At 40.5% G+C, this 71,324-nt stretch overlaps 4 protein-coding genes across 6 annotated transcripts; 1 reads left to right on the plus strand and 3 right to left on the minus strand.

Annotated features, from left to right (window-relative positions):
* The first annotated feature begins 632 nt into the window (after nucleotides 1-632).
* bmp10 (bone morphogenetic protein 10) lies at nucleotides 633-4,843 on the plus strand. Its single transcript, XM_004072871.3, has 2 exons — nucleotides 633-1,752; nucleotides 2,016-4,843. Exons 1-2 carry the CDS (start codon nucleotides 1,344-1,346, stop codon nucleotides 3,071-3,073), a joined length of 1,467 nt encoding a protein of 488 aa, XP_004072919.1. The 5' UTR covers nucleotides 633-1,343; the 3' UTR covers nucleotides 3,074-4,843.
* Nucleotides 4,844-7,884: 3,041 nt separating this feature from the next.
* LOC101157865 (cholesterol 25-hydroxylase-like protein) lies at nucleotides 7,885-11,251 on the minus strand. The gene is made up of 2 exons (XM_004072755.4): nucleotides 10,562-11,251; nucleotides 7,885-9,457 (listed from the first exon to the last, which is right to left on the minus strand). The coding sequence occupies exons 1-2, from the start codon at nucleotides 10,999-11,001 to the stop codon at nucleotides 9,064-9,066; spliced, it is 834 nt and encodes a 277-aa protein (XP_004072803.1). The 5' UTR covers nucleotides 11,002-11,251; the 3' UTR covers nucleotides 7,885-9,063.
* A 1,830-nt stretch (nucleotides 11,252-13,081) lies between these two features.
* On the minus strand, nucleotides 13,082-39,853 carry LOC101158114 (erlin-2). Of its 3 annotated transcripts, none has more exons than XM_004072756.4 (13): nucleotides 39,679-39,743; nucleotides 38,832-38,885; nucleotides 38,592-38,699; nucleotides 34,508-34,589; nucleotides 32,929-32,975; nucleotides 32,754-32,815; nucleotides 32,533-32,658; nucleotides 26,807-26,880; nucleotides 24,068-24,126; nucleotides 20,078-20,169; nucleotides 19,910-19,999; nucleotides 14,111-14,190; nucleotides 13,082-14,031 (listed from the first exon to the last, which is right to left on the minus strand). In XM_004072756.4, exons 3-13 carry the CDS (start codon nucleotides 38,696-38,698, stop codon nucleotides 13,852-13,854), a joined length of 999 nt encoding a protein of 332 aa, XP_004072804.1. In that variant the 5' UTR covers nucleotide 38,699; nucleotides 38,832-38,885; nucleotides 39,679-39,743; the 3' UTR covers nucleotides 13,082-13,851. The 3 variants fall into 3 exon arrangements, with proteins under 3 accessions (XP_004072804.1, XP_020561857.1, XP_020561856.1); XM_020706198.2 differs by lacking the exon at nucleotides 39,679-39,743 and adding an exon at nucleotides 39,569-39,636; XM_020706197.2 differs by lacking the exon at nucleotides 38,832-38,885 and having other exon boundaries at nucleotides 39,679-39,853.
* Nucleotides 39,854-56,094: 16,241 nt separating this feature from the next.
* znf703 (zinc finger protein 703) lies at nucleotides 56,095-59,600 on the minus strand. Its single transcript, XM_004072757.3, has 2 exons — nucleotides 58,956-59,600; nucleotides 56,095-58,410 (listed from the first exon to the last, which is right to left on the minus strand). Exons 1-2 carry the CDS (start codon nucleotides 59,214-59,216, stop codon nucleotides 56,908-56,910), a joined length of 1,764 nt encoding a protein of 587 aa, XP_004072805.1. The 5' UTR covers nucleotides 59,217-59,600; the 3' UTR covers nucleotides 56,095-56,907.
* Between the last annotated feature and the right edge of the window lie 11,724 nt (nucleotides 59,601-71,324).

A 71,324-nucleotide genomic window follows, 5' to 3' on the forward strand; every position in this document is an offset into this window, starting at 1 on the left:
ATCTCAATTTTAATCAACCAAGCAGAAATTAAGGTAGTAAATCAGTGAATTCAAAGATGATTTTTATTCTTTCCATACTGCTTGTGCGTTTTACCTGAGTTCAAAATGCAGAAATCCAATCTCCTTTATTTTACATTTCCTAGTTTTCAAAAAAGCCATAGGTCTGGTGTGTTTTTTATTATGGCTTGATAAATAAAACATCAGAAGTGAAAAAAGGTAAACTACTTTTTTTTACATGTCAAACATTGTTAGGTGGTGAAAATCTTCTTGTTTCGCAGGCTTTCTGTAGGCTTCACCTTTGACTTCTTGCTGTTTCTGAAATTGAGAGGAATGTCTCCTGGAAGCTTTGTCTGCTCTACGATGAAAGCTTGTGAAGGTGCCTCATGTCTTGCATTACACATCCTCGCCTCTCCTCATTTCTGCGAAGAGGTCTGCTGTGGCAGAAAATTCTGTTTCCAACACAGTGATTATAACTAGCTGGAGAAGGTTTCAAACCAAAACTTTGCAGACTTTGCACTCTCCTTAACATCTCATACGCACCTCTAAATGTTGTACAGACTCAAGGCCTTACACCTCAATGGCTCTGATTCTAGTTGCCAGAAAAATGTGTCCTGCGACATTCTAGAAAATCAACAAACCAGAAGTGTGTTTTTTTTTGTTTTTTTTTTCAAAAAGGGATGCTCAATTATGCCTAGAAAGCGCTGGCATAACTTCCCCATTTCCAAAGCAAATAAACAAATGAAAAGTAACCCACCCAAACAAAATAACCCGTCCACAAGGAAGAGGCTGCAGGACAGTGTTTACAAAATCCTCATTAAGGAAGTTGTGAGATAACGCACATGCTCATGCGCATCACAGAGAGTTAAAAAGAAGGCACGCACGCACGCACACACATACACACCCCAAGGAGACCATAAGCACTGAGCAATGCAGAGCCCACCATATCATAGATAAGGGACAGAAAGACAAGGCTGGGAAGAAAGAGCAGACCACAGAGAGACTGACTGAGGAGAGGACACAAGAGAGATGAGTCGAACAGACAAAGACAAGCCTCGGCCACCCTGCCACCGGAATCGCTGCCCTGCTGCAAATAACTTCAAAAAGTGTGCATGAAAATAAATGCTGTGAGATCTGGAGGAGGGCACCAGGACACTACACGCCTGGAGAGGAGCTTACATCGCTTGGGTCAACAGGAATGCAGCCGCTTCCACATAAACTGACCTACAGCTCACAAAACTTTTGGATTTTAGCAAACAAAAAGTCAGTACTTCTTCTTGTTGCATGAGCTCACCCATCCACCACCCCAGAGGGCATAAACTAGACTGCTGCGGATTGTTTCTCCCATGGCGAGCATTTGGGGCTCTGAACTGGGAACCATTTGCACCTCCAAGATTGTGTTCTTGCTGATTTGCCTCCTGCTGCTCCAGGTGCCTCTCCGTGGACATAGCAGCCCTATTTCGCCGACTCATCAGAGGATTCGTCCTGCTCCGGGTCTGGGGGACGGGCATGGAGGAGTGGTGGACCCGTCCATTTTGGAGCAGGAAAACAACGTTGACATGCAAAACCTGCTGCAGAACCTGAAGACACAGTTTTTGCGCACTTTCAACCTGTCGGGTTTGGGCCCCCCGGCTTTGCCTCCAGGGAGTACACGAGAAGAACCACCTGAATATATGATGGAACTTTATAACCGTTTTGCTAATGACCATAGTGCCATGCCCACCGCCAACATCATCCGCAGCTTTAAGAACGAAGGTATAGCTCACCTCAAACCTATACTGCCCCAGATAAGCACAGACAGATGATAAAACTTCTTTGTCTTGTTTCATATTCATTATTTAACATTTTGAGTCCTGAAATATAGAAGTAATTGCTCCACAAAATTCTATCAGATGTTAATTTTTGACTTTTGACATAGTTTGTGGATGCTGAATGGTAGAATTCACACTCTTTTGTTTGCAATATATTGAATTTAAAAAAAAAAAGGTTTGTCTAACACTCTGTTTGTCTCTGATCAGATTCAAACCCAAGCATCGTGGGTGTCGAGGGAGTGAGGCGCCACCCACTCCTTTTCAATGTATCAGTCCCCCATCATGAGCACGTTATAGCGGCTGAACTTCGTCTCTACACTCTTGTCCAGACTGACCGTCACCTCTATGCCGGTGTTGACCGAAAGGTCACCATCTATGAGGTGGAGTCGCAGGATTGGACGGAGAACATGACTGATGTGAAGGCCACACGAGGAGATGCGTTCGGACTGGTGCAGGAAAGGACAGAGCGGGTGGAGCTGGTGGAGCTAGCTTCCCGACAGGTTTATGGGACAGATAATGGCTGGGAGGCCTTCGACCTAACTACTGCTGTTCAGCGTTGGCGCAAGTCTGAAAGTGGCACTACACACCGGTTGGAGGTGCACATTTCCAGCATAGCCAACAGTGAGAATGATAAAAGTGTGATGAATAGCAAAGATGGGAGTGTGCCTGAAGGAGACATGGAGATTGAAAACAGTCCCGAGGAAAAACACAAGCCTTTATTGATTGTTTTCTCCGATGACCAAAGCAGGGATCATCGAGAAGATAAACGTGAACTGAATGAGATGATAAACCATGAGACTTCCAATGTGGTCGAGCAGAGCGATGACCAATGGGGAGCTCTTGAAGGAGACGAGGATGAGGAAGCTATAGATGAGGAAGACCTGATACAGATGCGCTCAAACCTGATTTATGACACTGCATCTCGCATTCGCAGGAACGCCAAAGGGAACCACTGCAAGAAACAGTCCCTGTATGTGGAGTTCAAGGACATTGGCTGGGACAGTTGGATTCTGGCACCTCCCGGTTATGATGCCTTTGAGTGCACAGGTGTTTGTTCATACCCACTGACAAAGCATCTCACCCCTACAAAGCATGCCATTGTTCAGACACTGGTCAGCATTAACAGTCCGCAGAGGGCAGCGCGAGCATGCTGTGTGCCCACCAAACTGGACCCCATCTCCCTGCTGTATCTAGACGAAACAGGGGTGGTCACCTACAAGTACAAGTATGAAGGCATGGTGGTGGCTGAGTGTGGCTGCAGATAGTCCACGGACTCAAAGAGTTGAACGCTGTCAGTCTTACCCCCAATAGGAAAGACACAAAACTATATATAAGCTCCAATGAACTAAGCAGACAAAAGAAGGGAAAACAGTTGGAATCCATGATGCTGCGTTCACACTGGGATCGAGTGTTCAAGCGAGCGCTTCCAATAAAAAAGTCTATGTAAACACATGCATGTGTGGGTTTTAGGCTCCAGTGTTCAAAACTCTTGGGTTCACATGTAGCCACGCAAGATTTTGAGTGTGTCTTTGGGCTCTACATACAAAATGTGGGGTAATTGAAAGTATGCTGAAAGTTAACCCAGTTGAACTTTGACCTTTTCAATACATGGAGGTGTCAGCCATTTGGAAATCAATCACAAAAGAGAAATTAATAACTGCAGTTTGTGCCTGGCCGAAAATCTATGACTCCAAGTCTTTCATATATCAGAATAGAGCTGTAAAAAAAAGACAGGAGCAAGATTTGCGAGATTTTCCCCGCTTCGACATTTCGCACCAAGCCTCCTCCAGCTGTAAAAATAGATGCGCTTGTATCGGGTAGCAACAGTCCAGTGTGAATTCTGTATGCTAAAAGCACATTCTTCAGCAAGCCACACACACCTAGTGTGTATTTAGCTTCAGAGTTAACCCAACCAAACATCACTACAAAGCAGAGTCCCTGATTGGTCAAAGTTCAACTTGTTTAGCTTTCAGCGCGCATTCAATGACAGCACCTTATATATGTAAAGCCTGAGAACTGACTCAAAAACTAGTGTAGCGACGTGTGAATGTGAGAGTTTTAAATGTGGAAGCCCAAAACGCACAGATACTTGCGTTTACAAAGACTTTTCATTGGAAGTGTTCGCTTGAACGCCCAGTGTGAGCGTAGCATTATTCACGATTGACAAAACTGTATGCACTTCAAGTTGTGTAATTTAGAATGAAAAACTGATGGAAGCATTTAACTCTAAAAGGCAAAGAGCTTTCTGTGAAAATGTTGAGGATTAGTTGTAATTTGGGGAAAAGTTGAGCTAAACAGCATATTTGATAAAAAAAAATGATCTCAAGATGATGTCGTGCCAACAGGACAAGAAAGACAAGATTTTCTGAAAAACAGATTTGTCCATTTGTGCAGCCTGATGGGAACTGTGGATCCTCCCCGTCTCTTTTCCCCTTCCTCTTCTCTTATCTCTGGCCTGCCCGCTCAATGCAAACACTAATCAGCACTGCATGTGCCTCAGTGCAGTGAAATGACCTCCCTAAGGCAACCTGAAAAAGCCATGAACTCTCCAGGCCCGGCTCCTGCAACCCCCTGATACGTGAGCGCTGTGCATGGGCCCTGGAGCACGGGTTATCTGACTCAACCCTGTTTCCCACTTCACATGCCTCTTCTCCACTCCCCTGAGTTACAGAGATAGAGAGGTGTTGGGGGTTGAGAAACATGTATGCCACCATTCATGCTTGGAGGACTTGAAGTCATTCAGGACACGTTTTGATGTGGCTGGATGGGGGTGTGGGGAGAGGAGACAGGAGTTGTCCACATTCTTGGGCAAGTGTTTCAGTTGGCTGACCTTGCACTTTCTGCCCCCACCGTTTCTTCAACAAAGTCATCCATCAATGCTATGGAATAACATTGGCTTTTTGGAACATTTTTGTCTATAGGGCTGAAAAAGGGCCGCAGAGTTGCCTTACAAATACATTGAGGAAATATTCTCCTTGGTTATAAGCCTTTTGATACCTCTGCTGCTTGTGTCAAATAAAAGACTATTTATTGTTCTAATTTATTACTTTTTACAACAGAGTAAAAGACTAAATATACATATGTAGATGTGTAAGTTAGCATAGAGTTAGTTTTGTAACAATGACAATGCTTTTGCAGCATAAAGATTATTTTGTTGGGAAAAAAATTAGCAATGGTTTTTGAAATCAATTAAAAGCAAAAATGATGAGGAAATAAATCTGATTGTCCTTTTTTAAGTGTGAAGGTTTGGTCATGTGAGTTGAGTTGGGAATTATCTCAACTATTTACATCTGAAGGCACACTTTCAGCTCCAATGCTTCACTGATTTTTGCATATTCAAAAATTGCATGCATTGTATTGCATTTTTTAGAAAGCCATCGGTAAAATTTTCATTTGTCGTCAGTTTTGATTTCCGCTTGTTGGAAAAGCCATCAGAGTTGTGACATAACGCACTGCTTCCATTCTGATCCTTCATTCCATTGCTATCAGCTCAAGGGTCAGACTTTACGCACAAACAGAAAACCATGGGAAAAAGCAGAGGAATGCCCCCTAGTGAGCAAAGAATGACCTGATGATAAATTAGGTGCAGGGATTTTTTTTTTTTTTTTTTACAAAATGCCTGTTTGTCAAGAGGAAGCATAAAAAAATCAAGGAGTAAGCATACTGATTAACATTATTCTGCCATCAATTCTTCTTTTTATTGTTTGGAATTTCATAAGTTATTATTTATTTTACAGCTGAAAAAAGTAGGGTGAGAGATTCTAGAACCAGAGGTGAAGACCAAAAACCCCAAAACCCAAAAGCCACAAACAAAACATTGATAGTTATTAGTTGATAGTTCACGTTCACGTTATTTGGCTGTAAAACAAATGTTTGGTATGACTTTCCATGCACTTACTTCTCTTGTTTACAAATGCTCCGTAATTTACGGGAAACGTGTTTACGGCGACTTCATAAATCTGCCTTTTTTATGTAAATCTGAGTGAATTGATTTTAGCCTCCAATACATTAATTTTCAGAGCTCAGCACTTTTTTTCTAAAATGCTTCCATTTTTTAATTAAAAAAAGGGGGTTCAAATTTTGATTTATTAGCACTTTGCATTTTAAGAATGAAGTTAAAATACAAAAAGTATAAACTTGGAAGGATTTTCTCATGGTAAAGCTGCTGTACTGGATTACATCAGATGTTGTTAAGAGTTGCAAAAGGTAACGAAAAAAAAGTAAAAACTGTGTTTTTTTTACTATTTTCTGCCAACAGAACACAAAACTGTTGGCAATGATTTTTTTTAAATAAAGTAAATTTAACCTCATTAAGGTTTTCAGTGTCAATCTGAGGCTCAGCCAGGCGACTGCGCAGTTACACCATACTTCTATTGCATTTCAGTGTGTTTATAAACAGATTCTTTTTTTTTCTTCTCATAATTCTTCAAAAAAAAAGAAGAAGAATATTTGGAAAGAGTCCTGCAGTGACAAGTGCACTGAGATGTTTCAGTTCTCCAACAGATCTGTGACCTCCCCTATAAGAAATAACAGAGTTGGTCTAAAAATAGTAACTGACTAGAGTGCAAAGACCATGGTGCTTTAAACAGCACCCCAACTCAGCTATGTAAAGCTCACTAATTGGTTATTTACAGAAAGTCACAGGAAAAATGTATCTGGCCTTTGTCAAATATGTAAAAGAAAAAATGACCTTTTTTGTGCGTGCTTGGATGGTAATGACAACTGGAAGGCTTCAGCTTTTGTTTTTTTACATGCCAAAAGGATCTTAATGAAAGCATTTACTGCTACAATTATGAGCGTTCATTAAATTTCTAAAGTACACAACAAGAGGACTTCATGTGGAGATCATTCAAAGCTTTTCAAAGTTTTAATAGAGAGATGTGCGCTGGGTGGTGGAGAGATGGAAATGATAAACAATGTGACCAAAAGCGGAAACAATCAGGCCTTATTACAGACCCCACGTCAGAGGTTGGGCGAGTGCACGCCAAAGCACACGTTCACAGACAGAGGCTTGGCGGTGTCACGTCAGGTACTGGAGTTTTACAAATCCCTTAGCAACCCATGAAGCACAGTTTCCTGTTTTACATTCATGCTCAGGGTCACAACACTCCCCCTAAGAGGAGTGTTGAGCAATTCTCATGTGGTCCTGTGAAACGTTTCTCCAAAATAGCCCATAATAGAAAGCATCTGTATGTCTAAATGGTGCATATTACGTAACGAAAGAACTAAAAAAAAGAAAGGCTTTAAAAAAAGCCAGCAAAACGTTTCAGCCTTCCTTATTGTAATTGTGCTCAACCGTGAATAAGCCATTAGTTGTTCCAGGCAGGCACCTACCTGTCAGATATCTGCTGCTTCTAGGGTTATGCGGGGAAATTAATCTCTCTGAGAAACTGTTCACAGGAAGCCGAGTGCCCTATTTGTCCTCTGACTTTCTCTTTTTCAGCACAGATGTTTTTCATAAGGATTCCGTCCAGGAAGGACTGATCTCCTCTGTCCGTGTTTCCTGTTCCTTTTGTGAGCTGGTCCTTCATCGTAACAGGAAGAACTCTGGGTTTTCCCGTCATATAATAATAATAGTAGGGAAAAAGTAACCCAGTTATTATCTGGTCCTGAATGTGAGTATGCCCTCTTATGAACTAAAACACCAGTTGTCTCATCTTTTGTGTCTGCAAAAGATAAATTCCTCCTTCTGGAGGTATTTTTGTGGGCTGTGAATTTTCTCCTCAACACTAAATCTCTCCTTTATGAATCTGGCCCCTGTAGGCCAGTTTGTGACATACGATCTGCGGGAAACCAGGAGTCTGAGATGAAACTTGAGCAACTCCATGCTCTTATTTAACGCTTTTGCAAGCAATGAGAGCAGCTTGTAGTTCAGATGCTGCTACAAAGTTTCTGGCACCATCTTCACTCACTCATGCTGCAGGTGACAATCAGTAGTAAACAAGACTTCAGCATCAAAAAACCAAACCAGAAGAGCCTCATTTTTGCAAACATGTGGTGCTGATCGCTCAGTACAATGACCCGTGGAGCCAGTTCGCAATGTAACAGAGGTGGCCGGAGGCCCAGGCCTGACAAATTACTGACGACAGCAGAGAGGCACAGACAATAAAACTCTAGGTCTGTGTCCTGCTTTTGTTTATTTTCCCATGGAAGTCAAAAACACACACACATACACAAGAAAAGTGCAGCAAATGCAACAGAAAGTACACTGAACTGTATACAGGGCAACATTTGTTGGTCAGAGAGAATGTTTGGATATGTAAAACCTGTATGTGTTGCTTCATGAGGTAATGTTGAATGTTGAAGAAATAATCTGACAGTCTTCTTTGTCCAATTTAAATCAGCATTTCTGAGAAGTTTTTCTACGGTTATCATTTTACAAATGCAAGAAAGCAAAGCTAAAAAAGTAAGTACATCTGTTCATATGCAAATGATAAAAATATCTCTTTGTGTGCAAACAGCGGATTCCACATGTAATTAGGCAATGTTGGTTGTTTTTTATTATGTTTTGATCGCAACTCTCCGCATTTTGGATTCATTAGGATTCATTAGCATTTTGGATTCATTAGCCATAGCTAAGAACAAGTCAGAGTCTCCGGAGTGCTGACTCTGATGTTTAAAACCTTTTTTTTTGTTCTATCTCTGTTCAGATTTTGTCATTTTAAATGTTGCTCTCCGACCTACCAGACCACCATCTTTGCTTCTCTGGTACCTAGATGGTTCACAGAGCTAATGTTATAAACACTGAACAAGGATGGTTTGGTGTTTCACAGTTAACCCAGACAAGTGTAGTGTTTACTGAACTGGCTGTTTTCATTTTGGCTTCCATCCTTTGCTTATGTCTCTTCTGAACCCTCTCCTGAATCCAGGATGGCAGGAGCTGGTTGTTTAAGTTCAGGACTTGGACTGTGCTGGATCTGCTGTCACATTTGTTGACTTGTGATGTGAGATCAAACTTTTGGCAACCACACACACACAAAGTTTATAAAGAGTTTATCAGCTGCTCAAATGTGGGTAGTTTTCCACGTATCGCTGCACTGTAATTCGGTGCTGTTAGGAAAACAAGCAGCCGAGACTTGGAATCACTCCTCCTAAAAGACTACTGGGTTCTACCTTTGAGTTTCCTATTCCAATAATTCAGTTAGATGGAGAGAACCTCTTAAAAGTGTCTTGATGCAGTCAGACAGAGTACAGGAAAAACATGCGACCTGCAGCAAATGCACTTCATCTTATCCAGAAAGTAGGAATCTTTCCTTTACTGTGCGCGACATTCCCGACTTTCTCTGGGATCCAGCACGGGTGGACGGTAAGTGCCAAAGAGATGATCCCAATGAGTGAAGTAGGGAGCGTAGTTAAAGCATTTGATTTTATGATGGGTTTGGTGATGGGGGGCACCGCCGAGAAAGGGAAACAGTCTGTGTGAAGCCAAGGGCAAGTTGTACCCACAGTGGTCCTCCACTGCCAGCCAGCTGTTGAGCAGGTGGAAGATGACTTCGCTGAGAGGATGGCAGCCCAGCAGCCAGGCACAGCTCAGCGACAGCAGCAGCAGCGACAGCAGCTCTGCTGAGCTGGCGTCCTGCGCTGCGAGCGCAAAGGGGTTGCGATGCTGATGATGCGCCTTGTGGATGCTGCGGTACAACCAGGGAATCCTGAGGAGATACGCACAGGTATGACAGCTGAAACTGTGACAGCTCACCACAACACAGATTTATTTTAACTTTAGGTACAATTGTAATGTTGGTAAATGGGGTATACTTCAATCTTCTTAGAAGGTCCAAAGTGCTTCCCGGGGCTGAATTCAAAGTCGCATTTACCCATGCTAACACAGATTCAAGGACTGACAGCTCCACTGCCTTACACTGACAGCACCCTAGAACACTAGGAGCAATGTGGAGTTCAGTGTCCTGCCCAAAGACACTTTGACACATGGGCCGGCAAGGGAGGAACCAAGCCGCTTTACCTCTGCGCCACAGCTAATGTTATTTGAAAAAACTAAAACAATTTTGAAGAAAATGAGCAGATAAAACAATTACACTGACTTCTATATAGTTAAGAATATGGTTTAAAATTTGTGCAACAGTTTTGACATAATTTACCCTCAAAAATGAAATCTGTGACTACGCTTATTTTATTTTAAAGAACAGCAACAAAAAGAATAATCAGTTAACCCTTGTGCTATCTTAGATGACCCCCCCTTTAAACTGACGTGTTATCCCTACCATGACAAAGGTGGACAAAGGTGGAAAGATTTCATGTAATCCATGGACACCAGTGAAGATTACAAATCATTGAAGAAAAAAGGTTCAGCGCACTGTCTAGTGGGTCTAGATGACCCAACTCCCAATGTCAAAGTGCCTAGGATAGCACAAGAGTTAATCAAATACTTTTTTGTGTTTTCTTTTAGAGGAGATGAAAATGATTAAGTGAATAAAGTTAAGAAAAAAATAATATGTAGAAATTATTTCAGAAAAAAATAAAAACAAAAAGCAGAAATTCATCAGAAAAAAAGGAACCATTTTTTTTTTATAACAAAAGTAATGGATTTTAACTCTTTTATGTTTTTAAACCTTTTTATTCATTTATTTTTATCTTCAAGAATCTTTAGATCCTGTCATGATAATAACTGATTTTATGGCAGTTTCTGTTTTCCCTCAGGGAAGAAGAACTGGTTTAACTTTAAGTAAAAAAAAAAAAAAGGACATATAACAAATCATCAAAATGTAAAAGTACTGACTGGATGAAGCTGCTCTCACCTGTGAATGTAGTAGTGCCATACAAAGAAAAAGGCATCAAAGAGCAGCACGCATGCCAACACTTCCACAAAGAGCTGCCAGCATGACGGAGCCAGCTCCGGTAACCTGGGGCTCCGCAGCCGCTGGAAGAGCGCAGAGGCCGGCAGGACGACAGTCACGTATCTGCACAAAATCCTGCAAAAGCAGTCCAACCACTGCCGGGGGGTCGGTGGGGGGTCCGAGCCTGCAGTTATCCTCCAAGAGCGCACGCGCTGGCACACGCTCCCCAGCGCGTCAAGAGCGAGGAAGGGTGCGCAGAGCAGCACGTGCATCAGGAGGGCGCAGGATGCAGGCAGGTAAGGGGAGAGCAGGATCTCCTCCTGACCCGCTCTCACGTACTCCCACAGCCCCTGAAGGAGCGGCGCAGGAGCCGCCCCTGTCCCCGCAAAAGTTGCGTCCATCGCTGCGCTCGCTCACCTACATCTCCACGCAAATCACGCGGTACTGGTGCGCGCAGGCTGAGCGGTGTGCCGTTTACACCGCTGGGAGCCACTCCGCGCGCAGTTGAAGGGCCTGCGGTGGGAGGGGCTCTGGATTCCATCCTCCTCCGTAAGCGCAGGATTTTAGGTGACAGCAGCCATCATCCGGACTCAAGTCTGTGTGCTCCATCCCACAGACCAGCCAGCAAGATGGATTTTATGAAACGGTCGAAGTTTTGATACCAAAGGTCAAAGATTTTTTTGCAGAAAATATAAAGCTAAACATGTTGAAACTGACCAACCCAAAGGTGTTATTTAAAGCTGGCAGCTAGGGTGGAAAAACTTAAAAAAAAAAAAAAAAAAAAAAAAACTTTGTGTTGAGAAACTTTAATTCAGATTTGAACACACCTAAAACTCCAGTTAAAAATAAGCCAACTGTTTTTAAAGTCCCAATCCGATAAAAATCCTGTTTTGGATGTTTTGAGCTTATTTTTGTCATAATGAAGGACATGTATAATTAATTAAATATATAATTAAAAACACTACTTTGTAGTTTATTGTGTAATTTGGGTCTAACATGTGTGGGGAATTATTTCCCTTTAACAAGACCAGTGCCAAGACCAGTGCCAAACTCCTGCCCGCACTTTTTATTAACACAGTCAATGCATTGGTGGGTTTTAGGTGCTATGTGTTTGAAACACACTTATAGAGTCTTAAAAAGAAGAAATCCTCAAACTTTCAGTGGGATTGAAAATAGGAGCCTCTCAAGTCACAGAAGTTTCACAGAACATAACATTAACGCTTCATCTAAAGAGCCTTTTCCTCCACAATTTATTTATTGTTTAATTCAGTGCAATAACATTTCACCCATAAAGTCAGTCTTTCTGTATCCAAATTTAAAAAGAAGCAGATGCCAGAACTGTGACACTGTGAACTGTAGGTCTTTGAAATGTGCATCACTTTTGTACGAACCAGACATTCAGAGAAAGCTTCTGTTGAAACAGCATTTCAGATGTCAGGATCTTTCAACAGTCCCACGATGCCAAAAACTCCCGATTGACTCATCCTCAGCTTTTTATGGGGTACTCCCCAAACTAACCAGAAAAAAGGAGAAAGCAATTTGACTATGATAGGATTGACACAAGCTCGTTTGAAAATGGCGTTTGGCCGAGTCACACGGGAGAATTCCTTCAACGAAAGAAGAAAATGTCATTAAATCCACAAGGAGCTTGAAAATAATGTTGACCTGTTTCTGAATAAAATTACACAGAAATATCTTAGAATAAACTCTTTTTAGGAGCTGTGAAAAAAAACCTTCTTGTAGTTTCTGAACTTGGTTTAGTCTTGACCCCGGCACACAAACCCAATCCAGATGAATGACGTCATGATCAACTTTAACGGTAACGTTTGAATGACGCTTCCTTTGATTCAGTCAAAATAATCCTGGGTTTCATCATAGCTTCTGTGACCACACGGATTAAAATTCAAATGATGAGCGAACAGGTGTTTCATAGTAACCGTAACATTATTAAAAGCACGTTTAGAAGATCATCTCGTATTTTACCGAGCTGACATGTCAATGTATAAAGCCGCTCGGCGCTGTTTAACATTGTTTTGTATTGAATTGTTACATTCAATAAAGTTTGAAAAAAAAAGGCCGCTCGGCGGAATCTATATCCTTCCGGTTTTCAAACCCTACTGCGCATGTGCGAATGATTTATTCCGACAGAAAGTGTGACCTTAGTGAACGTTTTTATATTCTGAAAACATTTTTCTGGGCCCATCTACACGGTTGGATTCTAATCCGACCATTGATCCCATCAAGATATTTTGTACATGTAACCGCGGCTTATGGTGTCGACGCGCAACGTGGCGGGGGCGTGGCATCACGATGGTGGTCTCTCCATCGGGATGTCAGTCACCCATCACGATGGACGATGATATCGTCCATCGGCACAACCCTACTTCTGACATATTCTCTTTTGTGTCTTTGAAATGTTTTTTTTTCCCATTACTTTAAAGTTTGACAAACTCACAACAAACATTAAGAAATGATATTTTGTTTTGGAATTATTAGGTGAACGTTGTAACTCAGCCTTATCTGCTCAGATCTTCACTCCGTCTGCTGTAGATTTCTGCGTGAAGACAAGATGAGCTGGGGCACTAAAAACTGTAAATGAATGGGAGTGTTTTCACCAATGCACAGAACGGACACCACTTCACATCCAAGAAACAGCAGAAAACTAACATGAAACAAAGCTACATAGCTCTGGTAAATCTAACCAACATTTTCTGCTTTTGAAAGCCACCCCAGTGGAATGCACTTCATTTGATGTCATTATGGTCACCGAGTCAATTAGAACGATTTTTGTGGAAAAATGTTAATGGTGTTGGAACAAAAGGTTTCTTAGGACCCAAAATGGTTGATCAAGTTTACCAGTTACTGCAAAGATTGACATGTTTTGACATTCTCATGCAACAAAAAGCTTAACCCAGAGCAAAAACTGCCCTGAAATGTGTCATCTTTGGTTCTATGGTTGATTCAGCTGGATGTTTAGGAGCCAAGTCCTCCAAAATTATACATCTGAAGTCTGTGTGAACATTTATTGCACAAATACAAGTGCTGCAATTTTTTTCTTAAGTTCAGTTCATAACAATCCTGAAAGGCAGACTAAAAACCGAGGTTTGGTCCTGTGAAGGTTGTGCGTCCTTTTCAGACAAACAGGTTCTGGATAGCAGAACTTAAGTGGACAGACAGCTACTGTCCAAACCAGCTAGCTTGAATGTCTGATTTCAAAAAAAGTTCTCCTCTGGCCCCCCCTTCTTTCCTGATTAATCCAGGTCCAGAATCTGCTCACTGATGATGTCCAAGGCAGCCGTGGCCTTGATGGAGCTCCCTGCAGAACCAGAGTCCACAAACATCTGAGGTATTTCATTCCCAAAGTAGATCTTGCTGTTGGCTGCGATGGCCTTGTACTTCATCAGCTGCAGGTACTCCGGGGTTAACTTCAGCTGTGAGAGGAGCAGCACAGGACAGAGGTTAGCATTGGCTGGACTCCCTGCACATATATGTGGGAGCTGCTCTCTTTACCTTATTGGCCTCTGCGGCTCTCTCTGCTGTGTAGAACTCTGCGTCTGCCTTGGCCCTCTGTCGCGCCAGGAAAGCTTGGTCTATGAAACGGAGAGACGAGTTGGGGCCAAAAAGATTGGGAAGGCATGCAGAAGCAAATGTCGTTTTCTGTTTACATCACTGCAGACAAACATCCATTTGCTTCTCTTTTCCAGAATTTACCTTTTCACTTCATCAATTGAAACACATCTTTATCGTTTAACATTCAGACTTCCATTGAGAACAGTCTGTACTTCAGAAAAAAGCTGCATGTTTCCTCTGGACCTCAGAGCTTTGACATTAATCATTTGGTGGATTCTCCTGACTTCTATTAATCCCTTTTTACAAAATAAGGCTGAAATTATTATAGAGTTAAATGATGAAGAAATGACACGTTTTCAGGTTTGTTTACAGTATAGACCCTGTTTGCAATTTTTACAAGCTTCAGTAAAAAAGAACAGCCTGTTTTTCTAATGCATGGCTATAAAATAGTTTTGCAGTTAAATGTTTTGTAATCCTTTTAACTTAAGTAGTAATCACATCAAGAATTCTCAGATGTTTGCATTGAGATGTGAGAAAGTCTTATTAATCCCTTTTTTTTTAATTTGAGGACATGCAGCTGTGCCCCTCATGTTTGAGGGAAATGGATCATCTTCCACCAAATCCATCCAAGTTTTTTTAAGTGATTTTTTGTCACAGCTTGGTAGATGAGTGGTCACTCAATACAGACTGGAAGAGCTTTCTCATCAGTACTTGGCTTGACAGTTTGCATGTTTTAACACAGGATTTAGACGAGCTGGCTGTCACATAAAGCAGTGGTCCCCAACCTTCAAACATGTCAAGGCACGCAGTCACCTATGGAAAATACATCAAAGCAGCTGGGTCAACTGCCAAACTGAATCCCAGAGCTTACAAGGTTAGCAAGAAAAAAACATATTTGGAAGGTTTCTTTTGGTAGAAAAGAGTTAGTAAGGAAACAGAAGCCTTCGACTTCAAAATAAAAGAAATCAACATTTATCAGACAAAAATCAAGAGTCTATCCTCAAAGTCTGGATTTATTCGGGCAGATGTTCCCACACACCATAATAATATTGCAGAATATACAGCAACTGGCTGTCTAAAATCACGGGGATGGAGCTAATAAAGTTGCTGAAACAGTGGATGCATGTATATTATTATATATAAAAAAATATCTGTTTTTAGTGACAGTTTTTTTGTATTTATCCTCTAAAAAATTATTTCACATTTTAATGGTTCCTACACAAAATCTATTGTAAGAAATAAAGTTTAAACCAGCTGTAGATATATGTTACAGAGGATGAAGATCAACTTTACCCTCAAAAAAAAACAAAAAAAAAAAAAAAAAAAAACTTTACCCTCAAAAGTTAAGGGAAGCTGGCAGCTAGTCTAACGTTACACCGGTCTGTGGCCTAATTAAAGTTTGGAGACCATGCAGGAAATGTAACAATACCCCCCCCCCCCCCCCCCCCCCCGGAAAAAAACAAACAAACAAAAAAACTACCGGCAGTGTTAAAGGTAAATGCAAATGATATATTTTGGATTTGATTAGGTATAATGAAACCTACCTGTAATATTGATACTGTTGTGCAGCTTAGGAATTACTAAAAGGGATCAGTGTTTGAAGTGGAACAGGACACAAATACAGCAATCTTACAACAGCTTCTCATCTGTGTTGCATGAAAAGCATTTTGCACCTTTTTTTGTTTGATGCTTTAATAATATAAGATAACGGATGCCTTTGGAAAAAAAAAATTTGTATAAGCCAAAAGTCATAGGTTTTTGTTGGGGCTTAAATGCATTGCATATTAGAGAGAGGGGTAAAACTCCTCAATACATCCAAAGCATTTGCTGCACATTCGGTGTGAATATGGAGGATTATGCGCGCAGATCTGACTTGTTGGTTTTTCTTTGCAGGTCCTTAGATTCACATTTACAAAAGTTATGAAATGGTTTCCAATTTTCATTAAAATAAATAGTTTCTAAAACTAATTTAAATTAAAAAAAGCGTTCTGTTAAAACAGCCATGGCTAGTCATTGCAAAATATTTAAACCAAACTACAGGAAGCAGAGTATGTTTTTGTGTGTTTTATTTGTACAGGCATAAAGGCTGTTACGAAATCAAAAGGTAGGTGTGGATGTGCTCAAGAATTTTTTTATTGAGACCACACAAGGTGTCCTCAACCCACGTTACATCACAGCCCCTTTGTTTGGTTGAAGGCAGGTTTTAGATTGCTAGTGCTGACCCAGAAAGATTAAAATCTGAGACGTTTCAAACGTGAGACCAAATGCAAAAACAGATTCAAACACCAACATACAAACCAAATCTGTTGAGAAATTACTGGAAAGTCATCAAAAAGCAAAAAGATTAGATTGAATCAAGCAGAAAGCTTCCTGAGATTGTAGTTATTTTAGTTCAATATACAGTTAGGCAAAAAAGTATTTGTCAGTCCATTTCAGCGAGTTGTCCTACTTAAAAAGATTAGAGCAGTCTGTAGTGCACATCATAGACAAACTTCTACTATGAGAAACATAAAGTAAAAAAATAATAATGTTGTCTTATTTTAAATACTTTATTTGTAAAATGATGCAGAAAATAGTTATTTAGTCTCTAAAAACAAGCAAGAATTCTGTCCCTCATACACCTGTTCCTTCTTCAAGAAGTTATTCTATCCTCCAATTGTTACTTGTATTAATGTCATCTGCTTCATGATAGAGACCAAAGAGCTGTCAAAGGACACCAGGGACAAGATTGTTTACCTGAACTAGAATGGGATGAACCAATCTACAATAAGCAAGCAGCATGATGAGAAAAGATCTACTGATGGAGCAATTATTAATAAATGGAATAAATGTAAGGTCAATGACTATCTTTCATTTGGAGCTCCATGTAAGATTTCACCTGATAGAGTACACCTTGACCTTGACAGGGGTGAGAAAACAGCTCATAATTACACAGAGGAACTGGTCAATGACCCAAAGAAATCTGGGATCACAGTCACAAAGTTTAGTATTTTCAACACACAGCATGGTCATGGATTCAGATCTGGCAGTTCTCCAAGGGTTAAACCAGACATGTCCAAGCTCATCTATAGTTTACCATAAGCCATTTGGATGATAAATAGATGATCCAGAGGAAGGTTGGGAGAATGCCATATGGTCAGATGAGACAAAAATGGAACTCTTTGATATAAACATCACTTTTGTGATTGGAATGGGAAGAATGCTGAGCTGCATCTAAAGAACACTATGTCTGCTGTGAAGCATGGAGGTGGAATCATCATGCTTTGGTAGTGGTTTTCTGCAAAGGGGGCAGGACGACTGATCCATGTTAAGGACAAGTTTAATGGAGCCTTGTATGGTGAGATTTGGGGCAAAACTAACTGGTCTGAGCAACAAAGAAAAAGCTGTCAAAAAGCATTTCAATGTTCTGGAGTGGTCTAGCTAGTCTCTGGACCCCAATCCAACAGATAATCCATGGAGTAAATTTAAAGTCTGTGTTGCTCAGCAACAGCCCCAAAATATCAGAGCTCTTGAGAAGATCTGCATGGAAGAAGCCAATCACATGGCAGCAACTCACTACACTTAGAAATGCAAATGGTCAAGATGATCTTCTGTATTTCAAAGCAAGCATCAGAGTGGGGAAGAAAGGTGATTGAAGTGACTTTGAACGTATCATGGTTGTTGGAGCCAGACAGGCTGGTCTGAGTATTTCAGAAACTGCTGATCTACTGGGATTGTCACCCACAACCATCTCTAGGGCTTACAGAGAATGGTCTGAAAAAGATAAACTATCAAGTGAGCACAAATTTCATGGGCAGAAATGCATTGTTGATGCCAGAGGTCAGAGGAGAATGGTCAGACTGGTTGGAGCTGACAAAAAGCAACAGTCACTGAAATAACCACTTGCTACAACTGAGGTCTGCAGAAGAGCATCTCTAAATGCACAACACATCCAACCTTGAGGCAGATGGGCTACAGCAGCAGAAGACCACACCGGGTGCCACTCCTGTCAGTTAAGAACAGGAAAGTGAGGCTACAATTCACACAGGCTCACCAAAACTGGACAATAGAAGGTTGGAAAACCTGTATGGTCTGATGAGTCTCCACTTCTGCTGCAACGTTCGGATGGTTGGATCAGAATTTGGCCTCAACAACATGAAAGCATGGATTCATCCTGCCTTCTATCAACGGTTCAGGCTGGTGGTATAATGAAGTGAGGTATATTTTCTTGGCACACTTAGTACCAATTGAGCATGGTTACAATGCCGGAGCCTACCTGGCTATTGTTGCTGATTGTGTCCATCCCTTTATGACCACATTCATTCCAGCAGAGTGATAAAGCTGGAATCATCTTAGGCTACGTTCACACCGCAGGCTGAAACAAAGATAATTCCAGCTAAATGGCCGAGCGTGGTGTTCAACCTTTCCCGCGATTACTTTTTTTCCCTCTTTTCGACCGTGGTCATAAACGCAGGGGACCAAAGGCGGATCCTACTTCGGGGTTCACTTCCCCGTTCGGACCCTAGATTCTCCAAAGTGGGTTAATAAAGAGTCCATAGCATTTATTCTGGGGGAAACCTTCTTTTATTACCGTTCTCCTTCCTCCATAACACACAACACGAATGCGCCCCCCCCCCCCACACACACACGCACGCGCGGCCCCAGCACCTACACATCCCCATTCCACAACAGTGGGTACGACGATCCCGGCTCTATTGCCTTCTCAAAATGAGAAGAGATTCATTGTGCTGGCTCCTTTGTGAAAATAATTATATTAATGCAAAAAGAGCTCCACCGTTGACAACACTGTTGTTGGCATCCATTGTTAACGTTAGCTACTTCAGCAAACAACGAGTGAAGTTGTTCACCGTTGAGTGCTCTTCTGCGCATGTGGGTCACTACTGGGTCATTTCACGGTCCCACAGGAGATCACAAAAATTCGCATTTAATTGGAAATGTGAACGGCCTTGCAAAAAGAAATCGGATTTTTTCAATAAATCGGAATTGAGCATTAAGCCCTGCAGTGTGAACGTAGCCTTAGACTGGTTTCTCGAACATGACAATAAGTTCATTGAATTCAAATATCCTCCACAGTCACCAGATCTCAACCCATTAGATCACCTTTGGGATGTGGTGGGCCGGGAGATTTGCATCATGGATGTTCAGCCGACAAAGCTGCAGCAACTGCGTGATGCTTTCATGTCAATATGGACCAAACTCTCTGAGGAATGTTTCCAGTACCTTGTTGAATCTATGCCACAGAAGACGAAGGCAGTTTTGAAGGCAATAGGGATTTAGTTAGGCGTCTAATAAGGTAACCGGTGAATGTAATGTATGATCAACATTACAGACCAAGCTTATCTTTTTCAATAGAAGTTGCAGCATTAATGACTGCCAAATAAAACACTTTTTCACTTTATCGTATTCTATCCTCTTGTTAAGACCTGTTTGAAAGGTGCCATCTAATATGTTCAGAGAGTATTACTAACCCCTACTTGAATCTGAGTTAAAGCTAAAGGTTTTAGGTTTAAAAAGAAAAAAAAGGTCAAGGTTTTAGAAAAGAAAAATCTTGCATTACTGTAACTTCTTCATGTTATCTTTAAGTTTGAGCCATTTTCCACTTAAAAATGTATCCTTTATTTTGTATGACAATGTTATTACTAAAAAAACCTACTTTGTCGCTTGAAGAAAAATAAAAACTCAGCTTTTATAGACATAGACTGTTGTAAAGTAATCCATGTTTACTTAGAATGAACAAACCGTCAATCTCGGAGATCTTCTTTTCCGTTTCCTTCTCCATGATTTGCTGTGCAAACTTGATTTCTGCGACCTGTGCCATTTTCTCAGCCTCTACAAAAAAGCACTATTTATTATCAAAGTTAAATTAAGCGGAGTTCGGAAACTTGTGTTTATTTTTCGTTGTTTTACCAATAATGGCTTTGATCCTCTCTGTCTCCGCCTCCTTCTCCACAACCTTTTGAGTCTGCTGGGAGATCAGCAGCTTGGTCTTCTCACTCTCCCTGAAGAAACACAAAAACATTCAGAGTAGAGCTTCTCAATTCTACTTTACAATTTCCTGTCAGACAGTCCCTGCAGAGCAGCAGCACTTTCTGCCCCAGAGATGAGTGCTTAATCAACAGATGTCAGAGTGGATGTCATCAAAGATGAATGTTGCTTGACCATTTTTATTTGCTAATATTTTTACAGGAGGCTGCTGTCAAGTCTCTCCATCACTGTGGCTTTTAAGAGCTTCCTTCAGAAAAAACCCTCAAAGTCAGATTAAGGTTGAAGCACAATCACTCAGAAATAAACTCTGCAAGTGGTTTGTCTGATGATACCCAACTGTGGATCCTGGTGACAGAAAGGAAATAGGAGAAAGGAGAGACCATAACTGAGCGTTCTCAGAAAACCCAAATATCTTATAATTGCTCTCGAACAGAAAAAACAACGCCTTGGTTTTTTCAATGCTCCACTTCACAACCACAACTTACCTGGAGTTGGTCAACCATACTTTTATCTCCTCTAGTTTGGACTATTGGAACTCTCTTTTTATCTGCCTTAACAAATTTGCAGTCTCCCGTCTCCAGCTTGTTCAGAATGCTGCAGTAAAGCTTTTAACAGGAACCATCAGAAGGGCAGACATTACACCACTTTTATTCTCATTACATTTGCTACCGCTTAAATTTAGAATTGATTTTAAAATCTTGTGTTAACTGTTAATGCTCTGAAAGGACAGGCTCTGATCTGTTGACTCCTTACTTACACCTGCAATCGATCGCTACGGTCCTCGAACCCAAACCTCCGATAAGTCCCTAAAACAAGTCAAAACTCATGGAGACCCATCATTTTAAGCTGTAGCCCCTTCTCTGGAATGCCCAGCCTTTGACCTTTGTTTGGCTGAATCTGTTGTTTTTTTTAAAAAACTTCTAAAGACATTTTTATTTGGATAGACTTTAAAGTAACCTTTGCTTCCGACTGCCTTTTACATGTTTTTCACCAGTATTGTATTTGTAAAACACACAAGTTATTTTTTTATTTAAATTCAAGTGTCAAAAGGTTTATCTTTATCTCCTAGAAGCTTTGTTAAGAAGATTTTTGAAGAAAAAAATGTTTATGGTTCAATTTCTACCATGGTGTCCTGGTTTAGTCATCTCCCATTACGTCCACTTTGGCTCTGACAAAACCTAAAAACGTGATCTGAAACTGATGTGCCATGACCATGGGGTTCACCTTGAATGTCTTTGGAGGTTTTTCTGCGTTCTAGTTATAATTCATAGTATTTGCCTCTTTAGTTTCGATATTTCACTCCTTCAGACACGTCCTGGGAGCTTGGCTTTGGTCCTGTGGAAATAAAACCTATAAATAACATTGAGCAGTTGCAGTCACAGGACCATCAAGCTGCTAAGGGATACTCTTCTAGCATTTGCCTTTTAGCACGTTTGTCTATGATTACATGTATAGTTTTTTTTCTTTCATTATCGAGGAAACTACAACCATTTTGTTGTGTTTGCTTTTTAACATGTATTTTAACTTTTTGAAAAATGTATGATTTTGTCCGATTCATTTTTAAGCTGACTTTGGGTGCTTTCATAAATGAAAGCATTGTCTTTAATCAAAGCACAATGACCACAGTTAGACGGGGTGCAAAATGCCACGGGGCAGTTCTGTGGCTTCATGCACAGGAAAGTTTTAGGGAAAAAAAACAAAGTATTCATGTGGAAACCGAGTTTAAAATCATTGATTTAAGTTTAGTATGAGAACAGCCCCAAAAAAGGTCAAAATCAGTTCCAGATATCTTTAAGGGTGATAAAATGAAAGCTGTAGAGTAATTCCAACAGATCTCTGTTTTACTTTGAAGTAACTTCTATGAACGACTTCAAGGCTCAGAAAACATTTATTTTGGATGAGAAGGACATTTTTTTCACAGTGGAATAAGCTACAGTCCCACAAGTGATGCAACAGTGTAGAGACGCAAACAAATGGTTTCGTTTTTGAAAGTAACTATAACACAGTTTTAGTAGCTTTTTAAATCCCTCTCAAAATCAAACTGGCACGAAGCTTTAATCATAAATGTCATTTATTGAAAAGAAAAAAGAAAACGACCAAAATGAATGCTGGGTTTACACAATTTCATAAAGTTTTTTTTATTTTTCCGGTCAGAAAGTATGAGCTGTGGAAAGTTTTCCGAGAAACGGTTGCTGTGTCATCGACACAGAAAAAGGTCCAACAGTAAACTCAGCCTAGTTTGTAAATGACATCCAAGCAAAACCGCTGATGAGGTGCAATCAGATTTTATTACTAAACTCAACAGCAGTTGGACTCCGATGGGCATTTCTCCATCTAAATAAAAGCCAGATGTTGACAGAACTGTAGAGTTTTCACACCTTCCAATAGATTTGAACCAACACTTATTAGTGTCATTAAGCCTGAAAAGCTGTAAAAAATGAAAACCTTTAGTTAAAAGGCCATTGTTCATAACGTTTTTGTTTCTGGGGTTTTGGGAAGAGCTGAACAGCTCAGAGAGACTTCTATCAGTTTGATGATCAAAACTCAAAAGGGGTTCGGGACACAAATCTGTATATAATCTGCCCCTGATCACAATACTACAAAAGTGTTACATAATAACAAAATAAACATTTACAAATGTTTTCTTGGTTTTGCAAAGTCATTAACAATGTGCTTTCCATATGCTCATATACACACTCTTGTATTGTTCACATATCAGACCGACGCTAAAACTCTGGTTCACTTCCATAAAATTAAAAACAACATTAGCTCCATCCATCTGGACAGCGGATGTAAGATGAGAGCCGGGTAACAGATAAAAGTAGCTTTCATGCCTGTGAGAGAAGACTGCTCGGGTGGATTTTCATCCAAATTGCAGACAAAGGTTTTAGCCTGCCTACAGACATTAGAGGGAAACACAAGAGAAATAGTACTCTGACAAACACGCAAAAAGACCCTTTTTCTTTTTTTTAGGTTTTTGGAAAAGTCAAAATGTACAGTAACAGACTAAATTACCCTGATGGTCTGAAAGTATTAAAATAATTTGGACACTAAACCACTTATAAAAATAACACTGACTAGGCAATATTAGTTAATAAATGCAACAGTCTTTGATCTGGGATCAGCTTTAAAGAGGATGAGGTTTGGTGGATTCTTAGTTAAATAGACAGGCAAGTTTAGTTTTAATTTTCTAAGATGGAGTTTGTTTTTGTGTTTAAAATCCTAATTTCTTAATTCTTGACTGATTTTGGCAGATACTTGTTTGTGCTTTTTTTTAAATCTGCATTCACAACTCTCAGGAAAAGGAATTGGACCCGTTACATTTCTAAGTTGTTTTTGATACATTTTAATATCTGCATAGAAGATAAAAGCAGGGAAAAAAAAGAATTGGGCTGTTTCTATGTCCCAAATGTTAACTTTTTCTCCACTAATACATGGAAGTATTCAAATATATATGTATGTTTCTCCCTTGTGAGCATTTTTCCTCCATACAACATCATAAGTGTCAATACCTAAATGAGAAAAGCTAAACCTGCCTTCCTCTGCAAACTTGATTCTACGCTTAGGTCCTTAGAGTTAGGGGTGCTGTTATGACATCACCTCTCCTGAACCAGAACTGCTGCTTTGCCAAATAAAGCAGTAATTAGAGTTATGCCCTGCATATAGTAAAACCCAGCACAAGATTTAGAAATAGATGCATGTAACACACACTGAAGAGAGAAAAAAAAATTACAGTCCTTGAATAATATAGCTTGATTTACAGTAAATTAACTAAACTAACAGCAGTTTTCTTCCAACAAGTACTGGGATTGGATGCAGAAAATGTCTCCATGTGGGAGGCAAAAACAAACATATCTGGGTAGCGAGCCACAGAACAATATTATTCTGAGGATAATAATGGAAAGCACTTACATTAGCTCATAGTTCCTGCGGATGCTCTCTGGGATGTTGGGTTTGGTGACACGCACCGCCTGAAAGAGACACATATTTATTTTGGAAAAAGGACACAAACACAGCATGAGGGATCAAGCTGTTATATTACTAAAAACACATCAAAGAAAACACAAAAATCTGTCCTGCTAATCAGACTTAGACTCAGAGTCAAAAAATGTACTATTTGTTAGTCTGCTCTGCTTCCTGTCTCTTTCTCAGTCTCTAAACCACATGTGTCAAATGTGGCCCGCCATGTCATTTTATGTGGCCCACGAGAGCATAAAAGTTTTTAATTTCTTAAAATAAAAAATAAAAATCGGTGTGTATTTATTCATATCTAGGGGGAATCTGACTTGAAATATCAGATTGGACAACTATACATTATACAGAATCAAATTTAAAAGGATTTATGCTAGAGTAACAAGCAAACTTATGTTTTCTATGCAACTTTAATTGTCACTTTAAAAAGTTATAGTAAATAAATAATAAGTTATTTAACATTAAGGAGTTGTTACATTTATTTTTCATTACATTTAGTTACATGTATAAGTTATATCTGGCCCTTTGTGGACAGCCACTATGCTGATGTGGCCCTCAGTGAAAATGAGATCGACACCCCTGCTCTCAACCAACAACATGGCTGCTCTCTCCACAGCATTTTACATCGTTCCTTTCATGCTTGCTGACACATTTGTCACACATCACACCCCAAACTTTGCTCCACCTCCTGTTCCAACCTGCTAGCACACACCTCTTCACCTCTTACCCACACTCAGTTGCCTTTAATTGCTGAAAGTCCTCCACCTTTTTCACTTTTACTTCCTGTTACCTCACTGTTCCACTTCAGTTCCTCTCATTTACACGCACATTCTCTGTCTTGATGCAGATGACCTTCATTGCTCTCCTTTCCAGAGCAAACCTCCACCTCTATTAAATGTTCCTTCACCTGGTCCCTGCTTTCAATACAGATCAGAATGTCATCTGCAAACATCATGGTTCTGTCTAACCATTCCTTTATAACCTCATGTGTCAGTCTGTCCATCACCATAGCAACCCATAACGAGCTGAACGATGATCTATCTTTCAAAAATGTTCCCCTCTGATGTTAGTCTAGCTCCCTCTACTCTTTCCACTAACTTCATTGTATGACTCATCAGCTTTATTCTTCTATAGTTTTCAAAACACTGCTCATCCCATTTCTTCTTAAAAATGGAACCAAAACACTTTCCTCCTTTTCTCAGGGATCCTATCACTTTCCAAGATCTTGTTAAACATTCCAGATACTTCAAACTATTTGCTTTGAAACACAACTGTGAATTCCCTTGGAATAAATCATTGGAACAATGTGAATAAAGTGATAAAATTTATCTCTCAGAATAAGAAATGCTTGTACAATTTCAAGGTTCTTTTGGAATTACTGTGTAATATAGTGGAAAAAAATATCACACAAAAAAGGAGCTGGTGTTGCGCTAAAAATATAGATATCAAGTACTGCCACAAAAAAGTTTTAAAGCTAAATGATAAGAGCAAATTGTTAAGTAGTAAAAATGCTCAAAAAGGTGTACAGGAGTACAAAAGACTGTTAATGCAAAACACCCTGATATTTATGTGCCTACCGTGCTTTAAGAATATTAAAAACATGATCACAAATGTCGCATCCGCCAATTCTGATTTACATTTTTACCTCCCGTTCTATAAATGGTCTCATGCTGGAAGAAAACAATGAACATTGTTCATCAAAGTGTTTCTAACAAATGTTTACATTTCTTCAAACAACAAAACTCTATCCTAAATTCATGGAGTGTCCTGCAGTTGCCGCTTTTGTTTGTATAATTGTTGGATACCAACTCTTTTTTTTTCCAATCAGTACCAGTTGTTTCTAAATAGAAAATGGAAATAATAAAGGCTGTAGGGCTGTTAGCACAGAAAGCTGGATGTAGCTTCTGTCACAAAAGAGAGCGACTATGAAGGATCAGCAGCACCAGAAACATTGAAAAAAGTAAATGAAACCTGAGTAACTTTTAAACAGACGTTTGTCATCAGGAGGTTTCTGCTGACATAACGTATAGACTGAAACTGACCAGGACACAGGTACTTTCTAATGCCAGGTCATAGTCTTCAGGTCAGCATCAAAGAAACCAGAAAGCAGAAATACTGAAGAAAAGTCACCTTACTACAGACAGAATCACTAAAAACCCCTTTCCCTCAACATAGTTTTTTTCTTTTAAAAGGTATTTTCAATGCAGTCTGAAAAGAGAAGGGTTTGAATTAAATTAAATGTACTAATGCGTTTATGTTCAAAGATGACTGAAGTTCCATAATAAAAGAAGCAGTCAGTCTACAAAGTATGTGTGCCACCAACTCAACTAAGGTTGAAATGCTTTATATTTTTAAATCGTGCATTTTTTTCATCACAAATCTTTATAACAAAAATAATTTAACATTTTCAGACACTGGTCTTGATGGTCCAGTCAAGACCAAAGAGCTGTCAAAGTACACCATGGACAAGATTGTTCACCCTGAACAAGACTGGGATGAACCAGTCTTCAATAAACAATCAGCTTGATGAGAAGAGAGCAAATGTTGGAGCAATTTAATAATAAATCGGGGAAATACAAGTTTACTAATAATCTCCCTCCACCTGGTGCTCCATGCAAAAACCTTTTTGCCCTGCTGTATCTATGAATGGTGACCCCTGTGACTTTTCTCTGAATGTACCTGTATGATGAGTCCTGGTGCCATGGAGGTTAGATCCTCTTGTAGAGTCAGCTTTAGGTTTTCATCAATCTGGTCTGTGGAAAGGAAAGAGCATATTTAAAAAAAATAATTTTTGCTTATCAACGAACATTTGTCGCTTTTTTACTCAGTGTTTTCATATTCCAATTTTAAAATACAGTCTTCTCAGTCTCAAAATACATGAAGCATTGAATTCTGTTCATGGAATAAAACAAAAGGCAGTAAAAGGATGACTATGTGCTAATGTTTATAAAAAGCAACTCAGACATTTATTTGGCTGCAGAGAGATAAGTAAGGGAACATTTACACAGAAGTATACTCTCGTTGGAAAAGTTTTGTTTTTGACTGGTTTCAGGTTTGGTGAGTCACAGAGCTGCGCTGTGAAACTGTCCGTACAACGATAACAGGGCTGAGCACTGCAGATACATAAAACAATGAAGCACTCATGGACCAAAAAAGACCCCCTCCCGCCATTTCACTAAGGTACAGTGAGAATAAAACAAAAAAAAAATCCCAAGGTTATAGGAAAATACAACAAGCAAAAAAAGTAAAAGTGATCCCCACTGGTTTCACTGTTTACCACAATGACAAGATTGTGTTGACAGTCTAAACGTGCTGCATTACTGATTTCCCCTCCAATCCTCAGGCTGTTTGACAGAACTGACAAATGATCTCGCTGCAGTTATCTTCCCTTCAAGGTGCAGAGTGAGGCTGTGCACGCAAAGCCGCACATCAAAGCCTGCAGCGGCAACTGTTTCAACGTTGATCCAGCAAACACAGGTCAACTGGGCCTCTGGACCCGGAGACTCCGCAGACTTTTTCACTGTTTGATGTGATGGGTGACACTGCATGGCGTGGCTCTGGCATCAGGGCTTTTTTTTTTTTTTTATAAAATAGGAAGGTTGCCCAGTTAAGGCCCCAGTTCCTGTAGGTGGCCAGGATAACTGTTGGGTAGGGATGGGTACCGAGCCCCGGTACTGAACGAGCCCCGGGGCAACATTCTTCAAGACCGGATTATCGTTTAGATCTGATCTCAACGGTTCTGCTATTGGTACTGGAGAAGTCGCTTTTTTTGGGTGTCCCACAAGATATAAACATTAGCTGCCATATTTTACTAACAAAGTCAGTCAATTTTCCGTTACTCAATGATGATATTAATTTCGCTATTCTCGCTGAAGAGGAGAGCCGGTTTAGCTCGTGCTGGTTTGCAGCGCCTTCCGTCTGTGAAACCAGGGTTCGACTCCGGGCTGCTCCCTGTTCCCTTCTCTACCCCTGTGCCGGTTCCAAGCCCGGTTTGAGAAGGTTGCGTCAGGAAGGGCATCCGGCGTAAAACATTGCCAAGTTTACCATGCGACTTGTTCGCTGTGGCGACCCCTGATGGGAGAAGCCGAAAGAGGAAGATTCTCGCTGAAGAGGAGAGGTCTGTCTGGCTATTAGTGTGCACGGGGGGGCGGGGCTGTTGTTCAGACAGTACGCGGCGCGGGCGTAAAATTAATTAAATCTGCACTAGAGCGCCCTGACTATTGTGTCAACCTGCTGCTATGATGACCGTATTTTGGGCTCTCTGTGTCGAACACACTGGAGGGGCGCGGGCGTAAAAAAAACTTGCTGCTGCAGAGGATGTGAACAGGTGAACAGGTAGAGAGGAAAAGCAGGTAGAGAGGAGGCGGAGGGGCTTTGGCTTCAAACTGTCAGAGAGATGGAAACACGGGCGTCAGATTTAGACACAGCTTTCACTGCGGGAGTTGAAGCCAAGACTCTCTCTGGGATGATTTTATGAACTCAAACATTTATTTAATTTGTTTTATATTTACATCATGACAGCAATATGTCAAAAACATTGATGTTTATTTTTCTTTGAATAACTTATTTTTTCATGTATTTTACTTTTCAAGTTGGAAAAATGTATAAAGTAAAATGTTTTGTTCAGTAGCGGTTCTAGGCACGGGCCGTCCGGGCGGTGGCCTGGGGCGGAAAACTGAAGGGGGGCGGCACCGGCGGCTCAGCCCTTGTAAAATATTATATGCACCACTATTGGTTTACTTATGTCACAGTTTGTGAGTTTGTAACAGCCTGAACCTGGCCGCGCCGCCGCCCTCGCCCCGCAGCTGTGCGCTCTCCTGTCTTTGAGAAGTAGACACAAATGTGTGTGAAGAAGAAGGGAGGGGGCGCGGGGGGAGCACGGAGCACCACCGCGTTTGCGCATGCGCAAAACCTGGCGGGCTCATCTTTCAGGGGAGGCGACGGTCGCGGGCTTGATGAAAAAAATAAAAGTAAAAACTGCGACTGCGCCGTCATGTAGCGAATCAGCGCCCCTGGCTATAGCTGCACGCGCTCCTGCTGGAAATGTGTGAAGAAAGGGGGGGGGGGGGGGGGGGCTGCGGGGAATCAGTTCAATTGTGGGACGCTTCCAAATTAAGTGGCTAGGTGGGGACAAGGGCGGGGGTTTGAATCTACTTCATAAAACCTTTTTATAAGTCAGTCATAAGGTGACATTCTATAACCTACACTTTAATAAAGGTATAGAAAATATATTCTGCTTTTTTTGGGTTAATTTTGTGTTAAATGCCCAAATGAAAAAATGGCAACACAAAACAATGCTGTCAGGTGACAGTTGGTTCAGTCGACGGACTTGATGTCTTCTTCGTGACGTGAGGACATTTATGCCAAACAAACGCCAAAAACATCTAAAATATGGAGAAAAAAAGGTCAAAGCCATCTGGTGCCCAATTTAGAAAAAATAAGAAAAGAAGAAGAGGAGAAAAGAGATAAAGAAAAGGGTAAGTCCTCACAGCTTGATGCATGTCTTTTCTAAATTCTAATGCTACCTGCCCTACAACAACGTTGCCGATGAAAACTTTATCTTGGTTGATGACCAACACTGAAGTAGGCCCAAATGTTGCAAATAGCGTCATTTTTTTTTTTTTTTTTAGATTTTATTCTTAAAAATTTGCTCTGCCTTAACTTGTAACATTAGTTATGATTCATGAGTCTGTCTGCTCTGCTGTAACACAAAGGTTTTGTTGGGTTTTGCTGTTGTATACTAGTTCATAATGTTAAAAAAGCTGTGATGGTTACACAGCATGCTGCTGCTGCCATAAGATGCTAATGGGGCAAATAATTTGAGATTGGTCTTAAATTTAATAATCGTTTGTGGCAGCCTAAACGTTTTCCCAATGTTTTTTTGACATTTAACTGGGGATTTAGGGGTTAATTTTGAGCCTGCATATGAAGTTTATTTTTTATTTGTTTTACAAATGTGGGATTATATTTTTAGCCAATAGAATTTCTATAAATCTGTAGGTAGTTTTAAAAATGAATATTTACCATTTACTGCAAATCTATGGGGACAAAACATAATTCAACAGGTCATAACTGAAAATTTTCCAATCAAAGGATTGAAGACGGAAAACATGAGCTAATTTTTCTTCTCTGAAGTAGAGATCGATATAGAACATGACAATTTAAATTTCCAATTCATAAATGTTTTTAAAATATTTATTTTATATTATTTATTTAATATTGATTTAATATTTCTTAGCTAACTGTATTTTTGCCATGCTTATGGTCTTTTATTTTTTGTGTTCTGATAACTATTATAATGCTGTTCAGAATTCTGACATCTTTTGTATCCACTTCTTAATTTCAATGACAATATAACATGTCAGTTGACAAAGACAAACAAAGTTCTGTTGTGACTATGGGGGGGGGGGGGGGGGGGGGGGCGCGCCTGGGGAGGGTCTCGCCCGGGGAGTAATTCAGGGTAGAACCGCCACTGGTTTTGTTAAAAAAACATTGTTGCATAATGAGGAAATAAAACACTTTATGTTCTTAATTTGTTATTTATTTATACATTTTTTATTTTAATGTGTTGTGTTTGTTGACAGTTTTTCACATTGAGCTACCTGCCGTCCTTAGTCACATGCACCATACGGGGGGTTAAACCATATGGGTTTTTTCCATAGGGACCCTACCTATGAATCATCGCTAGACTATTTAGGCATGTAGTTGCAGAGTTAGATAAGCTAATTCTTCACTTAGAGACAGACGGACGGACGGACAGATAAACTTCATTAATCTCCCAAGGGAGAAATTCAGCTGACTATTGTAATATTGGGCTGAAATTTAATTGAATTTTCTATTTTCCTTATTTCTAAAACCCAGGGAGCACTCTAGGAACGTGCACTTATAACATTAACAGCAATAATGGGCCCCTCGTGCAGTCTTCATTATTTTGGAAGGGGTGAAGAAAAAATAAAGATCCGTACAAGTCCACACACCTTAGACTCACCTACTTCACCCTAATTTAGCCATGTGTGTTGTTTATTCACTACAACCGGTCGCCCGCATCATACCCATTAAAAAAAATGGGCATTTATGAGTTTACTGAGCGGTCTGCAACTTTGATATTTCCTGTGGGCCACCTGTGTGCCCCGTACAGGTTTACACATTTTTTGCCCACAGGCAGGCCGTCTCTAACCGTAAGGGTGGCTGTGAATAAGGTCTTAGATGTTGTTTTTTTGGATTCACTTAGGCTTTTAAGTGTACAGCAGACTAATTACTGGAAACTTTTTTGTTTGTCTTGTTTATTGCTTTGAGTCACTTTCCATATTTTCTTTTAGTTTGGTATAAGGCTCCGTTCAGATACAATAAAACAAGATCTCCATAGAAAACTTTGGGTAATAAACTACCCCTAACGGAGCTCACAGGTGGAAGCCGGGCAGGAGGGTGGGGAGGCAAATGCAGCGCTCGTGGAAATGGAGGAAGAGACTGTAGGGCGCACAACTGGTTCTTAAGTAGGACGCAGAACAGGTGAGTTAATTTGGCGGAACCGCCCACAGGAAGGTGTAAACAGGTAAACGCACTGCTGAGCTGCCTGCCTGAAATTTTCCCAAGGTCGTTCATTAAGTTTGTAGCTTGTTTTCCTTCTTAAAACTTCTCACTTTTTAAAGTTGCAAAATAAAATAAAAATACAGAGACTGAACCTCAAATGCTACTTTGAAGAAAAGGCATCAGATGCAAAAGAGGATGAGAGGATGTCATTTATTACACATTTGCTGAATGCCAGGTTTCAATTTACTCCAGGACAATGATCACTTTTAAAAAGGTCAAATAGAGTCAGCATTAAAGCAGCCTGCTCTGATTACATCAGCAGATGGTCTCCCTAAAGATGTCTGGCCCTGTTGGAGGTTTATTCCTCCAAAGATTCCCCTGAAAATCTCTAATCTGGTGGTCAATAAATATACTTTTATCAAAATACATTTTTAATTATTTGGCTTTACTGCAATGATTTGGGGAGAGTTGCACAACAGCAATTATTTGGAATGAACTGAATCATGACGTCAAATGTTTTTTTGTGCTCGGTTTGACGTATGGCTTTTGTTCTTTCTGCAGCCCTTTCAGAAAAATGAAGCTGTGACTTGTTCTGTAAGTACATGGAGCTTCTCTAAAGATCAACATCATTAAAAGTAAAACAAGCTGCAACAACACATGAAGTTTCCTCAATCAAGGTTGGGTAAGGGAAAGTGCCGTTTAGATAAAATACCCCATTATACAACTGATGTTAGATTTAAAAAAAGTACACAGCCATAAATGTACCATGTGCACAGCAGCTGGTTTCCAAAGAAAACATCTGTAAACACTCAGTTGGAATTATACTTGTTCTATGGGAGTCGGTGCATGTAAATTAGCAAGTACTTGAAACTCACCGAATAGGCCGATGTAGACCTCCTGCAGGGAGTGAACGCTGCAGAACTGGTTGAGCTCGTGGTGCACTTTATTAAAAATCAAAGCTTTGTCATAGTCTGCAGTGAAGTTCCTCACTATATCGTACACTGCAGAGAAGAAAAACAAGAGCTTGAGTTTCATTAGAGCAAAACAACGGACGGCTCTGGTAACATATAGATTTTAAATCTAAAATGCTCCATACCTGCAGATGGAACGAGGAAGTTCACCACTTCTATCCGGTCAAAGTAAATCATCACCCCCCCACTGAAAGACAACATCACATGAATATGAACATGTAAAAACACTTGTCTTTGTCTACCACCTCTTTGGACAACACCATGAATGCTGAATTCATAAGTCTGCAGAGAAGATTTCACCTTGTTCCACACGGTACATTTTTCACCTCATCCGTCTGTATCGTCGTCTGCAAGACAAAAGCAGGTGGTTTTTACAATCTGGTGTTCTGAATCTGCTCAGACCTTTGACAGGAAAGCACCCAGCAGAGGGGCTGAGAACAACACAGCATGGCATCCAGTAAGGAACCAGAAAGATGGATCCCAGCTGTGTGCAAAGAATAAACATGAGAAAGGTTTTAGTTTAAAAAGAGATGAGCACAGCTTCTGCACTCTGTCAGATTGGCACAAGTTCAGCGGCTTACCCATTACAGCAGCAGCACCAGGATGATGTGGCTAAAATCTCAGCTTCGTTTCTCAGTAAGTGGGATTTATATCTAAACAGTTTATTCTTTTCCTTCATGCAGAAGCAAAAATTAGAAAGAGAAAAAGTATTTTCTTTTCTTTCCCTCAAATCTGACCTCCTTTTTTCTTAATGTCATCAGAGTTTAAATAATTTTTAATGCGGTTATGAAATTGAAATTTGAAATTGCAAATGTACTTTTTTATAAAAGATAGCTCACTACAACTTATTACAACTGTGGTAGATACAGCAATGGCAAAATTAATTTGTAACAAGAAGAGAATCCCTGAAATAAAGCATCTGATTAGAAAGACTGATACACTGACATATCACATACACATCCCTGACATAAGTCTTGTCGCTTATCCATTTTGTAGAAACAAAAGCGTATCACCTCACTTTTAATGAATCCATTGGTTTTAGAAATGTCTCATATAAAGCTAAAACACTCCCAAATTATGTTCAATATACTAAAATAAAATTGCTTCACTGAAGAAAGATTGATCGTTTAATGAACACAGAAAGGTTAGCCCTTTTCTTTGTTTTTTTTAACAATTTTTATTGATTTCTACATTAATTCCACGACTTCTTGTTGTAACTCCAGCTCCTTATTTGCGATAGCTTTTCATTTCAACGAGCATCGACATAACACTTAATACTTCTCTAAACAAATAAATAAAACTGGAAACACTAGAGTGTTCTAAATCTACTGATCGATCGTGTATACAGAGAACGCTCATCTCTGATGTGACCAATAAGAGCTAAAATGAAGCTTGAAGCGTGGCTCAACAATGTTCTAAAAGTGGACAACTTGTCAAGTAATGTGAATTCTGCTTCATTTTAAAAACCAGCCTCCAGTGGTCGTTTGAGGAACTACATCCTTTGGCACTTCTGGGTTTGTGCCAAACTCTAGAAAGTAACGTGGGGGCTTTCCTAAATCTCTGAGTCATTTCAGCAAAATTTAAAAAAATATATATCGTCCTGACAGCATTTTGAATCTATACAAATATCGCCAAATGAATTATCGCGATATCTCGCCTGAATGATTTTTTCCAACACCCGTAGTAATTACTGATCACATGGATCAGGTGTGTTGAGCAGCTGGGCTCACTCAATCCAGCTAATCAGGAATTACTGAAGCAACGCTGCAAAACAAGCAGGGCAGTAGTTCACGAGGAACAGGGTAGGAGACCACTGAGGTAGCACTGAAAAGCAGTGAAGGAGCGAGGATGGCGCGCAGCCAGACTCTGGCGGACTCACCTGGACAGACTTGTAGGTGGTGATGAACGGCAGCATCAGATGGAAACCAGGACCACTGGTGGCCGTCAACAGAGCCCCTCCCCTGTGTCAAACATAAACACAGCTGATTGTTTGACAATATAACTTGCGGTATATGAACAAATGGCAAAACAACCAAACACAATTTCCATTTCACTGCAACAGATTAAAAATTGTACTCCAAATGACCATCATCTAGATAGGAGGCGAACATCTAAGATAAAAAGGCTCTATCGATTAGTCAACAATGTCAAGGGGTCCATCTGATTGGTGAAATGCATCAATGGATTTATTTGCTTCGTTAAATACTTCAAACTGCCATAAGATTGTTTTGGTACATTTAAGGTAACCATTTATTGCAATTTTCTGCGTCTTTTGCGATATGCATATCGCACAGCTTGATCTCGCGATAAAGATAAATTTGCGATATATTTTGCAGGCCTAGTAGTTTTACTTGTAGGCAATGCTCAAATGCAAAAAAAAAAAGATTTAAAGCTTTAAATAAAGACACTTTTTTTAAATAGCAGAAACCAAAGCCAGTTGCATTAAAAAAATGCCTTTACAAGACAAAGACAGAAATGACTAAATTAATTTACAGACAAAATTCTTAATGATGTCAATTCTGTGAGTAATTTGGGAGAGGAAGATAAAAAAGAAAAACAAAATCAGAGCCATTTGCTAACCCGATGTGTAATAAAACATCTTATGTGGTCCTGAACTGCTAATATGCAGCAGAAAGTTGGCTTACATTTTAAAAGTTACTGCATTTGCTTCACGCATGTTTCAGGATTAATTCTACGTCTCTTTTTGTGTTTCTGAGACTTTTATTAGTCCAATTTCCTCTTTTATTGAAATATTTACTTTCATGTTGGTGCAGAAGTGGCCTTTTAAAATGTGTTTAAAGTGGAAGCCATAACCTATGCGTCATTTTATGGAAACAGCTCTCTGGTCAGTCAAGGAGGCGTCATCGTTACGCTGCTGGTGTTCAGAGAGCCTGAGGGCTGCAGACACATGTGAAAAGCTTTAAAGCGTCAGCTGTAGACCCACTTTTGTATTCAACTTTCAACAAGTGGCCTTTTTTGTATTTAGTCATTTGTTTAATGTATATTTTTCTGTTAAGAGCAATTACATGTGTATGTATTTTAATATATTTATTGCTTTAAATGTATTTTATCATCCAGATTTGTACTAATCTATTTATTTTTGTCCTAAATCAGAGACGTCTGGACCGGCTTGCTTTTGGATCTGGTCCATGTTTATGATGCTGCCTTCACCCACAACTTGCTGAGAATTGCTTTTTCTGAGGGCAGCATCCTTTTTACCATGTTGCATTTTTATGGTGAAAGTGGCAGAACTAGTAAGTTGTTTATTTTTATTGAAAGTGCTTAGTAAATAAATAACTGATTTTTTTGATTTTGTTTCAGAGAGGTAAGGACGTTATTGGGAAAGTAAGTCAAACATCTCAAACAATAGGAGTCATCCACCACAGCTGGAAGCATCAGAGCTATAACTTCTGGAGATAAAACAACCAAATAAAACACAAGTAAGCCTGTAGTTACAGAAAGAAGAACACTTCCCTGGGATATTGAAAACATGTAATAGTTTAAACAGGAAACTCCAGAAAGAAGTTTCAGTATCGTAAAGACATGATTCATCTTGTTCAAGTAGCTAAAGACTTCTCAGGAACTCTAGCGGCCCTCCCCAAACAAATAATGTAAAATGGAATTTCTTTCAGAGTCCCAAAGAAACTAAATGTTTCCAGCTTTAACATTTCAAGGGTATTAAGTTTAAGAAACTAGTTTCTTCAAGTTCACCAGAAGAAGCTGGTGGAATTACCGTCTAAAGTACTGCCAGCAGCACCAGCGTGACATTGAAAATGTTTTTAAGTTCTTGGATTCACATGCAACAAATCTTCATTCATCAGAATTTCATATGAAAATGTTGTATTTCTTAAGAAGGCTTTTTTTTTGTTGTTTTTTTTAAACAAACAGATGAGTTATTAGCTTTAAAGGCGCATTCACACTCTGGTTTGATTTGCATCAGTGTTCGTTTCCTCAGATAGTCCACTTTGTTTGACAGGTATGAAAGCTCACCTGAGCTCCAACGCAGATCAAACACACAAACCCTGATTTGCTTGAGAAGAAAAGGTCAGCGTTCTCTTGCTAATGAATTCTTGTGTGGTTCACTACAGCATGAATGCCCCACTGACTAACCTACAGACTTCTGATCAGATGAGTCACATTAAATTAGGATGCGCTGTGGGTAAACAAAAGAATCGGAAAATTGTAAACTTAAATCTGGATTACAGACCTCAGTATTTGAGGGTGGGGAGTTGCAGATTGGACACATTGACTGTATATAAGAACTGGACTGAGCGACTCCCCCTGGTGTTCCAAATAGGAAGTACCTGCTGGCTCCAAGAAGCCAAAATCCCAAAGACTTCTTTTGAGAAATAAACAGCTATCACTCAGTCATTCTATTTGTCAGGATAACCATTCTTGCTCTGATACCTTTTTTAACCTTGTTCTTGTTAATCTTAATTTTTTCCATGATATTTTTTCTGTAGTGCAAGTTATTCAAGTTATAAACTGACTGATCAGATGCCTCGATAAAAGTATGTGGTTTCATGTCGAACATTCGAAACGTTTGACAGATTCTCCCCAACCACGCTATTAAGTGGAAGGGGTGTGGCCTTCCAACAAGCTCACTCCTGGTTTGTGAGAGTGGTTGCCATAGAAATGATGACTCAGACCTGCTCAGACCAATCACAGCTTACTTACGACTTCAAAGTTCCAACATGGCAACGTCCATACTACGGAAAATAGCAACTGGATTGAATTAATTATGGCTGGAGTCGGAAGTAAGCCATTTTCTATGGATAACGTGAAACTCACTCCGTCCCGTTCTCGTGTCAATAGTTGGATATAATGGTAAAAACCACAAGAACACTGCTAACTTCAGTTCTGTTCAACAGAACTGACTTAAAGCCTAACTCCTGGAGCTGTGGAGTTCCATCGTGTGCAGAATGTTGTGGATGACATGGCTATCATGGGCTGAATCAGTAGTGAACAGGAGAAGGAGGGCAAAGACCTGATTCACAACTTTGTCAGATGGGGCGAACCTAACTACCTGCACCTCGATGCAGCCATGAAAAAATTGGACTTCAGGATGCCCGGGCCTCAACTGAAGCCAGTGACAATGTAAGGGCAAATATGTGAAGCATATGAAAACCTCTGCAAACATAGACCCCCTGTGTTTGTATTTCTTGGGAAGGCTGGTGTCCTCCCACATCGACAAAAACTGCTGCAGAGGGTATATTTGTCACATCACAAGTCAACTGTTTAGAAAGCTGTTTAGAGAAAGTCCAGACTTAGTGACTGGTTGCTGCCTCTGTCCTGATCCATGGACAAATGGGGAAGACATTTCTCCCCTATGGCATGTGGTTCTTTAACACTATGCAAGGCAGTGCTATGGCTAGGACAAGGTGGGAAAAAACCTGAATGAATCGAACTGCTGTGTTCTGTGTTTCCTAACCTAAGAACATTGATTTTGGAGCTAAACTTTTAAAAATGGATCAAACGGTGGAACAGAGTTTAGCGCTCTCGCCTCACAGCAAGAAGGCCCTGGTTCAAATCCCTGCTGGGTCCTCTGTGTGGAGTTTGAATGTTTGCCCTGTGCATGCAAGGGTTTTCCCAAACCCATCCGGCTTCCTCTCACAGTTCAAAATGTGTCCATATGTTAATTGGTGTCTCTAAATTGACTTTAGGTGTGCGTGCGTGCATTTGTGTGGGCCTGCAGACTGGCAAACTGTCCAGGATGTACCCCGCCTTCACCCAACATTAGCCAGGTTGGGCTCCGGCAGCCTAGCGATCCCAAAAGGGATACAGCGGGTTAAGAAAATGGATAGATGAATTGAAATTTATCCAAACTGAGTAAAATATAATTAGATTTAAATTTGGAAATTGTGATAAAGCTTGAATTTGCTTATTTTCTTAGTAGGATGACAGATTGATACATTTACAGCTGCTTATTTTATTATCTGTTAAACAACATCATGCAGGCTCACCTGTAGTACACGCCAGTGTGTCCTTCTTCAATCTTGTGGACAGATGCTAAGAGCGCCGCTCCTCCAAGAGCAGCAATTACGGAGAAAACGACCCCCCACTGTGCCATCCTGACAAGGAGACAGGGAACAGGAGCAGGTGAGAGGAAGAAGCTGGAGGATCAAGACGCTCTTCTTGCAATATGTGACTATGAAACTGTCACTGGAACCCGTCAGCGCTCTGGACAATAACAGTGGACTCACTCGTTTATCTCCTCTCAGCTCAGGCTTAGCCAGGCATCAGCAGCAGCTCTGACCCTGTCACATACAGAAGATCGAGGCTGGAGTTCAGAAAAACAACTTCTCCGCCGATAGTGATGGCGCTCACATCAATCCATCGCACGTTCAACACAAACACAAATACTGGAGGACGGCTTGTTGTTCAGTCACATTGCTCTGAGAGTCAGATGAGCTGCCACAGCTTTGGGGGGGACGGATTTGCAAACACAATCTGCTGAACCTTATGGCTCCACTAAAGCCCCGCCCACAATCAGAGTGATCAGCCCGTCAATTTCTTCACACTCCTGCCGGAGGCCTCAAATATACATTTCTGTAAGTGTTTATTGGTCATTTAGCTTGATTACAGGATCAATCAGGTGAGGGACATACATACATATAAATGTTACCAAGCATCATTCGAATTTGACCCAAACAAACTAAAATAAATACATAAATAAAACAAAAAATTTTGTGTAAAAAATGTTATGTAATGACAACACAAATTAGAACTAAAGAAACGTTCAGCATTGTGGACTTCACAGCTAACGAAATTAGCAAAGTGGGACCCACTGTGCCCTTTATATCCCAAAATAAACCGCTTATTTTAGGAGTCTGGTCTTTCAAACACATCTCAATATGTCACGTCTCCCATTCATTTTGGAATGATTGGGCAACTGAACTTGGCGTGTGTTTTCTCTTAATACAATCCAATTTGTCCATACCTTTGCACGTGTACTCAGCTTCGAATTACATTACTTTGATGTTAAAGAGCAAAGCAAAGAGCGTGTAACCACAAAATCACACGTGTATGTCTCAATATCTCTGAGCTTACCTGAAAATTGTATTCAGAAAAAACAAAACAGGAAACAAACGACCTACAGCTTCTTCTTCTGCTTTGATCCCATGTAGTGTTCCTTGTCTACAGCACTGCAAGCGCGCCCCCTGGTGGACACTGGGATTTTTATCTTCAAGGCCAGATCCGTGAGACACAGGTTTCATATGAATTATCTAAAATAATGTACACATTGAAAAGAAAAGAAAACGTCATAACCTACAATATCCCCAAAACTGCTGAAAAGATTTTCCTAAACCATAGGAAATTATGATTATTTATATTATGTGTTTTTTTCTTTTTTAATGAAAATCCTGTCTCTGAATTTGTTATTCAAAGCATTCCTCTGAGCTGTTTAATTTGCTTTTCTTTGCCATTGTATAGACTTCCTATCTGAAACAAGTGCAGCAACAAGGGGTGAATGAGAATGAGTCACCAGATGCTCAGGAGTTAATCTGTTACCAGACTGACCACGGACAAAGCAAGTATTAACAAAGCTTTCCACGTCTGAGATGTGAGATCTATCACATGAAATTCCTGTCCATCTTCAAGGAACACCACCTTCTGCAGGTTTTATGTGTTTTTGCCTCTTAAACACACCTGATTCTCTTTTGAGGTCTTCGCACATGTGATCTTCAAGACTGAGTTTTCCAAGTCTTATATACGTTTTAAAAGGTCTTTGCTCTCAGACCACTTAGAGTTTTTGTGATATTTTATGAACAATTTCTTCTGTGAGAGTTAACATCCAGTGTTAGGTCACATTTCACTATCATGTCCCTCACCTTTGGAATGGCTTTTCTGAGGACCTAAGAGCTTTTGCTTTGTGATTTAACTAGCATGGCATTCTATGGGTTTTGCTTATCTTTTTTGTGTGTTTTCATTATATGGACCTCTAAAGGATTTCTTGCCGTTGATTTACACAACTTTACTTCATAACATGATTTCACTCGGCTCATCCAGAGTGATCAGCAGATTTACCATCTCTAAATGAGACTCAAAAGAGAAAAGATCATGTTCTCTTCCCCCACTAGGTGGTGTAATGACTTTGAAAAAGAATTTCAGTATGTTCAGTATTTTCTTTCACCAACCAAAGTGAATAAACACTAGTAGAAAGATGCGGAGTCTAGAGCTACCAGACCAGAGGTCCAGAGGAAGACCAAAGAGGAGATTTATGGATGCAGTGAATGAAGGTAGCTGGTGTTAGAGGAGATTGTGCAGAACACAAGGTTAGATGGAGGAAGCTGATTCACTGTGGCTGGTATCAAGCATCATCCTTTCGGCTTTTCAAAAGGAAAAGAAGAAGAAAAAAGTGGAAAAAAAACCAGAAACTGCACACTCTTGTGGCTTCTAGAACTTGCTGTGTCATTGTTAACCATGCATTTCTCCACACTAAATCCGAGTAATCATATCCTGGTTTTATCAGCCTGTGAAGAATTTCCTGACCCATCAGCTTGATCTGGACAAAATGAGCCAGCAAAGGGGGAGGAGGCCAAAATGGAGAAGATGTCATTTCCTGTTGACCACAGATGCCTGGCACTGTGGCATGCTGTAGATAGAGTAGAGGGGTGAGTGTATGGTTCTTTGTGAGACCACAGAAAAAAACATAGATTGTCAAAAGTGTGTGCTTAAAAAAATCTGACACTCTTTGTATTAATAAAGACTTTTTAAACAGATGCTATTATAGCAATTATTGGATGCTTTTAATAATAAGCATTGGTAAGTTTTACCAATAGTTAAAGAAGCAGCCATTTTAACCAAACAACACTTCCATTTAACACATTACACTTTTCCTCAATAAAACTTGCATCCACCCCATCGTTTTTACAATATGGTTCATTATTACCCTTAGAAAGTGATCATTTGAAGTGATATTGATATCGATTGTGGTTAAAACAGCTCAATATAGCTGTTTTGTGTTTCAGAGTACTTTAGTGTAGATTGGGATACCAGTTAAATAAAAAGATCACAACAAATAATGGTAAGTATAAAATAAAAAAACTTAAATGGTGGAAAGCACAAATGCACACATTAGAAAGCTCTGAGGTTTACTTTAGAGAACTTAAAAATGAAGTCTAATCCATCCATCCTTGCTGAACCTCTGTTGCTGGAGCCAACCCAGCGACTGTTGGGTGAAGGTAAAGTACACACCGAACAGGTCACCAGTCTGTTGCAGGACCACACACTCACATTCACATCTAGGGGCACTTTAGAGTCTCCAAAATAACCTATGAAGCATGTTTTTGGACTGTGGGAGGAAGCTGGAGTGCCCACAGAAACCCACACATGCTGGAGGAGAACATGCAAACTCCACACAGAAAGTTCCCAGCTGGAATTTGAAACAGGGCCTTCTTGCTGTGAGGTAAGAGCAATGGCCACTCTATAGTTTGTTAAGACTAATATTGATTCAAATACATGAAAAGATTGAATCTTTTTTCCCTTTATATGACTTTGAAGAAAACATCAATAAATTCTAACTTTTCTCTCATTTGTCCCAAAATAAATTAAAACTTGCTTTACCCCTGTTCAGGGTCTTGAGGTCGCTGATCGCTTCTCAGCTACTGGTGAGCGATGGCAGGATGCAGCTTGGAGAGTTCACCAACCCATCACAGGGGCACTAAAACCTGTTGGCTACATAAAATGTGACATTTCACTTGTGTTGTTTCATGGAACAGCAGGTGGGGACAGAGACCGTGTTGGAGTTCTGCCTTATTTCCATTCATGGTTTCTGTTAGCTCAAAATGAAACGACTTTTCTCCCAAACAATTCAAAGCCTCTCCGACTCCTTTCTGTTTTGCAAATGTTCTCCTTAGTGCTTAGTGGGTGAGGTTGTCAAATAGCAAAACACAAACACAAATCTTAGAAAGTAAGAAGTGATACAATATTCAAACTGGAAAAAAAGTTGAAAATAGCAGCCTCCTTCCAGGATGCTGTAGTATAAGTGAAACATCTGCAGTGTTTCACTTTGGCTGCAGAATTCGATGCTGCTCATTTGTCTGGTGATCCAGGCTAACAAGACACATAAATGGCTGCGGTGCTTTATTTTTAGACATGGGCTCTTGAGAAACTTACGGGAGACCAAAGCTAACCCCTAGGTGCTGCAGTGGCAGCTCTGTGTCATGCATTTTAAACATGGTTGGGGGGGGGGGTTGTAAAGGGAACAACGGAGTAAGAGAAAAAAGAAGTTTGTCAGAGTTCATTAAGTATCAAGGGAACATCGCTGGAGCTGGCAGCGCGAGCCGCACTGGGGCCCTAGTGCCATTAATCACGACTGACATGAAACCAGGGCTGAGGGAGGGAGGGAAGGAGGGGGGGGGGTGCTCTGCCACACACTCTGCTAGTGATTATTCAATGTGGCCCACGCAGCTTGAGCCAGAAGTGTTAAAGGTAACGCACACCACAGTCCTGGCTGCAGAGTTCACGTAACCTCACACAAATCACATGATCACAGATGGACTGAGAGCAGACGGGAAGGCTTTCAAAAGATGTCAGAGGGATTGAAGAAGAGGCTCTGCTGGGCATACAGGTCTTTTACAAAACAGAAAATCATGTTTACAAGCCTACCCTCTGGATTAATATGAGAGGAAGGGACTGGAAGTGAGGTAGCAACAAAGTGCTGCTCATACATCTCTGTCGACCTGCCTTATTTTATCGCCGCACCTCCAGAAATCTTGTGGTAGCTCGCCACCCTGGAAGAAAAAATAAATGAGAGTAAGAAAGAGAGGGGAGAAAAGAAAGAGGGAAGCTCATGACTCGTGAAGATGGAGGCCTCTGTTAAGTGCAGTGCTTGAAAGCCCGTCCAGCCTCATTAGCTGTCAGTTGTAACAATACTGAGCTGGCAGCAAAGACTGCTCCCAGTCTCGGTGCCATAAATCACAGGCTGACAGGGCCCAGACAGAGCTGGGAACCAGCACACATGCAGGACTGGCTTGCTTATGACTCTCTACTGTTCTCCGTTCTTTCACCCCATTCCTTCTTTTTCCACAGCTCTTTCCTTTTCCTAGTTCTCCATCTTTTCCTTTTTCATTTCTCTCCATGGCAGCATGTCGTCACAGAACCCAGGACACATGACATTCTTTGCTTCTTTTCTTTTTACCTTTAAAACATGCAGTTGTGCTTTCAAGTTGATACTCTAACCAAATGCATAAATGTTAGTCATAAAACCATTGTTAAAAAACAAGAAACTCATTTTAAATTTTGCATTGGAGTTCATAGAAAAAAATCCAAGTAATATCGCAAATTTCTTTTTTTTTAATGGCAACATTTTGCAAAGTTATTGGTGGTATGAAAAAGTTTTTCTATTAGAACCATGTGTGGGTAGGTCTTGCCCATTACTGCCCTGAGAACTACCCAGGAAAAAACAAAATACCCCGGCCCCATCAGACCACTCCCCCAACCCTCTAAAGCAAAATTACAAAAACTACCACTTCCCTTTAGAGACCTGCATAGATGAGCTTCTGAACCAAAAAAAAAAATCATCCATATATATTATTTATTAACTTCAGCAGGCAAATATAACTTACCGCAATTGTTTTCACAGCAGCTTAATGTCAAATGAATCTTTTTTTTTAAACATGGATGCTATTTGTCACTCTGTACACACCAAACCACCCTGTTCAGATTGATGTGGCGTTCCTCCCTTCCCTTAAAGCATATATGTCCCGACTCTTTATCATGGTTTCCATATGTGTGGTTTAGTCTGACAGACTCAAATAGAAGTCAGTCATCATGAAGAAATGTACACCAGACTCAAAGGCCGTCCCTCTCTGTCAGCCTCTTCATCATGTTCTCGTTTTACATCCAATTTGTTGCTTTTATTTTGACAGCTTTTTCTTGATCTTTCGTGTATTCTTTGCTTCACTGCCATTCTGCTCACTGGTCTCACTCTCTGTGAACCACAAGCTATATTTGCTACACCCACCAGTAAAAGTCACTTTCTGAGCAGCTTACCTGCTTTTAGAGTTTGTTGTTTGGATTTCCTCTTGGATGGTGCCATTGGATCATTTGCTCTCGCACAGGATTTCATATGACACCTGCTACTAACCTGGAATCTTTTCTGCCATCTCACAGATTTTCGTCACCACAGGCAGGAGGGCTGCCACACTACTGCTTACTTTTCTATCCTCAAATAAGTCACATTGTAAAAGAAACAGTATTAGCCTCCAGACATTCATGCTAACTTGACTGGCTTCTCTGCAAAAATACCCCATTCTTTCAATCTATGAGGTTCATTCTTTCAGACATTCATTCAGGAAGAATAAACATAGGCCACAGGAAGAAAATCCTTCAGATTTCCATGCTACAAGCTTAAATTACCCATGGTTCCCGTGCTCCTGGTGGTGAGGAGGTTGCTCAGCAGTTTAAATGTTGAATATCCAATGAAAAGCCATCTGTGCTCAATGGGTTGTTGCATTTACCTTATATATGTGTCAAAATTATTGACTGTATAAGAGAATTGGACTGAGTGACCTCTCTGCCTCACGTTCCAAAGTACCAGCTGGCTACAAGACGCCAAAATCCTAAAGACTTCTATTGAGAAATAAACAGCTATTACTCAATCATTCTATTTATCAGAGTAATGCTTTTTGCTTTAATGCTTTAAAAAAATACATTTTCTTGCAAATCATAATTTTCATGATATTTTTTCTGTAGCGCAAGTTATTCATATTATAAACTGACTAATCAATAAAAGCATGGGGTGTCTGCTGGCCCCCAACCCTGGCTCCGACATCCAACGATTCTCCAGAGCCTGCTTTCAGGAAAAGGGGTGTGGCCTTCCAACATGCTCACTCTTGATTGGCGACAGTAGTTACCATTAAAACCTTGACTCAGACCGACTCGGACCAATCACTGCCTATTGTCATCGTCCGGCTCCAAATGGCAGCGTCCGTATCACGGAAAAATGGCAACTAAATTTACTTCATTTCGTGTGAGCCGGAAGTAAATTGTTTTCTATGGATGAAATTACACTCACTCAGTCCAGTTCGCATAGACAGTTAATATCTTGTGTAACAAATCGGTTTCATCCTGAAATCTTGGTGACCTGTTGTTGCGTTAGTTTTCACTAAAAAATATAAAAACACATAAAGAAAGTTGCTATCTAGCACTGAAGTCCTTGCATAAATAAACAATTGTTCAAATACATTCATTGTAGTGAAGAAGCTGGCAATGAGCGGTATGCCACCTGTTAAACTCCATTCACACTGCCCCTTGGCAACATACATTTTAGCGACCGCTTCCTACGAAAAGAAAGGAATTAATTAGAACAGCTGATCATGTTTTATTAAACCAGGAGTGAAACTATAACAAACCTGATAAAGAAATGCAGTGGAGTAAAAGATCAACATGAACTTTATAAGAATAATTCAAAGGAATATTAAAAACAAAGCGATGAAGCCAGACTAGATAACTAAATGACACAGAAACAAAGTCACAGATTCTAGCTTCAAACACTCCACACCCTAAAAATGTCTATTTGTTTTCAGTCTCGTACATATAACTGTCACTCCTCTTTACATTTTAGTTGTTCATTAAAAGATAAAGCTCAGAGGATGTCAGATGTCAAATGTCTTTCTGAGTTCCCAAACAATGTCATCATCTATAAACACAAGTGTGCAACTACTTTAAGGGAATTACTGTTTTTGCTAAGCTGAAGAATATGCTTTTGGTGCATTTATGCAGCAATTTTTTTAAGTTAAAATATTCTCGTAAAGGCGGAAGCATACATGCAAATAACTGCGAGAAGGAAGTTATGTAGGCCGAGCAGGAGCAGCTTCAGCCGTCTGCCCACATCACTTAGGGTGACGTGTGATGATGTATGTGACACGTCTGCAGAGGAAGGAAGTTAAAGAAAGCAGGGCTGTGGGTCATTAATCACTGTTCTTTGACACATGGACACACACACAAACATACACACAGTTAATGGTCTTGTGGTGCACTGGTGCTGAGCTTGCAGTGTTTGTGTTCATGTGAACATATTACCTTATTCTGATTACGTTGGACTCCTTTTCCAACATCCATTCTTCCTCATCCTCCTGTGAATTTAAGTAAAGCAGCTTGGAGATTTAAAATATCTCTGAATAAATGTTTTCTTCACAAGAATTTGACATAAAGGAATGTGGCCAATTTTTGTTTTGGCTTTTGCAGAAGCTCAATCAGAGCGCTGTGTAAAGCTGAATAAACTTACAGCTGTGAGCTAAAGTCACCGACCAAATCCCAGAGGTAGGAAAGTCACGTTCCGCTGCTCCTGAATGTTAATAACTCAGTCTGGGCTCCTTTTTGTGTGTTTTAGGGCTCTTTATGATTAACGCAAAGTCTGCTGCGATTCCTGACAAAGATAGGTTTGAAAAAACTTTGACAGCAGAGCCTGAAGTGACGCTGATGAAAAACCTCTGAGGCCTGCAGGGAAATGGAGCGTGAGACCATTACTTTTCCCCCAGTTTCTTTAGTGCATTTAATTTTTTGATCCATTGACATTATAGAAACATTTATTATAGCAGCTTTCAAACAAAGTGAGAAATTCAACCCATCTGTTACATCCTGTTGGATACCAACATGGATGTCATAACAGTCGTAAGTCATGATTTAGCTTCAAAGGTCTGGACAGATTCTCCTCTCTTCTTCTCTTCGCTGCCATCTGCAGAGCTTCCATATGTGCTAAAAAACAAGGAAAGGCTTTGAAAGTTAAAAATGTCCTATTCCTCTCCATGCTGGAGCTCCAGAAGAGGTCCTGGCACGGATAACTGCTCTCCCACTGTGACACAACACAAATCATTTCCTCCTTTTAAGATCTCCTTTCGTGTAAAAATTATTTCTGCACAATTTCTTCATGACGGCGCATTGAACAGGACAAGTGTGTGCTTTTGTGCATGCGTGTTTGTGTGTAGTGTGCATGCACGTGTGGGTGGACAGGGTAATTGGTTCTGTGAAGGTCCTGCTCGATGCTGCGGCAAGCACACGGTCTAATACAGGCCGAGATGAGGGGGTGTGGGAAAACGATCACAGCGGACTTCAGAGGGAGCTGAAGAAGAATGAGGAAATTGCAGACAGATAGGCTTAATGGTTGTGCTGAGGGAAAAGGTTGCAGGGCCAACAGCTGCTAGCCATCCATCTGGACCAGCCTGGATCGCAGGGCAGTGACGTATTTAGCTTCAGGGATGAGTGTGCAAGGACTTTCCATCAGAGCCATGCAATTCCCAACACATTTCTTAATTCAGGGAAAATAATAAACTCCCTTCTAATTCTAATATTGCCTATAGTCCAATAAATTTTACTGTTCTCAACATGGTTATTGTAATTTTGTCAGCTAAATAGTACAAAGTAGCCCTTTGCTTTTCTGTCTTGACTCAACACAGTGAATATAAGGTGCTGAAAAGGGTCCCCACAATCCAAACAGACCATCGTATTTTAACTGTCAAAAGGAGTGTAAGAGAATGCAGCAGGTGAAAACATAATGTTGTTTTGTTTTTTGCTTTTTTGCCATTGCAGCAGAGTAAAGTTCAAACAACTTACAGCTGCACTCAGAATATTCTGCATCTTTTTCAAATTTACTTTTGAGCAATTTTGAGGGCCAGCATTTCAAAGTATGGATGTGGACACTATAGAAAACAAAGAGCTACTTGTATTTTACTTACAATATAAAATATCCCTAAAGATATGTTTTGCAAGCATCTATTAATGATAAACTGGAATTAGCTTAAGTTTATATGGATATAAATATATGGGACTGAGTGATGAGTTAGGATAAGTCTGAATGATGCAAATATGTGAATTTCAAGAAAACAAATTTTAAATTTTGAAAGTGTTTTTCATCCTCTTAGTTAATTTTCTTAACCACATTGGTTCAGTATTTTCTAAACCAACAACGTTACCTGCATTGGTAACTAAATGACTGCTTAACAATCAAAGTATTCATCTTTTCTTCTACATATTAAAACAGCACATGACAGTTTTCCTTTAAAAAAAACACTCCAATCACCCTTAGCTGACCACAGTCCTGCATAAAGATGTCAATTTAGTTACAGTTAAGCAATGAAAGAAATATTATCCATCCAGTTCTTATCTCGTCCATGTGAAGGGATTTTGGGAAAAGACTAATGAAAACCTTTGTACCTCTGAACGGATTTTGATTAATTTTGGAATTAACATCGATTCTGCTGTTGATGTTCAATCATGGAGCCATGAAGTAAATAGAAACAGAGCTCCTCTCCTCGTGTCTGGTTTGTGTAACTGATTTCTCAGAGTGAATGGTGAAAGCTGATGAGGTGAGACCTGCTTACTAGTTCCTCTGTGCTCTGATCCTCACCTCCACCTGACATGTGAGCAGACACCCACTGCTTTGCCTCTCCTTGACTTGCGTGCGTGTGCAGAAACGTGGGGTTTGCAGTGGTGCGTATGCGCAGAACTCCCGCTTGACTCACGCTCCATAACCTCACTGTGGTCTTACACAGCAAGCCTGCCATAAATCAATGGCCAGGATCATGTCTGCCAGTTAGACTAAACAAGAGCATTTGTGAGGATTTGCTCTCAGTCATTAATCATCTTGACAGCTTGAAAAACACATTTCCCCTTTAATGACTGTATTTGGATAATCAGCTGTTTCCCTTCCTGCCCTCTCTGCGGCTCTCCTTTCCCTCATATCCCCAACCAATTTTCCTTTTTTGCCCCCAAGCACTCTCTTAGGCTATCTTATTCGAACAAGAGGACAATGCAGAGACAGACAACTTTTTGGGGTTCGGCTTAGTTGTAAGGGGAAGGTGTCTCCCGTCATGGGGAAAGAAGTAAAAATAATCATTCTGCCCTTGGAAACTTTTTTTCCACCGTCGCTCGAAAAACCACAAGGCTTGTGCTAATAAAAAACCTGAGTCCTAACACTGTTACAGAGATGCAAATACAAACAGAGAAGCTGCTGTAGGCAGCCAAGATTAAGCTGAGACCGTACGCAGGATTTCAAATTACTCAACATCTTGCACTTGATGAGTTCTGGTAAATTAACCTCCAAAAAGGAAGAATAAATAAATGAACCAAGCTGTAGCATAAGTTCAATTCATCTGCATGAGACTGGATGTTATTGTTGAAAAGAACTCAAGCCTTCACCACTGAATCAGCCGTGTCCACAGGACATGGAAAGCTGATGTAGGAGGAAGATGATGATAACCAGACCGGCTAGTTAAGACTGTTGTAAGTGAAATTTTTTTGTCATTCATTGTTTTCCTACTTAGGTATAAAAACACAAGCTGTGTCCAAACGTGCTTTCTTGTTTTGCTGTGTAGGCTGGAGTCTGTCTTTAGAATGTTCACACTGGCCTACAGGGAAACCTGCTGACATAAGGAGGGAGTAAAGGGTTGGATCTGCAGTCCAGTATGAACAGAGACATCACGGCTGTGGCAGCATCTGAGTCTCCCCGCTGACACAGGGAAGGAATAAAACAGACATTAGTGCCACAATGCTGAAATTGAGAACCCCATTCCCAGAGGAGATTCCAAACTGGGAAACATAAGTCAGTTGTCAGCTGGAGCATGAACCGTGATCGTCACTGATGCTGCTTTTTCCATGCCAAGGCATGTTTGTTGAAAGTGACATCTCCGTCATGATCTCCCAGCTTGGCATTAAATTAAATCCAGATGGACGTGCGGTCCAGGCGCTATTAGTAGAGCGTTATAATATAACTGAAATGTTCGTTTCTCTATTGATGATTATGGGGACCATGTGGCTTAAAACACTCAACCCTGGAGAGACCACAGTCCATCTGAGGGCTGCCAAGGTCAGGGGGCACAACAATGAAATAATTGGCACAATTTTTGGCAAAGCTTTTCTTCGTTACATGATGATTTTCAAAAAATAGGTTATAGAAACAATTTAAGGGACGTCATCCCATTTTTTTTATTAGATCCAGTATTCCTCCAAAGACCTAATATGATCTTCCTGTTTCTGTCCAAAACATCTTTGCTGTACTGTTATCAATGTCATTCCAAACCCCCGATGACAGAAAAATTGAGCTCCCAACTTCCATTCCCGAAATCAAAGCAAACTTAAAAAATGTTATAGTTCCTCAGTTGACCAAAAAAAGAACTAACATTATATAATCACCTCTTTGGATTTTTCTTGGAATTTGTGCATTGGGCGTATGTTCCTTATGCATTATTGTCTGTGTATTGTTTTCTGTCTCTTATAGGTCTTATAGTAACCCACATTTTGACATCACCATTCAAGTGAAGCAAAATCTTTTCTGATAAGGATTAAAATATCAATATGTGTTTGTTTAAGTTAAAGGGTCAAAGGCAAATATTGAAGTAAAATATGAGAGCTGCAATCCAATAACTAAATTTCACAAAAAACCTGATCTGACATGTAAATAATTCTGAAGGATTTGTAAAAGAAAACCAAATTACCCCACATGTTTGGGAGTTTTTTGTCTTTAAATTGTTAAAGTTTCTCATAAAGAATGATTTAAAATGACCGGACTTCAAGCTTTTAGCTTATTAAACCAGTTACAATAGTTTAAAAATCTGTTGCACAATAAATCTGATATCAATAAAAAGTTAAACCCATGAAAATATAATTACTATAACTCCCTAGATTCATCACTACAAAAAGGAACACAATAAAGTTAAACTTCTCCAGCCAGAGGCCCAGTAATGCCTCACACTACTTATACACCGTTATTATGTTACCCTCAAGTACTTTTGGGAAAAGCTGAAATCGGTTCCAATCAGCATGGTTTTTATCTGCAGTATTCTCCAAGGATGTCAGCCGTGTTGCCATATATTCATCAAGCAAAGGTAAAATGAAGTTTGAAATTATGCAGAAAATAAAAAAAAGAAAGCATTGTGCTCTCATTAGATAGCATAAAATAAAAAACATTGATAGAAAAAGATCATTTAGAGGGGATGCGTGCTTAAAATGAAAACGAAAACAGGTCCAAGAAATGTAAATTGGTTAAAAACACAATTTCTTTTGAGCAGCCACTTTATTCATAGCAAGTGGGATGGAATGGAGGAACTTTAAAATTAATAAAACATTTTTTTTAAATACCTCAAAACATTGTTGGAAAAACCAGCATGATAGTTAAATATTTCTAAAGTGACCCCTCTTTTTGGTCCTCATTATAGTTTTCATCTTTGTTAAAATAATGTTAAATTAAACCAGAGCAGCTGGAGTTGGGGAATCCATTTCATGGGAAGCCAAAAAAGTAGACCATATCAGTTGTGAAGGCAAAGAAGTTTGTTGAAGAACTTTTGTCTTTCAGTCTTTCATTTATGTATTCATTAATTTATGTATTTATTCAACTTTTTTACATTTAAATTAGGATTTGAGCCAAAGGGGTGCTCTAAAAGTTAAGTTATGTTTCTGCTTCTTTGCCCCTGACAGTGTTGTAAAAGACTGCTCCATCCTGTACTCGTGATCAGCTGAAGCAAAAAGCAGTCCACAGTGCTTAACGGAGGCCAGAATTTTGTGTCCTCTGCGTTTAGTATGAAGACTATGAAAATTGATCTAGAAACAAACCCACACAAAGCACTGGTAATAATTTAATAGCTGTTAGATAAAAGAGTATTCCACTTTTTGAAATTGTATTATTATTATTACTTTGAAAAAAGACACAAAGATTTTGGTATAAAGCTGTATTCAAGTCAATTGTTAAAAGGAAAGATCTTTTAAATCTGTTTTTTGTGTTGTTTTAAAAAAAAAAACAATGTTTTTTCCCACGAAAACGAACTGTTTAGGTGAAGTTTTATTTCTTCAACTTAAATTAGAAGTTGTTGGTTTTACTTTAACCCTTGTGCTATCCTAGGCACTCTAACATTGGGAGTTGGGTCATCTAGACCCACTAGACAGTGCGCTGAACCTTTTTTCTTCAATGATTTGTGAACCTAACTGGTGTCCATGGATTACATGAAATCTTTCCACCTTTATCCACCTTTGTCATGGTAGGGAGAACACGTCAATGCAAGGGTGGGGTCATCTAAGATAGCACAAGGGTTAACATCGGGAGTTGGGTCATCCAAACCCCACTAGACAGTCCGCTGAACCTTTTTTCTTCAATGATTTGTGAACCTCACTGGTGTCCATGGATTACATGAAATCCTCTTCACCTTTGTCATGGTAGGAAGAACACGTCAATGTAAGGGTGGGGTCATAGGATAACACAAGGGTTCAATTGCATTTAAAACATTAATTTTGAACTGAGGTGGACTCAAAAAGATCTGATTCAAGTGACTTTTGAAAAATTACAGATACAATTTTTTTTTTTTTTTATCTTTTAGAACTTCTTTTTTTAATTCATGCACACGTAATCAGTTCTGGCAACTGTCTGAGATCATTTCATTGTTGAAGGTTTAATTTCCTTCTTTCAAACAAACACTACTGTACATGGAGGTTTGGAATGGAGCTTTCTCCACAGAGAGCTTTTCAGCATGGCTGCCTGGCCTGCAGACATGAATGTAAGAGGACTTTAAACAGACATGTAAAAGAGTCAGTTTATGTGGAGAAATGAAGCAGATTGTGTGACAGGCCCTGATGAGGGATGTGTTCACGCCATCTGAGTTGCTTTAACACTGCGGTCACTGTTGGATGCCGAAGGCTCTGTATTGTGTCCTAATGTTAAACACAGAGGTGGTAGTCATGGAGTTGAGGTTAATGTTTTGTGTTCAGAAGACACGGCGAGCAAAAGAGAGAAAGGCTGAGGAGCCTTCCTCTCCGTCCAATCTGTCATCAGCGATGGCGAGGCCGGGCAGAGCTGGCGTCTAATTGAAGAGCAGCTCCACACCCTGTCGTCATTAATCACCCAGCCTGTCAGCCGCTGCTCTGGACCTCACAGTGGCACTCTGCACTGTCTCTGCTCTGACGCACAGAGGGGAGAATATTAGACCCTCCATCACCAGCACCACTAATGCTGCTACAACTACTCTGATTACTTCTGTCACTCTGGCACCATCACTGTGGAAACCAAAACCAGGATTAAAGCTATTATTTCCCCTAAAAAAAATGCTAAATGTGTACTATTAAATTGTATCTTTGTGAAAAACAAACATGCATTTATGCTTGGTACAAAAATTGATCAACGATCAGTTAGACCTTTTTCTTTTTTTTTAGATGCAATTGCTAATTCACTGATAATATTTAAAACTGTTTTTAACAAAAGGAGGACTACAAGCCGAAGTACCTAAAAAGGTTATGTTAATATGAAGTGAAATACTGGATTCAGGTTGTATCCAAATTCCTTTGCTACTCAGTACTAAGCGTACATATAGTTCATTCGCCATTTTGTTCACCGATGCCTGAGATATTTTCTAGAAGTCTCTGTGAAAAACCAGTGTGCATCGATGCTCACTTGATGGGTAAATTTGAACGATTTTTCTTTTAAAAAAAAAAGTATTTTAATTCCCTTTTTGTAAACCATCCAAGTTTTCATCATCACAACACAGTGGTTTCAGCAAGTTTTTACTTCTGGAAATCTCTGACATCATACTTGTCATTAAAAAAAAAAAGAAAATAAAAAAAAAGTAGGGAGCATGGTGTTTGAATTGCTTTTAAAATCCAGGGCACTAGATAGTACCGCACCATATGATTTTTTAGTATTTAGAGAGTAGGGAGAGAATTCAAGCATAGAGTTGGAATATGCTCTGTAATGCTTAAAAGTCCAACCACACATTTGTGTTGTAGAATCTAAAGGTTTTAATTTCCTTTGAAGTGCATTTATGAATTACTCCTAAGGTTATTTCTTCATATACACACTTATATTTACACTGTACTTAAGTAGGATCACACTTTGAAAATGCAAAAACTCAGTATGAACTGGAGCCAAAAGGTCCAGTTTTCTTTGAATTTATCATTTGTATTGCCACAGACCCATTGAGCCTTTCTCCCCGTGTAATGCTGCGAGGACAAAAGATCGAGGCAGAGCAAACACACACGCAAACACAGGTGACATAAATAAAGAGTGAGTGTCTATTTGTGTGTGTATTGACTCAGCTGCAAGAGAGTGGGGGAAGAAGATAGATGGAGGAGATTGATGAGTGCCAGGATAGGGAGAATAGTGAGACTTTTGATGAACGAGTGTAAACTGGCAACAGTGGAATTAATTCCACCTCCTCGGCAAGATTAAAAGTCCTCCCCTCTGCGTGACCTCCAGTTCATCATCATCTTCACATCCACGCCAGAGTTACCACTTCTAAGATTTCAAAGAAAAGACTATGGAAAGGTCTTTGCTCCTCTTTCAACCTGTAGTTCACCAACTCAGCTTTAGGGGGCAACATAAGCCATGAGAATATCAGTGAAAAAGATACAGAATGTCACACTGGAAAGTGAGTACAGCACCCACATACCCTTGACCTATTTTGTCTACTTCAAAAATTCCACCACAGATGAAGCAGTAGGAGAGTGAGTCCACCCTTTTTTGAGAAAAGAGCTTGATGAAAAAAAAAGAAACAAAAATAAGTGCCTCCAAAGAAGTAGCCAGTGATCAGGGCACAGTGACCTTGCTGGTGGGGCCCATGCTGGATGTGGTTAAGGAGGGTCATCCATTTTCTTAATGGTCCTGTCAAGTGACACCTGTGCTTGCCTTTCCTCTGTCTGAAGTGCTAATGAACCGCGATGGTGGAGGAGTCTGGGAGTCGGGGTCAATAGCTGCCCTGGAGACTTGTGTTTCGATGCTCTGCGCCTCCTACACCCTGTCAGCCAAACAGAGCACAGAGACAGCCGAAACACTCCTAATATCAGAGGTGAGATTTTGAGAAAGGCCACCTCCTTCAGTGTAATTTCACAGCTCTATGTTTACACTGCTGACTTCTTTAAATTAAAGTGCAATGTAGAGCAGAAGAATAATTAGTCTTAGCAGGACAGCAGTTCCACATTCCCTGTAAAAAAAAAAAAAAAACTTGCTCTCCTCGGGGGATGTGTCAGTGCTTTGATTAATATTTCTGTATTAACTTCCTCCCATTGTCAGCTATGGCCTTTGTTTTGCAGGCCAATCCGTCAGACCGTGAGGGGATTCTGGGCCGACACCTCCCTCAGGTCATCATTGTAGTTCCAGTGACCCAAGTGGCCTCTCCACACCACCATCCACTTTGCTGAGGAAGCCATTTTTCACCTCACAAACCGGCATCATCAGAGAAAAGCTGCACTCTCAACAACAAAACCAGTGAGTGGGTGAGGGAAGGAGAGGAGGAAGAGGAGGAGGCATAAATGTCCTCAGAGACTAGCTAACAGGGCTAATGTGACCCAGGCTGCCCTCTGTGGGACAGCCCTGTCAACTGAAATGAGCCATGAAATATTAGGCAGAGCTGCATATAGAGGGTCTGTAAGAGCCGTAATGATAGATAGCCTTTGATAAGTGCAGCGCTGCTCTCAGGAACGATTTACTGCATCTGCAGAGGACAAACAAGCTACTTAAATATAGAGCTCAAAGAGGAAAAAACAAGGTACAATGCAGTCATGTATCATTTATTTAACAAAATAAGATGGGTTTTTTTGTTGGTCGGACAGCACAGCCATCATTTTGTTTTATTAATGTCAGTTTTTTTTCTTATCTCTGAACCTTTTGCATAAATCAAATTGCTAACCCCTTGCAGGCTTGAAAAAATATTACATCTTTGCATATTTACAAATAAAAATATTTGCAATGTTCAAGATAATTCTCAAGGACATGCAATCCTCCAGAATCTGAGTCGAGGAGGAGAAACAAAACAGCCGAGAGGGAAGAAGATCAAAAGAAGTCCCCAGAATAAATCCTCACAATCCATCCACATCGTGGTGCAACATTTTTATTTATAGAGTGTATGATAGGCATAATGGTAATATACTAAAATCATCTTCCCCAGTCTGAATACTTCAGAAAACATTTATGTGGATAGCAAACATTTCAACTCAAACCCCCCATTCCAAAAACAAGCGCTTGAGTGAAAAAATAAATACACTTTTTTTGGGGGGGACGGAAACTAAAAACAGATTTTAAAAAAATGAAGACTGTTTTGATAATCCCTCAACTCTATAAAATTCAAACTCTTGTCTCTTGCTGTTGAAGTCTGATGGTCCTCTGCTACCATCCATCACAGGCTTTGCCTTTGGAGCACCAGTCACAATCCTGAGGCAAACAGGTGGTATTCCTGGCAGGCAGGCCAGCAGGCGTGACGCCCTGCACTGAAGATGACCTCAGTCTCAGGAGTCCATCTTCAGGGCTGCTCTACAGTCCAAACTGATGCCTGCAGTCTGTGGGTGTTAGCAGCATCTCAAATATCATTGGTATCCCAAGGCTGAGGCTGAGCCCAGTCTCTGACTGTAGATGGCATACGGAGAGTAATAAGGGGAGGAGGAGGAGAGGGATGGCATGGGGAGACCAGGAGCTCCAGGTAAGTGGGACTTGCTGTAGGGATGGTAGCGTGCCAGGCCCAAGCCAGGAGAACCTCTGAGTGAGAATGAACTTGGCAGGGCACTTGGGCTGTTGGGTGGGGGTAAATGAAGATGGCATGAGGCCGTTGATGATACTGATGATGGGTAAGTTGACAGCAGCTTGCTGTCCACCATTCCAGGCAAGGCTGTATGGGAACGCAGGTGGGACAGTAGCTCCTCTGATGTGGCAAAGCGCTTGTCGCAGGGACCAGTGACAGAAACCCAGTTACAGGCATGGGGCAGCGGCTCATTGGGAACCATAAAACCATATGTGTAAAGGGGGTGGGAAATAGAGGGGGTGGTGCTGGAGGACAATGGGCTGGAGTGCAGGGAGTGCAGGTGGTGTGAAGGGTAAACCAATGGGAAACCAGACTTGAGGCTTGATGGGTCATGAACACATGTGGAGCAGTTACTGCCACCCAAGTGGGGGGCACCGGGGTAACTTAGGCAATAAGGGTCCCGACATAAACCCTGCATCAGAGATGGAGGTGAAGCTCCAGTTAGCGGGCTAGAGCTGGGATGTTTTCCTGGAAGTCCTAAGCCTAAACTGGACTTTGTAGGATCCAAGCCGGAAACGAACTGTGATGGATAGCCAGCGTAAGCTCCGACAATGGAGGCATGGTAGCCCATGGTAACCGGGGGCAGAGGGAAGACAGAATGTCCGGGTTTGAAAGGTGAGACTGGTGCGATGTGTCCAGATCCCAGCCCTGACTGTGTAGAAGCCTGCAGATCTGTTTTGCTCTCCGGCCGTGGGCTGCTGGAAGAGCTGGCATTGCTGGAGTTTGCACTTGCCCGTACTTGGCTGGAGTTGGCTATCTGGGCCCCGTCCATCCCTGATTTAGCTGCATCTGAGTCTTTTTTGCCAGAGTTATTACTGTTACTGTCTGAGCTGGCATGCTCTGGACTTCCAGATTTGCTGTCCATGATTGGGGCCTGAGAATGTGTTGAGGGGTGTGTGGAAGGGGAATGGCTTTGTCTTTGGGACTGGTTCTGACTGTGCAGGGGGGGGGAGCTGGAGCTGGGCGACCGGGAATGGGACGGAAAAGATGAGCATGATGTACTGCCTCCATTGGAGCTCCCACTTGGCACCCTGAAAGCTGCTTTATCCCCTTTAGTTACCAGGGAATCCTTACGAGAGTCGCCTGATGATTTGGAGTAAGGCTTAAAGCTGGATTTGTCATCCGGAATTTGGTGCTGCTCTCCCGACTTAGATGATCTGCTGGACGATTCCTTTTCTCCAAGACTACTAGAGGAAAGAGAGGCCAACTTGGAGGAGGATGGTGGATCGGGTTTGCCAATTTGAGAGCAGGTCTGCGCCAGCAGAGCCAAAGGACTCTTTTTGGCATCCAGCTGAGGAGAACATGAAAGGGAAAGTGATGAACTTCATTTGATAAAATGATATTAATTGTCTTGATATATGTTAACAACCCTTAAAATCTGAATAACAAATTAGAAATTTGCAACAAAGAGAAAAAAAAAGTATATATTTATTTACCTGAAAAATCTTTTATTAAATCAGATAAAAGCCATGAGAAGCACACTGACATAAATAAAAGATGACAAACAAAGAACGGGAAAGTGGAGTTCAGGGGAAAAAAGAAAACATACAATACGCCCCATTCGACTCCCAAAAAAATCTAACTTGAATACGTTATTGATTTTTCTCTCTCTTTTTGTATAGAAAAAAAATATAGACAGCCAATCTGGGGTTAAGTTTTTACATATTATAGCCTAAATTTAAAATGTCATTGTGTGCGTAAAAATACCCAAAAGTAGCCTATTTCTCTAGAGTCTAGTTACTTTCAAAGCATTAACATATAAAAATGTTTAAATTGAGGTTTTGGAAAAGTAGACACAGATTGAGGATAAATCAGTTTCTCGAGCTTATTTCTTACTTCAATGCTGACCGGCGCAGACGTGAGGGGCTGGAGATACTCGGGGTGAAGCAAGTGGCCGCTGTGCGCCGTCAACATCTTTACTATCCGAATGGGAAGCCTTTTTGCTTGGCGTGAGGGGTCCGATGGAGATGGGAAGGACGCAGATGTGAAGGCAGGCAGACTCTTTGCGCCTCGTCGATCTCCGCTGGAGTCGGTGGCGCTGCGCTCCCGGGAATGGCTGCGTAAAAGCGGCTCAGCTCCAACGGGAGGATCTCTCATCTGGTTTTGAACACGCGCTGGATCGAAAGCAGGTGAGCGCAGGGTTCAGTTTCTTCTACCTTGACATTTCATGCCAAACAAACTTCAACAGTAGACAATGTAGTAATCCAAAACACCAGTGCGCAATGCGCGTCTTCGGGTCTGATCCAAGCTTTTCTCTGGAGGATCAAATCACCAAAACGTCATCCTTCGAGAAACAAAATCCACTAATGAATCCTAGAATTTTGTTTATCTCGTACATGAAACTCTAAGCACAAAAACTCCCCCCCAAAAAAACATCAATAGAAAAACGCTCTGAATAAACCCGCAGCGGAAAAGGGTGCGACAGTCCTCCGGAACGGTTGATGCTCTCTCACTGCTGCAGCCTTCCAGTTCCTCACTTCCTTCACATACTGAAGATCTAATGGGAGGGATTTCAAAGCCAGCAGCCGCCGTCCAATCACAAGTGTTGGCTTTTACAGACAGTGGAGGGGCAAGGAAGAGGGCGTGGCTTACTTCCAAACTTGCCCTGATGCTTAGGGGATGTAATGTGGCTGGAAATCTGTGTCAGTGACCTCCAACAGCTTCATGCAAGCTGAACGCTTAAGTAGCTATAAAACTTCACTTTACAGATCTGACAGCAGCTGAAGAAAACAGCACAGAGAACTGTAACAAGGCGTGCAAAAAACATTAAGGGAAGGGGAGGGTATGCATACATATAAAGTTAAGAACTGCATCAAAGGAATCTCCGACATTTTTTGCCAAGTTCTCCAAATAAAAACCTGAATTTTAATATTTGAGAATGGCTTCTTGCCTGTCAGCTTCTGGCCCAATGATAATAATTCTGTTTTGCTCATGATGACTTTAAGAAAATTATCTGCCATCCAATCTTATAGCTAAATACATTGAAGGAGTTTATCAATGGGACCTACGTCATCTGGAGACATGGACACATAGAGCTGAGTATCATCACCATAGCTGTGGAAGTGTATGACATTTACACTTCCACACTAATTTACACACTAATGACATTTCCGAGTGGCAGCATACACAAGTTAAAAAGAGTAGGGCCTAAAATGGATCCCTGAGGTATACCACAGGTCAATATGTGAGTTTCAGAATTTGCCTCATTAAAATGAATAAACCATGAGGTCATTGACCACCCTGACCAAGGCTGTTTTTCTGTACTATGATATGCCTTAAACCCAGACTGATTTTTTTCTCAGATGGCATTTTCACTTAAAAAGTCAGTTAAGAACAAGTTTTTCTAAAATTTTACTTAAAAAAAGCAAGTGCGAAACTGGTCTATAATTTTAAAAAAGCAGACAGATCCAGATTGCTTTTTTTTCAGGATGGGTCTCACCATGACTGTCTTTAAGGATGCTGGGAAGATACTATCTTGGAGACCGCAAGTGACAATGTCCAGGATACGTCTTGCACTAAACCCATAAATCTCTTTAAACAGTATAAATGAGATCAAGGGAACATGTGCTTGATTTTAATTGTAAAGTCACGTTCACACTTCTGCATTGAGACTCTTCTGCAAACTGCAAGCATATCAAGTTGTACAACCATAGACTGCTACTGTTTATCTGCAGCAGATCGACTATAAAGTCACTTCAGCTTCACTCAGCAGCATCACTGTTTGACCTGTCATCATTAGGCTTAGTCGTCACTCATCGTCCGCTCTGCCGCTCACGCTTCAATGATTCGCAGGGTTTTAAGTGTACGTGAACTGAAATGCCGCCGCTTTAAGTGCTGTACAGTTTTCCTTTGAATCAGTCTGTTTTCTTAAAACCGTCTGTCAACAGTTCAGCCTTACACGTAAACAGGTGACGCAAAACAACTGCTTTCTCAATGCAAGGTTTGAAGGTAAAACCTTGACTTTAAATGGGATTTGAATCCTTCCCCCCTTTTTTAATTATTGGGATTCTTTGGGTTGCACTTTTGCTTATCATGCAGTCAGCGACTTTTTGGGTGAGTGTCACTGCAGCGTAGGTGGGGTTGCATAAGGAAGGGGTGGCCAAAAGGAAACCAAAGAGGAGGGCTCTGGGAAAAGCCAGACAAAAGCGGTGAGAGAATGAAACAAGGGAGGGCTCAAACAACAGGGAGCAGCTCCTTTTATGTGTCCCCTTGATGTAGGCTGGTAACAGCTGTTTTGGCGTGTCGATGACTGATGGCTGTTTCCTGTTGTGGATATTTTAAAGGGACAGATTTGCAGTTTAAGAGGTTTCTCAGCATGCCCGGGACCTTCTGGCTCTGGAGCCATTTCCATACCTCTCTGTGGTTTTATCAAAGCTGTTGGTATGGCTGGAAACGGCGGGCGAATAAAACCTCTAGGGTGGTGCGGGAGGGTGCAGAGGAGGACCCCACATGCCCCTGTGATCCTGTGATTTACAGAGACTGTAACGGACACCACAGCTCTGTGGCCAGCCCTAATTCATCCTCAAGTTGAAAAGCTTGACTGCAAAGTAAATATATGATGGTGACATAAGGCAGCCGAATTCTTCAAACTTGGCTTGAGCAAATCCTCGTGTGCTCATTTGTCTTTGCTCTGTGTCTTAGAAGTGCTGAGGCGTTTTGGGGCGCACAGGAGGATTAGCACTCTGTAGATGCTCTGTGTGATTGTTTAATGAGGGGCTGACATTGATGTGAGCTCATAAGAGTCTTGTTTCTTTTTTTTCTCCCCCCCTGTCTTTTCAAGTTATTATATTTCAACAGGCCTTCAGCGGTGACAGCCAGACTGACGAGCTCTGGCTGCGTGCAGTACTGTAAAAAGAGAAACAGAGAAACGATAAAAGCAGCAGAGTGGCAGAGGAGGGAAAACCTGTGTAAATAACTCCTATTTAATTATCTGTGACTGACTTATGGGGTGTGTGGAATGGGAACAGAGGCCCGAGGCTGGGGCTCTGCTCTACCCCTTTGCTCCAAAAGTAATAAAACAAAGAGAAAAAAAGTGGATTAAGACAGTTTCATGGGGTGTAGCAGACATAGCATTTAGACCCAAACACTTAAAAAGAGCCTCACAGGCAACATTCCAGGCAGGACAGATTGTTGAAACAAGGATTTCCTTGAGCTGAAAGGTCCACAAACAACATCTACACAGTGTACTTAATGTATTCACACTTCCTCATTTGTCTTTCTGTGGCTGCCTCTCCCTCTATCTTTGACATACACGTACTAATCCTTTCACAGTTGAGTGTGCGTGCACTCAAACGTGAAAATGTAGCCTGTGCGTACACAACATAAACAGACAGGCCTTTCTGTACGTGATAGCATCTTAAAAGTGTTTGAAGTTCCAGCAGAGTAGCATCTATCTGCCTGCCTGCTTGGTGAGTCTGCGTGTCAGAGCTGGAGCTGCGGTTGACAGCCTTATCTCTCCAGTTTAGGTGGGAGATTGTCTTTCTTGTCAGCTCATCACGTCTCGCAAGCTAACGCTCCTCTTATCCACTCTGCCTACCTGTCGTCTATCTGTCTGCATTGTAATTATGCCTGTATAATAGGCGCACCCCCCCCCCCCCCCCAACCCACCCACCCACCCCTGAAACACCATGGCATGTTCCCAGATTGGCACTTTTATTTCAGAATCCAACACATTGCTGTGTTCCACTTTGTTGTATACGCACCACACCTGAAATGCTTTTCCAGACGGGCACGTAGGCAGCATGACGCCCACACCCGTGCTTCCTCAAGTCCTCGCTGCACGCTCCGAAAACAAAGCTGGTATTGTTCCCCGTGCACAGGAGTTATCGAGAGCACACAGAGATGAGGGGAGAACAGGCCAGACAGCGTCTTCGTCGAATCAGATCGTCTAGCATTGTTGTGTGAAATTCAAGATGACATCAAAACACTTTTTTCCCCCGTTGGTGAGATTACGGAGTGGGCTTGTTTTGACAGCCGCACAATCAAGGTATTCACAAGCTGGACCCGTGACAGGTCTGGCAAAAGGAACAACAACAGGCCTGGCAGGAGAGAATCTTCCCAGCTCATTTCTCATGCTTGTTAAAATCAGTTTTGCTTCCTCAAGCTATGGTCAGAGTCTCTGCCTGCATGTCTTTATCATCAAGGCTTTGTTAGGGGCATAGCTGCTGGGAAGATACATTCTTTCTCCAACTTTGAAATGGTTTCTAATTTGACAAGTAAGCGAAGATAAAATACATTTTTTAACAAAATGATGGTTTCCTGGCTTGAGAAAGCCAATTTGGAACTCACGACACGGTGTACACCACCAACATTTTTTCAAAACATAAGTAAAGAGTCGATGAGGGAAGGGACAGCAGGCGGCAATGAACGCCATGTCTTCACATTCTACAGAGAAGTTATGTAATCCCTTTGATTTAAAAGAGGTGGCATCGCTCATCTAAAACTCATCAGTTTGTGTGTACATCAGTCACACCTGCCACATCAAACATGCGCCCACAGAAGCGGCCTGCCCACGGCAACAACCTCTGTATGTGTGTGTCAAACCTGGGTCCCGGGTTCACAGACACCAGTTAAAAGTTAAAAACAGTTAAAGGAACAGTTGGGTTCTGTAGACTGTTCCTGGAAAACCACATGAGCTACAATAAACGAATAAGGGGTATACTTTTCTGAGGAGTCTGAGAGCTGCAGAAAAGGCATTCCAGACGAAGGCATGGGGAGGCCAAAACATTTTTCTCAGCGGGGTCCTTGTGGCGACAAAGCACCATGCTTGTCGCTGGCAGTGATTCACAGGCTTGCTTAAACACATGAAAGTGAAGAGCTGCTATTTATCATCCCCAGCCTTCCTCTGAAACACTCAACATCAACGGCAGAAAGTCGCACTGAGCTATTTGTTATGCAGACGTGCATTCTCATTTCGAGGGTTGCGCTGAGGCTACAGGCCAAGCTGACACTTATGAAATATTTCCCTTGCTGACCTTAGCTACTGCTTCAGCTGGGGATATTAATCCTGTCCTGGCAGACGTTGGGAACACACCGCAGCACACACAACCTCTTGGTGACTACAGAAAACAAAACTAGCAAAAACTCTCTTTGTGGTAATCATTATTATAGCCTCTGGTGATTTATTTTCTTTTACCATGTTGTGTGCAAGTAAAGGAGCAGAAGTTGGAAACGGAACAATGCAGGCACCAGAAAATGCCACACACTGACCTGGTCACAAAAAGATTCCCTTAATAGGAAGCGGTCCTTCCGTTCCTCAATACAACACACAATGTGGAAAAACCTAATTGTTGGAAATGAATAAAAGCACCCTAGAATCATTCAATCTCGTAAAAATATGTACTGTTAAGGATACCTCTTGGGCTGTGGAGCAGTGGTCATTTTAGACTTTTATGACTTGAACTGTAGCGACCACAGTGATGGACAGCAGTTAAATAAGTATGAAGTACAAACTATGTCGAATAAATGCTTCAATGTTAATAAAAGACCCACTCCAATGAAAATCACGTTTTTCATGTTCTTGTGGCATTTTTCTGATGATGGAGGACATATATGAACAAAATTAAGCTTAAAATGGTATTTCTGATTATTACTGAGTAGCATTGTAAATCAGGAGCAGACAAAAAACACAGTTTGAAAAAGATCCTATTTGTCTCGTAGCAAATACGCTGCATGAGCCACAAGGTCCTTGCTCCACTCCATTCTGATGCATCCAATTGTATATAAATTGTAAACCAATTGTAGACCATGAATGTCTTTGTTCTCCTCATCTGAGCAGGTATCAGGCTCAAAGGTCTACGGCTGGATAGCTCCAAAATTGCTCGCCATTTTTGTTGCACCGGTGCGTTTTGGTCGGTGGTGTGGGGGGCTATAAGCTAGCAGGATATAGAACAGATGGGTGATGGGAAGTGGGAGCGGGGTTGTTCTGCACCAATGGTCCCCAGAAGTCGGGGGTGAATTGAGGTGAATTGAACTCCTGCTGCTCTGTAGAAACTATGTCCTAGAAAATCAATGTTTTTTGGTTTTGGCCAAGAACAGCATTATCAAAATTAAAAGACCACTGGGAGCACTTTTAAAATAGATCAAAGCAGGATTAAAATTGAACTTTAAAGCTGTAGATTAAAATGCTTTAATTATTACGCCTGATGGAGGTGTATAATTTGTCAGTGACACAAAAATGAGATGTTTTCAACTCTTGATGTGTTTCAAAGTGTGTGACCTTGAGATAAAAAATGCTGCATGTTTGAACAAAGATTATATCCTGAAAAGAAATTGCAAAATATGTGTAAAAATGGTATGACCTCTTTTGCACCTGCATTCTGCTGTTCACTCAAAGCCAGAGGTGCACTGGGGACTGTTTCTACAACAACTCTCAGAAACACACTTTTTTCTTCTCTTCCTGGAGCTTTATCAAGTCTCAGTCTTGCTCTCTGTCCCTTTATTGCGACAACAGATGACTTGGCAGCAGTTGTTCTTTTGTAAAAGGTCATTTGGCTGCCAGAAAAGAGAGACAGTGGTCTGCTCTCGCAGATCCTGCTGCACTGATGTATCGTAAATTACTCACACATTGTACAACAACAGGGTGTTGGAAGGCTGGAGGTGAGAAGGGGAGGGAAATGGAAGAGGAAGGAGAAGGGGTGACAGAATAAGTGCAGTTTTCTTTTTAGTTTGTGGTGATGAATGGGTCTCTGAACAAGGCAGAAAATCCATCATATCACCTTTAATGGGTACACATTTCTGCAGCCATAACTCAGTGTTTAAAAATAGGGAGAGGAGGGTAAAATACGACGCCATATATTCCTTGCAGAGACACTTTTACGAGCCCTCCCTGCAGTATAAAGGCATTGATTGCTATTTCAAAGCTCAACGTCAGAGTCAGTGAGTGTTGAGTACCTCCAGCTGCCAGCAAGCCAAACAAATGGAGCTCAAAATATTGCTGGTTTCTGCTGAGCAAGAGTTGTGCATTTTGTGGTTCACACTTGGTTTTTCTGCACGGAAACACTTTGGCTTCACTTTAGCTTTAGGAAGGACCATTCATTCTAAACTAAATGTCGGTGGACATCCAAGTTATTTTAGCTGCTCAATGAGAGAAATTCTTTGATCAGTGTACACAGACAATTATATCTTTGAATATTTGGGGCAATAAATGTTATTACAAAGTTGCATGGAAAAGTAAAGAAGTAAAGAAAAAAGGAGCATGATTTAATAGGAAATTTGATCACTGCATGCTTCAAGCATGCTCAATTGAAGATGGAACTCATAGATTATGCATAGTTAGTCTTCTTAATCAATCCATCCATCCATCCATCCATCCATCCATCCATCCATCCATCCATCCATCCATCCATCCATCCATCCATCCATCCATCCATCTATCCATCCATCCATCCATCTATCCATCCATTCATCTATCCATCCATCCATCCATCCATCCATCCATCCATCCATCCATCTCATCCAACTTACTGAATCCTTTTGGGTGATGGTGGGGTCCACCCTGAATGGGTCACCGGTCTTTTGGAGAGCCACATACTCACACCCACAGTCACATGCACACCTAGGGGCAAATAAAGGGCACCACTTGACCTGTGAAGCATGTTTTTGGACTGTTCCGGAGTTCCCAGTGATAAAACAAACATGAACAGGGAGAACATGCAAACTCCACACAGAACAGTTCCAGGTGGGATTTGAACCAGAGCCTTAGTGCTGACCTCTGCAACATCATCCAGCCTGAGGAGCAATCACATTAGGAGAATAACTTCAGATTTCTACCTTTGTTGTGATAATGTTAGTGAGGGTGTACTCACACAAAGCACCGTTTATTAAACCACAATGAGCACAATATTTCACCTGCCAGAAAAAATACTGTTTTTGCACTCACATTTTGCTGACAAAGCCACAACTGTTGACTGTATAAAAGAACTGGACAAGAGTGAGTGTGACGTCACGCATAGAAAATGGTTTACTTCTGGTTCCAATGAAAGGAAGTCAATTCAGTTGCCATTTTATCACAATACAGGCACCGCCGTTGAATAACTTAAACTACAGAAAAAAACATAATGCAAATATATTAGAATTATCAAAAACTTGTTAAAAAAAAGGTAACTGATTAAGAATGGGTATTCTGACAAATACAATGACTGAGTAATAGCTATTTATTTCTCATAAGAAGTCTTTGGAATCTGAGTGTCTATGACTGGAGGAGCTAGTGTTTTTTCTGTCTCTTTAAGTTTTCATGTTTACAATAACTTTAGATGACATTTTATAGTGTGACATCCTATATATAAATATAATACTCAACAAAAAGTAAAATTCATTAGTGTCATTTATCTCAGTAATTTCAACATTTTGATGCCTTGTTTGTAATGGAGCCAAACGTCAGTCATGGCATTAAGTCTAACAAACCAAGCACCTTTAAATGTTTTTAAAGTCAAGACAGTTGGGATGTTTTAGCGTCCAGACTCCATGTGTCATCTTGGTTGATGCATCATTTCAGTGAACTGCAGCAGTAGAAGCAGCATCCACACGTATACAACAACTCCTTGTTAGATTGTTAGCGTGCCAGCAGCTGCTAATTAAAAACAAGCCAGACTGAAGCCTGCTTTGTAGCTCCTGCCAAAAACATGTGGCTTGTTTGAGTGTTTTAATAATTCACATGGATGTTATGCAAGTCTGACTCTTTTGAAGAGAAGTGAGAAAAACAGAGAAACACTGTGCACACACGGACCTTCAGGCTTTGGCAATTTCTGGCTCCCAGCTGTAAATGTACAATGTTTGTATGAGTTACTTTTAAAACCAAACCCGTGGCCTGGCCTTGGTTGGACATTTCAGCAGGCCAGCAGGGAGGAATCCTCTGCTGAAAGACCGGCTACCACTCAGTGAGGAGAAAAATGGTCAACAGGAGGAAATTAAAGCACAACACCCTGTTCTTGGATCTGATTTATATGAGCGCTCGCATGAAAAGGATGTAACTTCATACAACAATCTGCAAATTGAGTGGAACAGGAGGTAAACCCAAGCATTATTGGAGGTTTGACCTGTCAGAAGGAAGTTTATAGCAGGTGGACTAAAGTAGATGTGTCAGTAGGTGCCTAAACAGTGAACAAATGGAGGAAATACATCATGGTTACTGACAGGGCTTTAAGCTCACAGACCTTAAATGATGATACAGAAACTATCCTGTTTGCATTCTGAGCTGTGGAAGTCCCAACTCCCCTCAAATGGAAAACTTTAAAGGATATTCTTAGAAGCAAGCATTGGATTTCTCCTCTGTGTTGCAACACTGCATGTTTTATTGATCTCTGTTGAGAGTGATTCCCAATAAAAACCTTTTGTAACTTTCATTTTGTTGCATTTGTAGGTTTTTCATGCTGCAGTCATGCAGCAAAAAGAAAGTGTCACAGGGTTACATGCAGCCTTTTGTGAATCAATGTTTTGGACATCATGACATTTTTTTAACCAGCTGCAGCTTGACAGAGAGAGTGGACATACGCTGCCTAAATGTTCACACGATCCAGACCAGACCAGGAAGGACATATCCTATCTTAGACACTTTTGTGTTTTCAGGTTTCACTGAAAGTGATGAAATCCTGATGAAACTTATCACAGCCTGGTGTCAACCAGGGTACAAAAAAATGCAGCACTGGAACAAAGCAGGAAGATGGGGAAGGACCCTATCCACCTCAAAGACAATTGGATAGCAAACATATTCAAGATCTTTTCCCAAAAGACCTGTAGATCTGAAATATTTTTCCCAATTGGGTTGTTTTCTTACAACAATTTACACATCCTTTTGTTTTGGTTTTATTTTCTCCAATCATCTGTTCTTCATTATTTTCAATATCATTAAATCAAACTCAATCTGTCTCATTTGCTCCAGCAGCTTGTTGTTTTCTTTAATTAAAAAACATATTTTTCGTAAACCCTGATGCATAATTACCAGCATGCAGGAACTTGGTGTTACAGCAGATTCCTAAACCAGTGGTACCAAAGCCACGGACTGGTTGTCAATAACGGACTGGTTGTCAATAATAATGGTTGACAATATTTGTCAGACAAAATTTTCACGTACCGGCATGTATGAAGCTGAAGTTGGCGTCTGATTTTTTTTCCTTTTTAACCTCAGGTTTCCCTTAAATTTTAAAAGGTAAAATTTATATTCATCTTCTGTAATATATCTGCAGCTGGTTTAAACTTTATTTGCATAATACATTTTGAGTTGGAACCATTAGTATGTGATGTCAATTTTCCCTTAACACAAAGTTTTAAAATGGTAGCTAAAAGACTGGATGCCATCTTCAGTCTTGTCTGACTTTAAAAGTGCTACGGATAAAAGAAAAAAGAAACTGCTGCTAAAACTGGTATCTTCCAAATATAACAATAAACTTGAATCCACTAACTTTATGACCCACATCATCATAATATTAGACAGCTGGTTGTAGCTAATATGCGTTAAAATTATTATGGTGTGTTTTAATTTCACTTTAGCAACCGCCTTAAGAAAGTAGTGGATGGATTTTCAACATGTGACAGTTTTAGGGATATTTATAGGAGTTTAGGAGTTTTAGGAATTTTGATTCTTGTATTTTAGGTTCAAGGAAGAGTTGTGACTCCAACTGAAACCAATCTTTTTATCAGTTACTGCTTTTGTAGATTAATTTGAATGTTTTAGACTACCTGTTGACAGATTTTTTTAACAGATGATCTGTCAACAGGTTGTCAGCAGGAATAGTTGTGTGTCGCAACCTCAATTCAAACCAATGCAAAAACATTTACATCCTCCTTCCTTTGAAGTCAGTAAATCTCTTTGATCAATGACTAGTTTGGTCTTTCTGAACTTAAAGACACTGGAAATACCAGGAAAACTTGTAACTGTTTCAAATATTTTCCTCCAGTTTTTTTCAGTTGACAAAATGACACAAATGTGAATCTTTTAGCTGTTTAGGCACCAAAATGCAATGTAATGAAGGCTGTTATTTAGACAATGATTCTCCATGAGTTTTTATAAGTGAGGCTGTCAGACCTTGATGACCCACTTACAAATATTTTTGAAATGATCATACAAATGCTTAAAGTAAATAAATGATTTCGTAAAAGTTGGTTTTACTGTTGATTTTGAATGTGCGTTCACTTTTATGACACAACTGTGTGTTTTCATTCACACACCTGCAGAGCAGACAGCAACATTTTCATCACTGCTTACTTTATAAAACCTAATTACAAACATGTGTGTTTTTCCTCTCACTTCAAACATAGATCCTTCAGCTCATGCATTTTTCAAAAGTTTGTCATTAGGAAGATTTGCTGAATGTAAATGAAATATTCGTGCTGAACAGGAATGTAAGTTACTCTTTGTTCAACAAAACAACAAAAACACAAAGTCTTCTTCCACTCAGCATTTTATTTATAAAAACAACAGCTTTAAAAACGGCGTCACACTTGTTTAGTCTGATTCAGAGTTACTTTTTTGGAAAATCCACTTCATTTTGGTTGAAGCAAAGGCTCATTTCAACCCTATTATAGACCAAAAAATAAATCCAACCAGAAAAACCTTGAGTACACACAGACCGCTAGAGAAAATAACAACAGAACTTAAGTAATAATTTTGGTGGAGGATTTTGTAAAAATATTACCAACACAACTAAACAAATTCAGAAAAAAACTAACTAGCCGGACTTGTTATACAAGTAGCAGTTTCCAGCCACTCCACTGGATAGGCTCAAAATTGGTCCAAAATATGGTCATGTCGCTTGATTTTTATTTATGACCACAATGTATAATTTTATCAAGCTTTGAGCTTGTCCACAAGGAGGGGCTCGATCGATCACCTCTCTTGGTCTACAGCACAAGGTGTCTTCCAAAAACTCTGTTATCGTTCATGGGTTGTGCAATAAAGTTAATGAAGCATAGAAGAGAAAAGAGTAACAATCAAAGACATTCATCAACCTCATGAAGGTTGAACGGCTAAAAGACACAACACAACTAACACTACACAACGCGTGCAGGTGTCGCAATAATGAACCTAAAGGTCAATAGGCCTCTTCTCGTGTCTAATACTCTTGTAATGACACCAATATTAAGAAATCTAACTTTGATTTATCCTCTTATAAAGTAGAAAAAAGTGTTTAGCCATTTGCTTTTTGTTTTAAAAAAGAAACAGATGGATTCACCAAAAGTTACACTTCATTTAGTTTTCCATGATAATGA

This window comes from Oryzias latipes, chromosome 9, assembly GCF_002234675.1.
Source record: "Oryzias latipes chromosome 9, ASM223467v1".
Classification (NCBI taxonomy): Eukaryota; Metazoa; Chordata; class Actinopteri; order Beloniformes; family Adrianichthyidae; genus Oryzias; species Oryzias latipes.

Coding starts and splice junctions, on each gene's coding strand:
- bmp10 (XM_004072871.3), top strand. CDS start 1,344: ATGGCGAGCATTTGGGGCTCTGAACTGGGAACCATTTGCACCTCCAAG. Junction 1,753..2,015: donor CCGCAGCTTTAAGAACGAAG/GTATAGCTCACC, acceptor GTCTCTGATCAG/ATTCAAACCCAAGCATCGTG.
- LOC101157865 (XM_004072755.4), bottom strand. CDS start 11,001: ATGGACGCAACTTTTGCGGGGACAGGGGCGGCTCCTGCGCCGCTCCTT. Junction 9,458..10,561: donor TGGCACTACTACATTCACAG/GTGAGAGCAGCT, acceptor GTATCTCCTCAG/GATTCCCTGGTTGTACCGCA.
- LOC101158114 (XM_020706197.2), bottom strand. CDS start 39,845: ATGAAACCTGTGTCTCACGGATCTGGCCTTGAAGATAAAAATCCCAGT. Junction 38,700..39,678: donor TTTCTGAATACAATTTTCAG/GTAAGCTCAGAG, acceptor TCTCCTTGTCAG/GATGGCACAGTGGGGGGTCG. Junction 20,000..20,077: donor GAGGATCAAAGCCATTATTG/GTAAAACAACGA, acceptor GCTTTTTTGTAG/AGGCTGAGAAAATGGCACAG.
- znf703 (XM_004072757.3), bottom strand. CDS start 59,216: ATGAGAGATCCTCCCGTTGGAGCTGAGCCGCTTTTACGCAGCCATTCC. Junction 58,411..58,955: donor CTGCGCCGGTCAGCATTGAA/GTAAGAAATAAG, acceptor TGTTCTCCTCAG/CTGGATGCCAAAAAGAGTCC.